The sequence below is a fragment of the Pristis pectinata genome, chromosome 8, assembly GCF_009764475.1.
Source record: "Pristis pectinata isolate sPriPec2 chromosome 8, sPriPec2.1.pri, whole genome shotgun sequence".
NCBI classification, from domain to species: Eukaryota; Metazoa; Chordata; class Chondrichthyes; order Rhinopristiformes; family Pristidae; genus Pristis; species Pristis pectinata.
The window spans coordinates 30,768,094-30,840,182 of record NC_067412.1 but is presented as its reverse complement, the minus strand read 5'-3'; the positions used below and the strand labels follow the sequence as shown (position 1 = coordinate 30,840,182).

At 39.8% G+C, this 72,089-nt stretch overlaps 1 protein-coding gene across 2 annotated transcripts; it reads left to right on the top strand.

Moving 5' to 3' along the window:
- Positions 1–27,676: 27,676 nt before the first annotated feature.
- LOC127573148 (carbohydrate sulfotransferase 12-like) lies at positions 27,677–59,543 on the top strand. 2 transcript variants are annotated; one of them, XM_052021094.1, is made up of 2 exons: positions 27,677–27,915; positions 52,513–59,543. In XM_052021094.1, exon 2 carries the CDS (start codon positions 52,600–52,602, stop codon positions 53,881–53,883), a length of 1,284 nt encoding a protein of 427 aa, XP_051877054.1. In that variant the 5' UTR covers positions 27,677–27,915; positions 52,513–52,599; the 3' UTR covers positions 53,884–59,543. The 2 variants fall into 2 exon arrangements, with proteins under 2 accessions (XP_051877054.1, XP_051877056.1); XM_052021096.1 differs by having other exon boundaries at positions 27,677–28,056.
- The last annotated feature ends 12,546 nt before the right edge of the window (positions 59,544–72,089 follow it).

The window sequence follows — 72,089 nt, the reverse complement described above, 5'->3', positions numbered from 1 at the left end:
TTTTAATAGACTGACTAATGTTTAATAGTTTTGTGACGTCAAGACTTTTCATAACCATTCATTATGCTGCTAAGTTAGGGGACCTGGCTTAGCCATCTGTCAAGGATTTTTTTCAGCTGTTTCATGAGTGGGGCACATGATGCAATTTTCTCCGGAAAATTTTGCCATTGGGTGGGGCCTCACTGCTGAGTTTTGATCTGCCACTTTGCAGAAAATTCTCAATAAAGGAAAGCGAGAAAATAAAATGAAATCTTTTACCAGAGGTTAGCGACAAGCTTGGCAGCTCAACGTTGTTCACAAATTCAGGATCAGTGCATCTAATACATTCTTTATGTTTATGGCTGCTGCTGCAAAAAGCTATTTTTCATGGTATTTATACCCTGTGTTTGTATGCCTATGACAACAACGAACTTGAGCTTGGGTACTTGGGTGTAATGAACGGAAAGCCCACCAATTTAATGTAAATAAGACCCTAGTCAATACGGGTTTTTCTCAACCCATTCTGAAACAAGAACCATGCTTAATTTCCAGTTAACAAACCAATCATAAATTTAAAAGTCCTTTTTCAATTGACTTCTAATTTCTTATTAGTTTGTTTAGCGAGCAATATAAACATTAATATTATGTTTTATTTTGAACAGAACTCTTTCATAGTGCTTGCATGGATTGGGTTAGTTCCGTATTGTGAATTCTTTTTCAAGGCTCAGATAGACTGGATTCTAGCTGTTGAAGTAGACAGAAAAGGCAAACAGCTGCTTTCTTATATAACCATCAATTTAAATCATTAGTGATAAATAGATCTTATTGTTGACTTTGTTGTTCATTATGTTATTAACACATAATTCTTTTGACGACCTGACTCTTTGTTTTCATTTTCCTAGTTGCCTTTGCCAACCACTGACCCTTTCCTTCCTTGAATACCCATCTCCATTGTATTTCTACCCTGACTAAACAAAAAATGTCATGTGACTTATATCTTTACATCCTTACCTTTTACAAATCTTAGTTAAGAAATTTTGGATATTTTGTTAAAAGACTTGAGGTATATCCTCTACTCAATTTTACATTTGCCGATTTATTTGAAGTAAATGATATTCTTAAGCTTTGCATTTTCAGCCTAGCTGCTGAGTCATTCTAATTTCCGTGCCAACAGAAATTTAATCTAATTAACGTTGAATGAAAATAATTTCCTGAGGTACAATTAGGAATTTATTTAACGTATTGTTATTGGAACTATATACTGACTGCTCACAATATGGGTATTGATTACCATGGCTGGTTTTATATTTTTGAATGTTAGCTGGAGTTTGTTAACTTGGTAAATGAATGTAGCCAACCATTGGAAAGCTCCTTTTATTTTCTATTACAATGAAAAGGTATTAAGATCTACATTAGGAAAGCAGAAACTAAGGCCAAGAATTGAATGCTCTAGATAATGGTTGAGTTTGAAGCTTCGAACCACAGTAGAACCCCAAATTATGCAGGGAATCCTTAGAAATACTGTGCAAGTTGAAACCATATAACTTAAGGCATTAAGCCTATGGAAAATAGGAAGATAGGGACCTGGTACCAAAATGTGATAACCTGTGGGAGGAGAGCAGAGTGTGGGAAAGCTCCCTGGGTTGTTCCACACACACACACACACACACACACACACACACACACACACACACACACACACACACACACACACACACACACACACACACACACACACACACACACACACACACACACACACACACACACACACACACACCCAACCTCCCCAAAAGCAGCGGAGGGCATTCCAGGTTATTTCCTTGCAGTTTATTAAACAAAATTTGGCAAAATAAGATAATTGTTTAGAGTACCAAAAGCATAATCAAAAAGCTACACTTGGAGGAGTATCTTATAGGAAGGAAACAAGTTTGAAATATGAAGAGACTTAGGTAGGAATTCCAGATTCTTGACCTCAGTGAGTGAAAAGTCAGTTGTGGCTAATGGAATACTTAAAATTGGGAACAGCAGAACCGGAACAGTTGAAAGATCGAAGGGTTCAGACAAATTTTAATAATTTAGTTCAGGTCAGCAGTGGAGGTGGATGTAACTCATTACACAAGAAAATATGTCCTGATTCTTACAAATTTTTGGAGCTTAAGCAATTAGATGACTTTTAAGAACATGCTTTACGGGTCTGAATAGAGGGAAATTCTTCTCTGAAGTGAAATCAGTGGAATTAGTAAATTACTTGCTAATGTGAGGTCTTGGTATTACGTAATAAACCACTGAACTAGAGAAACAAGATGTTGGCTTTGCAGAACTGTTAGAGGATTACATTATTATGCTAATAAAGCATCAGAATTTAATATGGTGTGAAGAACTTAGTGAACAGCTGAGAGAGATTGAAATAGCTGGCACACTTAACGCATTGAAAATAGCTCCTTTGGAAATCTGAAATAAAAACTGAATATATTAGAAATAAGGCAAGTTAGTTGAAACGAAGGGTCTTCAACTTGAAATATTAACATTGGTTCTCTTTCCACATTTATTGCCTGACCTGTTGAGTTTTTCCAGCATTTTCTGTTTTTATTTCAGATTTCCAGCATCCGCAGTTTTTTAAAATTTCCAGTTATAATTAAATGCCTTGCAGATTGTTGCCTGACATTAACTATAGAAGCAACAGGGATTATTAAAAAAAAGACCTGAATAATATCACAAGAAAAACTGGTTACAGTTATTTCATCCATTTTTGGTGAGGAAGTCCCACTTTAAACCTAGAATTAGAAAGGAGATCAAATTTCCAGCATCTGCAATATGTGACATGTACACATCAAAGAAATAAGTAGATTAATTGACCTATAAATTATAGGATATTGGCAAAAGAATCAAAGGGGAGCTGCTGCACATGTGTGAGAGAGAATACGTTGCGAGTTTAGAGGAAAATAAAAAATGGGGAAATGGGACTGACAGCATTGTTCTGTTGAGAGCTCAATGGGCCAAATGGCCTCTTCCTGTGTCATAATAGTTAAGTTAGCTAAAGAAAAACTAAGGACTCTGAAAACTTGTGTAGTTTAAGCTCAAGCATACAAATTAAAGGTAAGACTTGAATCCTCATTCATACCAGCAGTTACTGATAAGAAAAAATAAATGAATCTTTTTTTCATTAACTCACTAACTTTACACGAGGTATTGCTGTTTATTTACATGCATTACAAACAGAAAAGGGAAATGTGAACTTGTTATGTTTCTTTATTCATTCACAGGATGTAGACTCTGCTGGCAACACTATCTCTAATTGCCCTTAAACCAAGAAGGCAGTCAACCTCATTGGTGGGTCTGTAGTCTCATGTAGGTGAGATTTATTCCTTGAAGGATATGTGAACGGATGAATGTTTACAACAATTCAATTATTAAGTAGTTATTGTTAGTAGTTTTAATTCCAGTTTTATTCAATCACTTGAATTTAAATTTCCCAGCTACCACAGTGGGATTAAAACTCTTATCTCTGAATCAAAGTACAGAACCCTCCGGCCAATTCAGTAACTTAACCACTGCACTATAGTGGGGGAACAAGGAGTGGAGAAATAGCCATCATAATGTCTATTCTTTTCCTAGGTAGTTGCGATTGAGACTAACTTATTTCCATTGCAGTTTTTTGGTTTCTGGGGTGGCTAGTGAGGCAAATGTAGGAACTGCAGACTCTTCCACAGAAAGTGCAAGGTGTGCCTGATGGGGCGGGTAGGTTTGTGAGTTGGTGCACTCCTTCTGTCAGTTATGCTGGGCTTCCATGTGTTCCTGATGCCACCGATGCATTGCCTTGAGATTCTCAATACCATTCTGAATGCTTCTTCTCCAATTTGAACGGTCATGGTCCAGAGATTCCCAGGAGTGAGTGGCAATAGACAGTTGACATGTATTAACAATGGAAAACACATAAAACTGACCAGTTAACATTTCAGGTCAAGGGTCCTTCCTCAGAACTGGGGGAAGAGTGGAATAATGACCATTAGCAAGGCATTTTAAAGAAACAGGGTGAGAAAGGATCATAAGCATGATAGTGGGAAATGATGAGAGAGCAGTTTACCTGAAGTTAGAAAATTCAATGCCCATTGCAGAAGGTTGCAAAGTGAGATAAAATGAAGATAGGTTGTTGAATGTAATAACAGTAATAAAAGTCGTTTGGAAACTAATTTCATACATTTCCATAGTTTAGAATTGCATTTGTGACACTCATTAACCATAAAGCAAGGTTTTTTTTTGTGCAGCTGATTCTGCAGCCAACTAATGAAACAACAACAAACCAATAAAGAAGCAATGGTGTTGGCCTTGGAAATAACCCCACTTTCCTCTGAAACCTGATACATGGAGAGGGTTAAGCAATGGATTTTAACATAATGATTTAGAAAGATAGCTACAGACAAACAATAAAGTTTCTCTACAAGCAGCCACATTTTCCTAAATAATGAAGAATTTTTATCGCATTTGTGACCTTCAAGAAATGGCAAAACAATTACCTGCTTGAAACTGGTTTAGAGGCTGCTAGAGGTTACGGAAATTCTTAATGCATGCATACTGGCCAAAACAGGATCTTTGAGATTTTTGCTTGATGTGTAAATTTTGCTAAGTATACAGATACCAGTGCAAATTATCTGTTCAAAATACCCAGAAAACTGGCAAATTCAATGCCTCATGAAAGAAGCATCAGTCACTAAAACAGGCAGGTCCCGCACCCTCAATCTAATGCTAATTGTTCAGCTTCTTGTGAAAATGGGTCAAAGATATCTAAAATTCCAATGCGCCAAAATGATTGTGATAGATGGAATCACAGTAGGGTGCTAATGACCAGTTCAGTCACAGACTATCTGAATACTGCACAATTTAGTTCGGACCAAGCAGCCCTTCAGAGAATTTCCTTCTGACAATAATTGAGTGATATTCCTTTAATTGTCATACCTGCAAAATCTTACCCAAACTTTGAGGTTTTATTGCATTTTCCCTTAGGGCCTGAGATTAGTCATTTCACATCAGATCTCCTCAGGTGAGGCAGGACTTCCTCCCACCTAAAAATTGTTCATTGACTGGTCTGCCTATGTATAGTTATCGTTTCCTTTCTTCCTCTCATCAAAGTTTATAATTGCCAGATGTTGATGTAATGGATGTGATGGGGAAGTAGGTGAGGCAAAAATGGTTGCACCTCCTACAAGAAATTCAGAAGTAGAACCACTTGCAGGGTTGTGAAAAGAGGATGGAGCAGTGGAATTAATTGTACGTTGCAAACAACATGATCACAAAGGACCAAATGGCTTCTTTTGGTTTTGTAGACATTTCTGGTTCATTATTGACATATACAGCTAAGTAATCTGCTCAGAAATGTAGGTTTTCTGACATTGGCAGAGCTGCCAAAGTGTCAGAACACAATGCAAAAATCATATTACAGCAGTTTTAACAAATGTTTGTGGAACTGTATAAAAAGTTTTTATTTCACAGAAATCTAATGCTTACAACAACAGAAAAAAAGATAGTTTTGCAGGAACGCCTTGTAATAACTATAACCTTGTTAAAGAACTTTAAAAGCAGTAACTTGTACTAAAGAGTAGTGCATGTGAAAAATATTTATGTTAAAATTTAATACAACCTCTCTTGCAAATGATAGTGACATCAGCAAACTCTCATTCACATCATTCTGTTTTTTTCCACACGCCTATACATGTGTTTATGAGCAAAATCCATTGTTTGTTCCTACAATCCTGAGTTCTCCATTTGATTTAGATTGGATATGGTATGTCTGAAGACCGCAAAACAGTGGCAGCAACTGCATACAAATTCTCAAGCAGTAACTTAATGATTTCCATGCAGTTGGATAAGTTAACACTATTCAGAACAGATGTGGGTATTTTTACTTTAGATAAGAGGCATGTTTCACTTTGGATTGTTAGCTAACCTTGCCAATAATAAAAACAGCCTGGAACTCACAAAGGGGAAGATGACCAGGTTCAGTCTCACTCCATAACTCACCTGGCTATCTGTCTCCAATAAAAGACAATTATTCTTCACAAGAAAGATGCATCAAATGCTTAGTTTTACTTCTCAAAACTCTATACTTTTATGTTTAAGAAGTGCGTATGACATTTTCTACATTTTGTTGCTCAGCCTAGTGTGAATTATTAAGTGAATATTGATGACTTCCAGGAACATTGGACATATAAAGCAAATCTCTTGCAGTCCAAACTAATTACAGATAATAGATTCTCTTCTTTCAAGGACACTACTAAACTGAATTCAAATTTATAAAAAAGGCCACATCAAAACAGTTATGAAATCTAGAAATACAAAAATGCTTGTTGCCCTTACAGACAGGTGGGAATGGCGGGAGAAGAACACAATGAGTCTGCAAAGGGATATAGACAGGCTGAGTGAAGGTGAAAAAAGATGGCAGATGGAATTCAGTGTGGGAACAATATGAGGTTATCCAATCTGAATGGAGCAATTTCTACTTAACTAGTGTGAGACTATTAAATGTTGGTGTTTTGAGAGATCTGGGTGTCCTATACAAGAAACAGAAAATGTGAAGTTGCAGGTACTGTAAGTAATCAGAAAGGCAAATGGAATGTTGGCCTTAATTGTCATTTTCTGACATTCTATAGATTATGGAATTGTTCGTGCAGATTGGAGCATGGCAAGAGTAACCCCGCTATTTAAAAAAGGACAGAAATAGCAGAATTATAGAGTGGTTTGCCAAACGTCAGTACCAGGTAAAATGCTAGAATCTGTTATAAAGGATGTGATAAAAGAACACAGAAAATATCATTGAGGTTAGACAAAGTCAAACATGGAGTTATGAAAGGAAAATCAAGATTGATAAACTTACTGGAGTTTTTTTGAGGATGTAAGTGGTAAAATAGATAAGGGAAAACCAGTGGATGTAGTGTAGTTGGATTTTCAAAAGGCCTTTGATAAGCTCCCATATAACAGGTTAGTATGTTAAAGCACGTAAGAGTAATATACCAGCCTGGATTGAAAATTGGTTGATGGATAGGAAATGGGGAGTACTAATAAATGGTTCTTTTTTGGGATGGTAGGGCTCAACTTGTAGCATACTGCAAGGATCAGTGTTTGGTGGCCAGCTATTCACAATGAATTGCATAAGGGTATCGAATGTAATATTTCTAAGATTAGCACTGACAAAAAACTGGGTGGGATTGAGTGTGAGGAGGATGCAAAGGGGCTTCAAGGCAACTTAGAGAAGTTGAGTTGGTGGGCAAATATATAGATGTGGCATGACATGAATGAGTGTGAAGTTATCCACTTTGTTCTGAAAAACAAAGTATTATTTAAATGGCAAATTTTGGGAATGGTTGTCGTGCAAAGAGATCTGGGTGTTCTGGTACACCTGTCACTGAAAGCAAATGGAGAGTGCAGCAAACATTACTTTGTTTGTCTTTCTAGTGGATTTGCAGAATTTTGTAGAGAAAGCTTTGGTTCTTGGAGGTGCTTGATTTAGTAATCCATTGTCTCAGTAGCATACAGTAGAGCAGGGATCAATGATGAATTTCATAATTGATATCTTGCTTCATTAAGAAATGGCTCCAGAGATAAGGGAAATAGTCCACATTTTCCAAGGTCTTGGCATGGACATGTGTTGTTGGAAAGTGGTGTTCTACAGTGGCAGCTGATAGGTAGGGGACCTTTGTTTCGCATATGTTTAGTGTAATTCTCTGAAACGTTTCCGTGAACAAGTCAATAATGATCTCGAGCTCTGAACTTGCACACATGTAAGGATTGCCTATGTACATTAGTTCATGACTGAGGTTGCAATGCAAACCTCAGAAAGGATGTGATCAGCAGGAGGGGCTAGAGAAGTCCACTACAGAAAACTAATGGGATCCTTTTCTTGATTGAATGTTTGAAACACAGCCTCATCAAACTGGCACAGTTTTATCAGAGACAAGCTCATGGTAACACTCCCAATCCAGGCACTGGCACTTGTTAGATTATGTACTCGCACAACCGTGAAACCACAAGGATATTAAGATCACCCCTTGCCACGACAGCTACCAATGTCTCTTTGACTGGTCACTGCCTAATCTATTCTGCTGTCACTATTGTGAAAATCAAAAGAAACTGCAGGTGCTGAAAATCTAAAATAAAAATAGAAAATTCTGTAAATACCTAGCAGGCCAGGCCTGACCTGCTGAGTATTTCCAGCATTCTCTGTTTTTATTCTGTTATCATCCTCATCCTGGCCCCCAAACAATGGAGACAACACTGCTGTAGGAAAATCAATGTTGAAGTTCTCAAGGACAATGCAAAGAAAGCTCTTCTCAGCCTTTATACTGCTCCTGTAAAGTTCAGCATAAGTTCAGCTAGACATATCACAATTTTAGATAACAATTCTATTGGCCTCACTTACACTTCCTGTGGACTATATTTAGTTTCTTTACTTGTCCCATTACTAACTTCTTTGCCTCGCACATTGGTTCTTTTGTCACTTAATCTCTGTTCTGACAGACACTTTAATTCTTTCCTTCCCTTTCCTGTATCTCCATTTGCACTTGTTAAAAACGCATATAGATCTAACTTTTACTGATGCAAGATCATTGACCTTGAAATTCAGTTTTTAGATTGCAGCCTGATCTAAATATTTCCAGAAATTTATGTTTTTTTACAATAGTATCAATTAATAGTGTCAATTAATAGTTCATATATACATTCAAGTGCTTATGCATTTGTTAAATCAAAACAGGTAGAGAATTTTACTTGAGCAATGAGATTCTAGATCCTGCTAGTAGGGACAGTTGCTATGTGAGATTTTCTGCTCTATAAAAATGTTAATTACCTACCTTCATTGTTTTAACTTCATGGTGTAAAGCAGGAAAAAGACCATACACAAGGCAAGCTCTATAAAGTGAGGTATGTATCAGCAAATAAATCAAAATGTGTTGTTTAATGAGTGCTGTATTTTGTAATGCACCATGAATTGGTGCTATGATAAAATGCAAAAAGGGCTTTTCAAAGACTTAAGGGTTAATGCAAAGACACCATGTATCCACTCAGAATTAATCATTCTTTAATTAGGGAGTTTTGAGGGAAATATCCTAGGTAGTATGAGGTTGCAATTGAGAAACACCCATTTTTTTTATTTTGCACTTGTAACAAAATGTGATATTTGGAGTGCAGCATTTGCTTAAACTCTTATGTTAATATATTACGGATTATTCATGGCAAAAATGGTGCTGTAAAACTGTCCTATAGTACATAAACATTCTTATGTAGCGTGGATCTTAGATATTAACAATTTAAGGCCCTAGCCTATCTCAGAAATTGAACTTCATACAGATAATGTCTCCAGAAACACTGAAGAGAGTTTTCAACCTAATCTATTTATTCTAAACATGTAAATATTTTCCCCATCAAGCCATTTATAAATTTGAGCTAAAGGATAAGTCTCTCATCCAATAGGAATCATGAGCTTTCTCCAAAGAGAGCATCAAAGTAACTTAAATAATGGCAAAGCTTCTGTTGTAGCTGCTTCCTACAACAATCATGGCAAAATCTTTATTTGCACTTCTGTAGATGCTGACCAACTTCCAAGGCATTTCAAAAATTTTCTGTTTTTATTTCTAATGCCCTATGCACCACAAGCAAAATGGTTGATGAATTTTATTCTTTAACTCTACAGGTACCTCTTTCCCGAAGTGTTGTAAAAGTTTTTTTTATTCCCTGGCAGTGCCAAAAAATGTTAACATTCAGAGAGAAGTTTACAGGATAATCTCAGGCATAATGCCCTCTGATTCATAGATACATTTGAATACATGTGCTCACATATTTATTATTCTTTTTGAGGAAGTTTCTTAGGCACGCTACTGTTGTCATAAATTTGAAACAAACTATTTTCCTTTGATTTTAGTGTCTGATACAACGATATGTTGTTTATACAAGATCAATTGCTCTGTTGGTTTTGTAACAGAATGGCTGATAAAAAGCACATAATGGCACTCTGAAGTGTTACTACCTTGAATTCTACAACTTGATAGGAAACGTGGAACAGGTTTTTTGAAAAAGCAGGTAATCATTTTAGTGTACAATTATAAAATGAAGTAATGTGTACTTTTGTGTCTGTAAACCAAATAAAAAGCACATTAACACAATGATTTAACAGATACGGATTGCAGCTTGTTTCATGAAAACCTTGTCAGCAGCTTGTCATTCAACAACATATTCATGTACAATTTTAATGTGAAATAAATTATCAAAGTACATCAAAGGAGTTAACACATTCATATACAACTGAGTTTATTAAATTAGGATTCTAAGTAATATAATAACAGCATAAAGAGTAGGCTATCTGGCCCTTCATCAGAACTGAAGAGGGGGAATCCTGGTTGGTGCAAAATTTTCCCTCACTTTCCCCTCAATTTAAGCCAGTATCGGGGGGTAAATTGATTAATTTGATTTGTGAGTAATGCTGTGTGAAATCAGCATAGCAAAATTATGTCTGGTGTTTAAAACTGTTTGCATGCATAAATGTGCTTGCTAGTGACATTAGCAGAAGGTTGACACTGCAGCAGGAATTGTACATTGAAGAAGATTTTGCCGAAGTTAAAAAGGAGGAAGAGTTCCAAGGATAAGAAGGATAAAATGAAAAGGAACAGTGGTTTGTGGTTCACCATGTACTTCAAAAATGGGATATCCCTGTACGGCGAGGGGTTTAACTTGAACAGTGTAACAATCCTTTGCAAGTGATTCCCTGTAAATATGTGTGATAGCTCTCTTAATTTCAGATATAATGCTTAAACTTGTACTGGAAATTTGGCAGGTGAAGAGTGAGCAGAAGAGAGGAAAGCAAGGGGAGTGATGGGAGCAGGAACAACATGTGTAATGGTCACAATAATTGGAAAATAACCACAGTGTAAGAGGCCGATGACAGAGTGGGCATAAGCTGGAGAATTAAAATCACAAAATTAAAGTAACTACAAATGAATTGTAATTAGAGCAAATCAAAGCTCTCTGACTCATTAAGGGAAATCTTGCCTATAATAAAATTAAGGTTAAGATATCAAATTAGAGCCATTAACAAATACAAGTACACATTAATTGATCGGCACTAGTATAATTCCATTTTCTCACTCCACGGATGCTGTCTGACCTTAGTGTTTTTCAGTGTTTTCTGTATTATTTCAAACGTAGTCTGAAGTTCTTCCATTAAAAGTGAGTTCTCGTGCGTTAGTACATGGAAGCATCAAGTGGTATGGCATGAAAGGAAGCCCTTTAAATTGTTGCGTCCCTGCTGGCTCTGTGTAAGAGCAATCCAGCTAATCCCTACCCTTCTACCCTCTCCCCATAGACCTGTAAATTCTTTCCTTTCAGATAGTTATCCAACTCTCTTTTGAATCTGCCTCCACTACTACAGTGTACTCCAGACCATAACCCTTCATTACATGATGATGCTTTTCCTCATGTCAATCACTCTGTGTTCCATGGTTCCTATGAGTTCTGCCAATGGGAACGGTTTCACTCCATATTGACTTCACTTTCTCCCACCTTGTCTATTGTAAGGATGCCATCCCTTTCTCTCAGGTTCTCCATCTCTGTCACATCTGTTCTTGAGTTGAGGCTTTCCATTCCAGGACATCTAAAATGTTTCCCCTCTACTGTGTTTGGAGCCCTCACCCACATCTCCTCCATTTCCTGCACTTCTGCTATCACCCCGCCTCCCCCCAGGCAGAACAGGGATAAATTTTCCCTTGGTCCTTACCTTTCACCCTATCAGCCACTGCATCCATCATTTCCACGAGCTGCTATGTGATCCCACCACCAGACAGTTTTTCCTCTCCCAACCCCTTTCTGCTTTCCGCAGACCATTCTCTCTGTGGTGACTCCACAGTTCACTCATCCTTCCTCACCCACCCGTCCCTGTCCCTTGGCACTTTCCCCTGCAACCCCAGGAATTGCAACACCTGTTCGAGTGTGATAGTTCGAGTTTGATTGAGTTCGAGTGTGATAGATTTCAAGTGTTCCAGTGTGATAGAGTTCGAGTGTGATAGAGTTCTAGTGCTCTTGTGATAGATTTCGAGTGTGAGTTCGAGTGAGATCGTTGGAGTGTTCAAGAGTGATAGTTCGAGTGTGATAGAGTTCAGTCTGATAGTTCGTATTCCAGTGTTATATTTCGAGTGTGATGGTTCGAGTTTGATTGACTTCCCTCACCACCTTCCTGATACACAGACAGCCCTTACAGGTGAGGCAGTGATTCACGTGCACCTCCTCTAACCTTGTCAATTGCATTCGGTGCTCACAAAGTGGCTTCCTCTGCATCGGCAAGTGCAAGTGTAGACTAGATGACTGCTTTGCCGAGCACCTGCGCTCTGTCCACAATGGCCATTTTGAGCTTCTGGTTGCATGCCATTTCATCTCGCCTTCCCATTCTCACACCAATCTGTCTATCCTTGGTCTTCTCCACTGCGAGAATTATTCTTCCAATTAAAGTAGGTAGCAAGAAATTCACTGTCAAAACTGTCCTCCTCTCCCTTCTCCTACTACTCCCTTTAGGAAGCTAATCTATACTTTTACTTCTGCCATGGCTGCCCACTTTCCATCTCTTAACCAACACTTTGGTTTGCCCTTGAGAGCACAATGAACTTTCTGTTCTCTTAAATCTTTATATACTTACACAAAATATGTGTACACTTGTAATTATCTGTGTACTTGTTTTATATTTATTCTTGCTTTTGGCAACATGTTATCTGGAACAAAGGCAGACATCAATGATGAAATTTACCACTGTTTTCAATATGCAGGACACAGCTTATGCTCAATTGAAGAAAAGGGAGGTTGAAGATTAAGACCTCAAAACTGGCTCCAAAGTGATCTCTGCCCTGCTAATATGGTTGTGAGACCAGGGCTATCTACAGCAGGCACCTCAAGGCACTGAAAAGATACCACTAACACTGTTTCCACAATATCATCCAGATTCACCAGAGGGATAAGTACACCCAGCGTCCTCTCCCAGGCATATATCCCCAGCATTCAGGTCCTAATTCCACTCAGCCAGCTTCTTTGGGCAGACCATGTCATTCAAATGTCTAACATCAGACTCTTGAAAACACACTGTATTCTGAATTCTTTTAAGAGAAAAAGATTATCAGGCAGACAGAGGAAAAAAATTCAAGAAGTTGGTCAAAAACTTCTTGAAAAAAATTCAACATGCCCAGTGATTCCTTTGAATCCCTGACTGATGACCACTCATAGTTGAGAAGGAGTATTCCAGGTAGTAATGAGAGCATCAAGTCCATGCATCAGGAGCACACGTCTACCACCTTACAAACTACCCTGTCAGGCACCTCCTGCCCATTTGTGGAAGAGTCTGAGGTTTCCAAGTTAGCCTCATCAGTTATCACTGAACCCATGAAACCAGAGTGGAAGCAAGTCATTTTCAGTTTTGAGGGACTGCCTAACTAAAAAGAATCTCTTGTACATTGATCCTTGCAAGAAAAATAATTTGGGATAAATTTCTCACTTTATCAAAAAAATCACTTATTTATCTTATAATTAAGAAATCTGTAATGAAAACATGTTTAAATTGTATTATTTCCTGAAATTTCATATCATTTGCTGACATTAGTCCAAAATGGTTATTTTCTTACTTTTTTTTAATGAAGAAGGGCTTTTCACCACTAATCTGATCAATGAGCAAAAAGAGTAAGCTTGCTATTCTGAAAAGTGCTATGCACTTGTGAAGATGTACATTCCTTACTCATGTTTGCAAAGATGCAGTTGGCATCAGAAATCTAATTGGCATCTGAAGTTTCTAACATGTTACAAAATTGTTTTGTGGTGAGGCAGAAGTACAAGGTTGCCAAAATTTTTTAAGTTTTGCCTTCCAAAGGTTTTTTTGACAAATTCATAAATTACAATGAACCAGATTTTCAAAGGCTGAGTTGCACTGCAGTACATCAATGCAGGGCGAGTCCTACTTACTGATAGTCTGTAATACTGTTTGTACTGCATGTCAAATAGAAGATCTAATGGTGTGTCCCCTGTACAAAATAGCAGCCATTTGTCGAATACTTGGAAATTACACTGCAGCTTTTAAAAAGGCAAATGGGTGTAGATTACAGCAGGTACAGGGGAGCAGCAGGTTAGTGCCAGAGTCCTGAATTCACTGTTCTTATTATGCTTAACTGAATCTTTGGTAAGTCTTTACTGATTAAATAAATATGCATTCAAATTAAAAATTATATCCTGCTGTTATAAGACTATTAAATGGTCCCCTAGTACGATAAGATGGACTCTTGACCTCACAATCTATCTCGTTATGGCCTTGCACCTTATTGTCTGCCTACACTGCACTTACTCTGTAACTGTAACACTTTATTCTGCATTGTTTTTTTTCCCTTCATACTACCTCAATGTACTGATATGATGAAATTATCTGTATGGATGGCATGCAAAACAAAGTGATTCACTGTACCTCAGTACACGTGACAATAATAATAAACCAAATTATCAATTTAAGTCTCATGAAATATTGAAATGTTTCAACAATTGCAGCTGACATAATGTAACACAGAAGTTATGCACAAAACAGAGCTGTTCAGTCCTAAAGGTTTTTGATGTTTTAATATTCCACACAAACCTTCTCTTTGCTTCAACTTAATCCGTTATCATTATAAGTGACTTAACAGACCCCTAATTCTGATCTCCTCTGCAAGGGGAGGCATCTTATCTACTCTATCACACCACACCCTTTCACATGTTTAAAGTCCTCAATCATGCCATCCCTTAGTCTTCTCCTTCCACATCAAACTTCATTTACGACTGAGGCCCAAGGCAACAAACTGGCAAGGTGTGTGTGGGTGATTAAAGTAATTGGTAAAAGAACCAACAGTGACATGAGGGAAGGATTGAGTCAATTTTACAGATCAATAACCTACAGCAGGACTGGCCAGTTTTGTCCCTTTATTCATGTTCTTTCTATCTAACTACCCTTATTAACAACCTATCAACCAGTTGGCTTCACCAATAGTTTATCACCATGTCAACCCTGACTCACCCTATCAGAGATATTCTAATGTAAATGCTCTTGGAATGCTCTTTTGATAGGCAGGATGGCCTCCTTCAATGTCACTTTAAGTATATGAAAAGTAATATATGGAGAATGTATGAAAAGATCTTTACCAAGACCAATGTTGTTAAAGTTGTTTAAATAAGTTGTTAAAATAAAATTGACAAAATATAAATTTTAAGGTGGTTTCACAGACTTCTTGGATCTTCTTGAATCAAACTCAGAATGATGAAATTAAACTACCTTGACTCTGTCAATTGCGAATAGGTAAAGGATATTCTAAACTATTCCTTGTGGACTTGAGTGAATAGCATGAACCTACTCACTGATTGTCACTAAATTGGCAATCTCAGGATTCAAAAGAATTTTGGAATTAGAACATTGCACTGGTATATCAAAACATTCTCCTCTGTGGTTTGTGTTAATTCCCAGAAATAGCTATTTTGGGATCTTGACATCAAGTACAAGAGTGTTTGACAAAGACAGAGTCAATTAGGCACAAGCATTTGAAATTCTCCAGAAGAACATTATATACCTTACACATATTCACTGGAAGCTTATTCCCTGTTAACTGCTTTCAAGTTATGAACTCAACATTCTGACAATCTTAAACAATTGATAAAATGGAATGATTAATATATGATCTGAATTCCCACCAAGTGTTCTGAACAAAAACAAAAGGAATGCATGAATCATATAATGAATTTTCTAACGCTTGATTTTCTGTTTGATTCGAAATGTCAATGATCATTTAAAAAGGCAAGGATGTACATATTAATTATGTAATAAAACAAATGTTTCAACTATGAGAATTAAAACTAATGTACACGATTAATGCATATCCAGTTGCCTACAATTCCTGTGATCAGACTGAATGCAATCTAATTACTTACAATTTTTCATTAAAATTATATTATTTTAGTATTATAGTTAAACCTTGTATTTTCAGTTATCTTGAGTTGTGAAAGGGTTGGCTTACTCATCTATAACTTGTCAATTTTTAAATTATAAATCCAAAGCCAACGAAGGTGCATTGTTTTTCTCCATTCACAAGTCCATTTAATAAGTATTGTGTCAATACTATTGGTCAATATTTATTGCATAGGTGCACTGGGAATAGGTCTTAAATACAAACAATACAGGTTGTACTTTTCAACATTTAAGAATGCAACAAGGAAATCCAAAACCTTGTTTAACTAGTAATATTTAGTCCATAGGATTCTACGAATTTAAAACGATCATTCTTGTTCTCCAAGTGCAGATGTATTTTACAATACATTGCATGAAAGTAAAGTGCAACACAAAACTAAAACTTCAAAATGGAGAATGTCAATTTTTAACAGTATTTGTCTCATCTACACATATCCACATACTGCTTGCATTGCAGCAACCACCATGTAGCAATATGGGAAATAAACAATTCCTATTTGCATTTATGTGGTGCCTTTCAAAGGATAAAAATGATGGAATACATGATTAGATGATTTGTACATCCCTTTGTTTTTATCCAAAATGGAACCATTGTGATTGATATTTCTAGCATGATAAATACTCCCCCCATCCAATGCTAGTCCCAAACTCAGTTAAAGGAAAAATGAAGGAAAAGCATTCAGCAATAAAAAAACACTACCAAATCATTATGATGTGGATTCAAGAAACAAACCTAACTAGGGTCCAATCCTAAGATGGTTAAATAAGTGTATGGTTTGAAGTTGGTGGAGTGCTGGGCTCCACAACAGTGGCCCCATTTTGGCAAGACAAGTGAGGAAATAAGTAAAAATCTTTATGTACAAGTGTGAGGTGTTGCACTTGGGGAGTTCAAATGTAAGAGGAAAGTATACAGTAAATGGTAGGGCCCTTAGGAGCATTGATGTACAGAGAGATCTTGGGTGCAAGTCCATGTCTCCCTGAAAGAGGCAACACATGTAGATAGGGTGGTAAAGAAGGTGTACATCATACTTGCCTTGATCAGTTGGGCCACTGAGTAAAAATTGGCAACACACGTTGCAGCTGTATAAAACTTTGGTTAAGCCACATTGACAATATTGTGTGCAGTTCTGGTCACTGCATTACAGGCAGGATGTGGAGGCTCTGGAAAGGGTGCAGAAGAGGTTCACCAGAATGTTGCCTGGATTAGAGGGGACTAGCTATAAGGAAAGGATGGTCAAATGTGGATTGCTTTCCCTGGCGTGTTGGAGGCTGAGGAGCGACCTGATATAAGTATATAAAATAATCAGAGGCAATAGATTGGGCAGGTAGAGTCTTTTTTCCAGGGTAGAAATCTCAAATACTAGAGAGTCATAGCTTTAGGGTGAGAAGAGGAAAGTTGAAAGGAGATTTGCGGGGCAAGTTTTTTTACACCGTGTGGTAGGTGCCTGGAACGCACTGCCTGGGGAGGTAGTGCAAGCAGATACAGTATCAATGATTAAGAGGCATTTAGATAGGCACACAAACAAGCAGGGAATGAAGGGATATGGATTATGTGCAGGCAGATGGGATCAGTCTAAATTGGTATCATGGTCACAGAGACATTGTGGGTTGAATAGCCTTTTCCTGTGCTGTACTGTTTTTATTTTCTAATAATCTTGCCACATTAGAACGGTATGACTTGGAGGGGAATTTGCAGGTAATGGGGTTCCCAGTCACCTCCTGGCTTCATTCTTTTATACAGTAGAGGTTACAGGTTTAGAAATACTGTTGAAGAACCATAGCAAGTTGCTGCCATGCATCTTTTAGATACTCATTGCAGCTAGAATGTGGCAATAGTGGAGGAAGTGAATATTTAAGTCGGTGAAAGGGACATTAGATATCTTTATTAGTCACATGTACATCGAAACACACAGTGAAATGATCTTTTGTGTAGAATGTTCTGGGGGCAGCCCGCAAGTGTCGCCATGCTTCCGGTGCCAACATAGCATGCCCATAACTTCCTAACCCATACGTCTTTGGAATGTGGGAGGAAACCGGAGCACCTGGAGGAAACCCATGCAGACACAGGGAGAATGTACAAACTCCTTACAGACAGCGGCGGGAATTGAACATTAATCAAATGAGTTGCTTAGTTGTTGGAGTTGCATTCAATCAGGCAAGAGGAAATATTCCCATCATACTTTTGGCTAGATTCTTGCGGAAAATCAAAGTTTTGGGAAATCAAAAGGTGAATTATTTTGAACTTTTAGTTTATAAATAAGCATAATATTTGGTATTGGTTTATTATTGTCATTTGTACCGAGGTACAGTGAAAACCTTGTCTTGCATACTGATCACACAGGTCAATTCATTACACAGTGCAGTTATATTGAGTTAGTACAGAGTGCATTGAGGTAGTACAGGTAAAAACAACAGTACAAAATGTCACAGCAGTGCAGGTAGACAATAAGGTGCAAGGTCACAAGGTAGATCATGAGGTCAGAGTCCATCTCATTGTATAAGGGAACCGTTCAACAGTCTTATCACAGTGGGATAGAAGCTGTCCTTAAGCCTGGTGGTATGTGTCCTCAGGCTCCTGTATCTTCTACCTGATGGAAGAGGAGAGAATGACCCGGGTGGGTGGGAGCTTCGATTATGCTGGCTGCTTTACCAAGGCAGCAAGAGGTAAAGACAGAGTCCAAGGAGGGGAGGCTGGTTTCTGTGACGCGCTGGGCTGTGTCCACAACTCTCTGCATTTTCATGCGGTCCTGAGCAGAGCAGTTGCCGTACCAAGCTGTGATGCATCCAGATAGGATGCTTTCTATGGTGCATCGATAAAAGTTGGTGAGTGTCAAAAGGGAGATACTGAGTTTCTTCAGCCTCCTGAGGAAGTAGAGGTGCTGGTGAGCTTTCTTGGCTGTGGCATCTACTTGATTTGACCAGGACAGGCTATTGGTGATATTCACTCCCAGTAACTTGAAGCTCTCAACCCTCGCGACTTCAGCACCGTTGAAGTAGACAGGTGCATTTACCCTGCCCCCTTTCCTGAAAGCAATGACCAGCTGTTTCGTTTTGTTGACATTGAGGGAAAGGTTGTTGTCATGACACCATGCCACTAAGCTCTCTATCTGCTTCCTGTACCCTGACTCATCATTGTTTGAGATACGGCCTACTACGGTGGTATGATCTGCAAACTTGTAGATGGAGTTAGAGCAGAATCTGGGCACACAGTCATGAGTATATAGGGAGTAGAGCAGAGGGCTGAGGATGCAGCCTTGTGGGGCACCAGTATTGAGAATAATCGTGCTGGAAGTATTGGTCAGAAAGTCAAGGATCCGGTTACAGAGGGAGGTGTTGAGTCCCAGGTCTTGGAGTTTGGTGACGAGTTTGCTTGGAATTATAGTATTGAAGGCAGAACTGTAGTCAATGAACAATAGTCTAAACATAGGTGTCTTTACTGTCCAGATGCTCCAGAGCTGAGTGTAGGGCCAGGGAAATGGCGTCCACTGTAGACCTGTTTCTGTGATAGATGAATTGCAGTGGGTTGAGATTGTCTGGGAGGCTGGAGTTGATTTACCTTTTGCATTTTAAATAACTACCATTAGTTTTTTAATTAGCTAGAATTTTGATCTGATCCTTTGGCAGTGGGATTGCTTAGTTTTATCCAATAGGGTATTCATTCTGTTGTTTATCGTGTATATGATTCTGTATTGTAGCTTCCCTGATTTGACAGCAAATTTTTAGGTACCCCTGGTGCATGACAGAAATTTCCTACCAGTAGAGTTCTATCACTATCATTCCTGATTTAACCCATTACATTGATGAGGCTGGCTATTTTCTTACTGTTACACATACCAGCATACTTGCATTTCTTATCTGATGTCATTCATGGCACGTTCACCTACACTTCTCCATCAACCTGAGTTGGTCTCCTGATTTGAGATAGATGTTAGACCGAGGAATGTGCCATGCTATGAGATTACAAATTGTAATAGAATACAGTTCTACTGTTAACAATGGCCCAAAGCATTTCATGGATTCCTAATTTACAACAGTCTAATCTGTTCTGTGTTTATCCCATTTAGCTCAACGGTAGTTGACCAATATGGTAGACAGTGTCCCCAGTGCACAAAGACTGTGCAGCACTGTCAAGGGTAGACATATTTGCAGACAGATTGCTGAGGGACAAGGTAAAGTAGACCTTCAGCAGACACAACTTGGTAATTACATCTTTCAGGACTTGGCTGGCTTGGTACGTTGTGAGGTTACCAAGTCATTTTTGATGAAGGACATAAAAATACTGATGTCTGTTTCATTCATGTCTTTTAGTAAAAATATATTTGCTTTCTTTATCTGTTTTGGCCTATATCTGATTTTAGGCCTACCATCAGTGGTTGATATCAACTGCCCTATCAAGCTACTCTGTTATACCAAATCACTGTAATGTAACATAATAAAAATACAGTCAGATGGACCACCTGAAATTGATTTAGGAACAGCTTCTTCCACTCCTCCATCAGAGTTCTGAATGGTCCATGAACATTACCTTGTTATTCCTTGTTTTTGCATTATTTATTTATTTTTGAATTTTTAGATTTTTATGTCTTTGCACTGTACTGAAGCCACAAAACAACAACTTTCACATCATACAAGTCAGTGATAATAAACCTGATTCTGAATTACAGCATAACAAGAACAAACCTAGCACCGATGATCTTGCAAAGACCTTTTCATGAAGATCTGTGGACTTGAGCCTCCTTTGGGAGAGTTGTCATACAGCCTATTCAGGCAACAGCCTGACATTGTCCCATTCACAGAATCATATCTTTCCACCAATGTGTCACTTCATTACAATGTCCAGCTGCACTGGGAGTACATACCAGAGTTGACAGTAGAATGATACACAGATGTATAGTTTATTATTTTATCTATTCTGTACTAAGTCTGGGCATTAAATCTGGACTTTATATGGAAATCATCAAGCTTCCTCAGTGGCCTGGGAATCCCATCACCTCCATTTTCATTTTCACATCACACATCATCCTGTCTTAGCAACAAATTGTTCCTTTATCTTCATTGAACCAAAATTATGAAGCCAGGACTCCTATAGTCCAAAAGGTTGGCCCCCAGAGCCTTCTCCATGGTAAATATTTAATAATGGCCTTTCTCCCTCTTCCTTTCCAGTCATGGTTCCAGGGATGACAGATTTGCTGTTTAAGGAAAGATTGAGTAGACCAGATCTGTATTCTCTGGAGTTGAAGAATGAGAGGTGATATCAATGTAAATTACAAAATTAATTCTCTTCAGGCTGGATGCATTGAATGACATTGAATGTTTCCCTTGAATGACAAGTCTGGAACCAAGTGCTGTGCAGAAAAATGGCATGATAGTCGAAGATCAGCCATTTCCCTCCATGGATGCTGCCTGACCTGCTGGGTTCCTCCAGCACTTTTTGTGTATATTTCCAGCAATATTCAATTCCCTAGTACTGATAAAACACATCGAATTAAAAATATAAGAACAGCCTTTTTGCACTTTGGGTCTGCTCTGCCATTCGTCAAGATCATGGCTGATCTTCGACTATCATGCCATTTTTCTGCACAGCACTAACATATAATCAAATGCAAATGTTCAGCAACTCTAAACAATAAGCCTGCCTCAGGCTACCATACTGGATTTAAACTGCATGATAAATTATTCATTGTGACAGTACAAATGGAGTGTTAATGCATCGTTAACATTTTGATGATTACTACTTTACCATGGTGTCAAATTAAAAGCCCTATTAAACTTCATGGGCTGTATTTAACTGAGTGGGGGCACTGCCTGTACTCATTCGTGGATTCCCCATTGCCCCACACTTACCTGGTCCAGATCAATAAGGCAAAATATGCTGGCCAGGAGAATCCTGAATCCAATCAGTGAAGCCTTAATGGCACCAAGTTCCTGTGTGATGTAATCAGATCACATGGTCAGGCTGGAAAATGCCACATCCACAAATATGCTGTAGAAACCTTCAAAAGAGGGAAAAGTGGAACATTATTTTGCCAGCTGTCAAAGCTCTTGACATGTTTCTGAATTTCCCAGATATTCAGAGCCATTCTAAAACTATTAAAAATGAAGGAAATATATATTGATCTTAATCACCCAAAACATATACCATACTTATAAATAATTAAAAACAAACGCTTGTAGTAATATCTTTAAAAAGTAACTTACCTAATTCTCTCCCTACCTCCTTGCAGTTGTAAAATCTCTTTTGAAATGAATAAGTTCACAGATCCAGTACCAGGTCTAACCTTGTGCAGGATCCATAAACCAATTGTCCAGCTTAAGTACCAGAAATCTCAGCAAGTTCATGTTTCACAGGTGAGCTCCACTCGGAATCTAGTGGAAGTGTGCACCCACAGATTTGCTGCCATGAATTCATTAGCATGCTTGGAACTTCTTCACTCACTATTGGCCAAAGTCACGAACTATTGGCATTTACTAGCACACCCTAACCCTTCAAATATGCTTCAACAGTGGTCCTACAGAGACCTCTTGTGGGTACATCAAGTAATGATTACCTTATTTAATGTATAGCAATGTTCAGTGCTATCAAAACCGAATGAACAATTTGTTTACAAAACTATTATATTACCATTGCTGGAAATCGTAAAGAAAAGCAGAAAATGCTGGAAATACTTAGCAGATCCAGCAGCAATTGTAGAGAGAGAAAAATGGGGATAGCATTTCATGTTAATTACTGTACTCCTCAGTTTACTTATTTGAAATACCTCCATGAGACAAAAATATCATTCAAGTAACTTTCCATCTATTTACCTATTGTTTTTGTAGTTGTGGCTTGACAAAAACAATTATGTTGCTACTACAATAAAAGTGCTACGTCAATGTCAATTGTTAATGTGATAAAATAAACCAAGACACTTCTCAAGACTAATTATCAAACAAAATTAATGTGATATTACGTAATGACCCCAAAAGCTTGGTTAAATAATTTTTAAGGCTATGTTTAAGAGGAAGGAGATTGAGAGCTGGAGAGGTTTAAGGAAGGAATTCCATGCACACAAAATTAAGGGATATGGAAGAGGCTAGGATGTAAGTATTGTAAATACCATGAGAGGACTGGAGCAGGGTACATGTAAAGAAATGGAAATATGGACATGGAATTTCCTCAGAAAAACCAGCTGCGCCTGCTGCTTGACCTTCCAGTAAACCCCACGCTTACCATACGTTGGAGGATCCACTAGCTCCAACCTGATTGAAGAGTTCCTTAGCAAATCCCAAAGCAGTGCCCAAATGATTGTCAAAGCTGTTCCTAACATTCATAAAAGTATAAAAACATTTTTAAAAAATTAGGCCGGGACAGTTAAAAGCCTTTTCAGTATTGCTTGTGGACCAGGAGAAGTTTAAATGCTTTTACATCCCAAAGTGTTCAGGTGCTCAGCAGTACTTAGTAATGGAAATGGGGAGTGTAGTAACATGCAGACATATTCAGTACGCAATAAAGAAAAATTCTACAAAGATGGTATCAAAGTAATATAACATCAAGTTATATATTGTTGTGGTTGACCCTCAATTTAACATGGTCACATATTGCTGCCTGAGATGTCCACATAGAGTCATAGAGCAATACAGCATGGATACAGGCCCTTCGGCCCCACGAGTCCATGCTGACCAAGGTGTCCACTCAGCTAGTCCCAATTTCCTGTGTTTGGCCCAAATCCCTCTAAGCCCTACCCTTCCATGTACCTATCCAAGTGCTTCTTAAATGATGCTATTGTACCTGCCTCAACCACTTCCTCTGGCAGTTTCTTCCATATACTCACCACACTCTGTGTGAAAAAGTTGCCCCTCACGTCCCTTTTAAATCCTTCCCCTCTCACCCTAAATCTATGCCCCCTAGTTTTGGACTCCCCTACCCTGGGGATGTTATCATCCACCTTATCTATACCTCTCATAATTCTTTAAAATTTCTATAAGGTTACCCCCTCATTCTCTTATGTTCCAAGGAATAAAGACCTAGCCTGGCCAACCTCTCCCTATAACTCAGGCTCTCTAGTCCTGGCAACATCCTCATAAATCTTTTCTGCACTCTTTCCAGTTTAACCACATCTTTCCTATAACAGGGTGACCAAAACTGTACACAGTACTCCAAGTGCGGCCTCACCAATGACTTATGCAACTGCAACATAACGTCCCAACTCCTATACTCAATGCTCTGACTGATGAAGGCCAACGTGCTAAATGTCTTTTTCACCACCTGTCTACCTGTGACACCACTTTCAATGAACTATGCATTTGTTATGGCAAGCTCCATAGGTTTTGTTAGTCCACCCAATTAACAACCATTTGCAAAAGCTGCTTTCCTCTCCTCTCTGCTCCTCAACTTCTTGTGCCCACCCACCACCACTCCACTCACACCACCCAGCCAAGGTCTGAGTTTGTCTGCATAACCTGAAACCATGCAGCCTCAGAGGGAGTGACCTTCAAGGAATTATAATTCTCCTCTTGCATAATTACCCTTGAAGACCCTGTGAAAAATTGGATATGAATTTGAATGATCATGGTTTAAGGGAGTTTTCGTATATGCATGATCATGGTTCAATAGGTGCTGAAGATATTATCTACTGCATGTTAAGCATTGCATGATATGCAGCAGGTAATATTTAAATATGTCACCGGGGGGTACTGGAGACCCACACCTTTGATGGCCAAATAGCTTCAGATGCTATTAATATCCAGCACTTCTACTGCAGCTGTCAATTTGGAAAAAATTGGAGGGCTGCTTCTACTTTTCTGTTCTGGTAGAGGGTCCTGATGCAGGGTTTTGACCTGAATCATTGACAATGCTTTCCCCCCAACCCCCACAGATGCTGCTCATTCTACTGAGTTCCTCCAGCAGATTGTTTCCAGATTCTTGTGTCTCTGGTTTACTGTTCCTGCCTGCATCATGTTCCAAACAGAGTTCTGCAAAAGCAAAGAAGCCATGGAGTGAGAATAATAGCATGCATTGAATGGTAGTATATAGATCAGTTTTCAGGGAGACAAAGAGGGAGTGACTTTTTACCCCTCCCACCTTACCCCACTTTCTTATCCTGGCTTCTGCCCTTTTCCCTTCCAGTCCTGATGAAGGGTCTCGGCCCAGGTGGGGGAAAGGGAAAGTAGGAGAACGGGGGGAGGGGGAGGGAGAATGGGGAGAAGGGGGGGAGGAGAGGGGGGGGAGGAGGAGGGGGGAGGAGGAGGAAGGGGGGAGGAGGAGGAGGGGGGGAGGAGGAGGGGGAGGGGGGAGAGGAGGGGGAGGGGGGAGAGGAGGGGAGGGGGGAGAGGAGGGGAGGGGGGAGAGGAGGGGAGGGGGGAGAGGAGGGGAGGGGGAGAGGAGGGGAGGGGGAGAGGAGGGGAGAGGAGGGGAGGGGGAGAGGGGGGAGCGGAGGGGGAGAGGGGGGAGGTGGGGGAGGGGGGAGGTGGGGGAGGGGGAGGTGGGGGAGGGGGGAGGGGGAGGGGGGAGGGGGAGGGGGGAGGGGGAGGGGGGAGGGGGAGGGGGGAGGGGGAGGGGGGGAGAGGAGGGAGGGGGGGAGAGGAGGGGGGGGGGAGAGGAGGGAGGGGGGGGAGAGGAGGGAGGGGGGAGCGGAGGGGGAGAGGAGGGGGAGAAGGGGAGAAGGGGGGAGGGGGAGAGGGGGAGAGGGGGAGAGGGGAGAGGGGGAGAGGGGGAGGGGGAGAGGGAGGGGAGAGGGGAGAGGGGAGAGGGGGAGAGGGGAGAGGGGAGAGGGGAGAGGGGAGGGGAGAGGGGAGAGGGGGAGAGGGAGGGGGGAGGGGGAGGGGGGAGGTGGGGAGGGGGAGGGGGGAGGGGGGAGGGGGAAGGGAGAGGAGGGCAGAGGAGGGGAGGAGATGAGGGCGAGAGGAGGGGAGCGGAGGAGGGGAGCGGAGGGGGGGAGCGGAGGGGGGAGAGGGGGGGGGAGAGGGGGGGGGAGAGGGGGGGAGAGGAGGGGAGCGGAGGGGGGGAGAGGAGGGGAGGGGGAGAGGAGGGGAGGGGGAGAGGAGGGGAGGGGGGGAGGGGGAGAGGAGGGGAGGGGGAGAGGAGGGGAGAGGAGTGGAGGGGGGAGGGGGAGAGGGGGGGAGGGGGAGAGGGGGGGAGGGGGAGGGGGGGAGAGGGGGGAGGGGGAGGGGGGGAGGGGGGAGGGGGGGAGAGGGGGGAGGGGGGAGAGGGGGGAGAGGGGGGGAGGGGGGAGAGGGGGGAGAGGGGGGGAGGGGGGAGAGGGGGGGAGGGGGGAGAGGGGGGAGGGGGGAGGGGGAGAGGGGGGGAGGGGGGAGAGGGGGGAGGGGGGAGGGGGGGAGAGGGGAGGGGGGAGGGGGGGAGAGGGGAGGGGGGGAGGGGGGAGGGGAGGGGGGAGGGGAGGGGGGAGGGGGGGAGGGGGGAGGGGGGAGGGGGGGAGGGGGGGGGGGGGAGGGGGGGAGGGGGAGAGGAGGGGAGGGGGGAGGGGGAGAGGGGGGGAGGGGGAGAGGGGGGAGGGGGAGGGGGAGGGGGAGAGGGGGGGAGAGGAGGGGAGAGGGGGGAGAGGGGGGAGAGGGGGGGGAGGGGAGAGGGGGGGAGGGGAGAGGGGGGGAGGGGAGAGGGGGGAGGGGAGAGGGGGGGGAGGGGAGAGGGGGGGAGGGGAGAGGGGGGAGGGGAGAGGGGGAGAGGGGGGAGGGGGGAGAGGGGGGAGGGGGAGAGGGGGGGAGGGGGAGAGGGGGAGAGGGGGGAGGGGGAGAGGGGGGAGGGGGAGAGGAGGGGAGGGGAGAGGAGGGGAGGGGGAGGGGGAGGGGGGGAGGGGGAGGGGGGGAGGGGGAGGGGGAGGGGGGGAGGGGGGGAGGGGGAGAGGAGGGGGGAGAGGAGGGGAAAGGGGAGAGGGGGGGAGAGGAGGGGAAAGGGGAGAGGGGGGGAGAGGAGGGGGGAGAGGGGGGAGAGGGGGGAGGGGGAGTGGGGAGAGGAGGGAGGGGGAGAGGAGGGAGGGGGGAGTGGGGAGAGGAAGGAGGGGGGGAGTGGGGAGAGGAGGGAAGGGGGGAGAGGAGGGAGGTGAGGGAAGGGGGGAGAGGAGGGAGGGAGAGGATGGGGCGAGAGGAGGGAGGGAGAGGAGGGGGTGAGAGGAGGGGGCGAGGAGGGAGGGGGAGGGGAGGGAGGGGAGGGAGGGGGAGGGAGGGAGGGGAGGGGAGGGAGGGGGAGGGAGGGGGAGGGAGGGGGAGGGAGGGGAGGGGAGGGGGGTGAAAGTGGTTGGGGGGGAGGGGGAATCGTTGGGGGGACGTGTCTGATAATTAATGGTAATAATAGTAGTCAATATCAGTGTCTCCATCTGGGTAATTATCTTGCAAAACTGCTCCACTTCCCAGTTCCGAGGAAAGGTCTTGAGCCTGAAACTTTAACTCTTTAACCCAGCATTTCCTGTTTTTGTTTCAGATGGCCAGCATCAGCAACATTTAAAAAAAACTTCCCATTCCTCCCTTCTTGAACTGAGTGCGGCAGGATGACTGCTTACGCACAATGATCATGTTTTCCTGCAGCCGGGCAAACTTCGGACGGCGTCACGGTTGCAGCTCCGGCGCTGTCGACCAGTCAACACGTGGCTCCAGCACTTTGCGCGGCCATCAGTCCACACTGCGCAGCCTCGCAAACCGCCGAGTCACGGGGCGTCGGCAGGTGGCACCGGCTTCTCTCGCGAGACATAGCAGTCCGGCTGGCGGGCGGGCTGCAGTCGGTCGGGATGTGGCATCCGTAGTTAGTTACCGGATCATTACCTGTCCGTGCACTGCCATGGACGCGAGGCACGGCGGCGGTGGCTGCTGCATCTGTATCCTCATCACCTCAGCGAGTCAGCGCTTCGGCCGCCCGGACCTTCGAGAGAGCGGCGGAGTGTTTTTCAGAGAATAGCACGCAAGAGGAGAGGCTGGTGTCTCTGGAGGGAGAGCCGAGCCGAGTACCCCCCCGGGTGAGGAGAGGCGGCTGTGTGTCGGGGAAGGGAAGCCCTGGTCCCGCGGGGAGGTGACGAATCTGCACCCGGGCAATAGTTGCGACCAACCCCCCACCCACCCACCCACCCCTCGAAAAGGTACTAAGCAGGGGCGAGAAGGTAAGGGACCCCGCCGGGAGAGAACTAATAATATCAAGGCAAAGGAAAATAACTGTCAGCCTAAAAGAAATAAAGACGACATTGTGAAGGGGAAACTCCACGAGGGGGGAGGGGGTGTGGGTGAAGGGCGCATTTAGGCTTTCCTCACTGACTTTGCACTTTCTATTTCACTGCTCTGAAATAGAAAAGAGAATTTTATTTTATATTTTAGTTTGATAGTTATAAAACTGGACAGAGCAATCTGTTGAAATACACAAAAACTGCTGGAGGAACTCAACAGGTCAGGCAGGATCTATGAAGGGAAATAAACAGTCGATGATTTGATCCGAGACCCTTCATCAGGGCTGGAAAGAAAGAGGGCAGAAGCCAGAATGAGGAGGGGGATCAGCACACGCAGCCAGGTGATGGGAAGGGTGGGTGAATCGGGGAAGGGGTTAGGTAGGTGGGCGAGTGGTGGAAGGGGGTGTAGGTAGCTGGGTGAGTTGGGGAAGAGGGCAGGTAGGTAGGCGAGTGGGTGGGGAAAAAGGGTGGATTTACTGGAATCTGTAACTTGAAGATTTAGGAATACGTCCAAAGAACAAAACCACATTTGAATGAGCCACATATTTTTAGATCTTTTTTTGTTTAGGGTGGGTAGGGGGAAGGGGGGTGGGTGGATGTGTGAGGGGGCAAAGGTGGGTAGGGGTGAGGAGGGTGGGGAGGGCGAAGGTGTGGAGATGAGGGGGGGAGGTTGTGGGTGGGTGAGTGGGGGTAAGATGTAATAAGCTGAGAAGTGATAGGTGGAGGAGGCAAAAGGCTGAAGAAGAAACAATCCGTAAGTGGAACATAGAATAAAGGCTAGGGGAGGAGATGGGCAGGTCATTAAGGCAGGGGGTCTTGAAGGTGGGTGGGTCGCAGGGCTGGAGGGGGGAGGTTGGGTGGGGGGGTGAGTGTGGGTGGGTGAGGGGCTGGAGGGGGAGGGGTGGGAGAATTAAGGAGGACGGGGTTGCGATAGAGTGGGGGAGGAGGGTGGGGGAACGGGGAGGGAGGAGGAAGGGAAAAGGGAGGGGTGGAGTTACTGGAATCTGTAACTTGAAGATTTAAGAATATGTCCAAAGACCAAAAACATGTTTGAATGTGCCACGGTATATATTTTAGATCTTCTTTTGTTTGGGGTTGGGGGTTTGGGGGAAGCTGGGTGGGGGGTTGGAAGATGTAATAAGCTGAGAGGCGATAGGTGGAAGAGGCAAAGGACTGAAGGAGGAGGAATCTGGAAGTGGAACATGGAATAAAGGTTGGGGGAGGAGAGGAGATGGGCAGATCATAAAGATGGTGGGGGGGAGGGGGGAAACAGGGAGGGAGGGGTGGGAGAGGGGGTTTCTTGGTTGAGGGGGAGTGGTCGGGGAGGTAGAGGAGAAAAGGGGTAGGGAGGAGGAAGGGAAAAGAGAGGGGTGGAGTTACTGGAATCTGTAATTTGAAGATTTGTGAATACGCCCAAAGACCAAAAACATGTTTGAATGTGCCACAGTATATATTTTAGATTTTTTTTGTTTGGGGTGGGTGTGTCGGGGGAAGGAGGGTTGTGGGGGGGGTGGTTGGTGGATGGGGGTGGGAGGGTGGGGGAAGAGAGGGGGATGGGTGGAGTTACTCAGTTATAGATTCCGGTGAATCTTCAAGTTACAGATTCCAAAGATTTAGGAATACGCCCAAAGACAAAAACCTTGTTTGAATGTGCTATGGTATATATTTTAGATCTTTTTTTTGTTTGGATTTCAGACTGCTTATAAGTAACGTAGTCTCTTGGACCAAGGGCTCCTAGTATCGACAGCATTTTCGGTTCCTGTGCTCACTCAGAAAGGGTTAGAAACAGTCAGCGTGACTAGAAATGTGTGCACCCAGTATTCATTCTGGTGAAATTTGACTGGCGGTCTAAAGATTTTTTAAATGTGAATAATAATATTGATTCGATAGAAGACATGACTTGCCTTTTCCGGTTTGTGTAGTTTAAGATAATGACAAGTTGCTCTCCAGGAAACTAATCTCAAATTGCAGGACACTAAAACATTGAAGTTCAGCAGAAGTGAGTTAGTCATAAATTGTAAAGGATTATGTATTTTGAATTTCTTTTCAATTTTTTTATTAATTTTCAAATTAATACAGATTAATATATAACATCAATGTTTGTATATGTAATACAACGAGATCAGAACAATCATGGCATAGATAATAAAGAATAATAAAATATAAAAAAAATCTGTAGATCCAAGGATCTCTTAGTAAATGAATATAATATAAAAGAAAGAAAAGAAAAAGATTTGTTATATAAATAAAGAAAGAAAAAAATCAAATCAATAAGAAAAATCATGAATATATCAAACCAAACTAAGCTAAACAGAAAAATTTCAAAACAAAAACAAAAAAAAAACTGGACTAAAATTTCTTAGTAGAAACAGAGCAATATTATGTCGTCAACTCCGTTCCTCTAAGTTGGAAAGTTATTGAAAGGGGATCTATATCATGTGAAAATGAATAAATGGACTCCAAATATCTTCAAATTTAAACGAAGGATCAACAGTACCACTCCTAATTTTCCAAGTTTAAAGATGATATAGTTTGAGAGAACCATTGAAAAGTAGTAGGGGGTATTGGATCCTTCCACTTAAGCAAAATGGATCATTTGGCCATTAATGTAACAAAGGCAGTCATACAGTTAGTGGAAGCAGATAAATGGCCAGACTCTATCCTTGGTAATCCAAAAATTGCAGTGATAGGGTGAGGTTGTAAATCAATCTTCAATACATTTGAAATAATGTTAAAAATGTCTTTCCAATATTTTTCCAAAAGAGGACAGGACCAAAACGTGTCAAAGAAGGCACATTCGATTTACATCTGTCACATATAGGATTTATATGGTGATTAAAAACGAGCTAGCTTATCTTTTGACATATGGGTCCTGTGAACTACCTTAAACTGTATTAAAGAGTGTCTGGCACACATTGAAGATGTATTAACTAAATGAAGAATTTTCTTCCAAGTCTCTGTAGGTAAAGATATCTGGAGTTCGCTTTCCCATTCCTTCTTAATTTTGTCCAGTGATTCTGCGTCTATTTTCATAATTAAATCATAGATTATTGCTATCAAGCCCTTCTGATAAGGATTAAGACCTAAAATTTTTTCTGTAATTTCAGTTTTGTAAGGTGTCAGAAAAGAGGGTATAGTAGCTTTTTAAAAGTTTCTAATCTGCAAATATCAAAAAAAATGTGATCCAGGCAAATTGTATTTTTTAGACAATTGTTCAAAAGATGAAAAACAGTTATCAATGAATAAATCACGAAAGCATACTATTCCCTTCCTTTTCCATATGGAAAAAGCTGCGTCAACTCCGGATGGATGAAAGAAAAAATTATATTGAATGGGACTTGACAGGTTAATTTTATTCAATCCAAAAAATTTACAAAATTGAAAACCATATTCATATTGTATGTTTAACAATTGGGTTAGTCATATGTTTACTTAATTTGGTAATTGCAAAAGGGAGTGAAGCTCCTGAAGTAGAAACTAATGAAAATTCAAGTACTGATTGGTGCTCAAGGTGTACCCATTTAGGGCATTGAATTACATCTGAATATTGTGTACAAAAAATTAAATATCTGATATTAATTGCCCAATAATATAATCTAAAGTTAGGCAGGGCCATACCACCATCCTTTTTTAGTTTTTGAAAATATTTCTTAATCTTGGGTTTTTATTCTGCCAAATATATGAAAGAATTTTAGAATCAATAGTGTCAAAAAAAGATTTTGGGACGAAAGTTGGAATCGCTTGAAATAAATATAAAAATTTTGGTAGAATGTTCATCTTAACCGCATTAATTCGGCCTCCCAATGATAAAGACGAGGCCATTTAGTAAATAATTGTTTAACATGGTCAATTAAAGGCAATAGATTAGCTTTAAGTCCTTGTGTTCCTTGGTAATTTTAACACCTAAATACATAAAATAGTTACCAATCTAAAAGGTAATTGCCTATAAATTGGGGTTTGCATATTTAATGGTAAAAGTTCACTCTTATTAAGATTTAATCTATCACCAAAAAAAACACTAAACTGATCTAGTAGTGATAGTACTGCGGGGATAGATTCCTCTGGATTAGAAATATAAAGTAACAGGTCATCTGCGTAAAGAGATGTCTTATGAATCTTCTGTCCGCGAGTAATGCCACATATATTTGAAGAGTCCCGGAATGCAATAGCCAAGGGTTCTAAAGCAATATCAAATAATAAAGGGCTTAACGGGCAACCTTGTCTAGTACCTTAAAAGCCTAAACAAAGGAGATCTTTGATTATTAGTAAGTATGGAAGCCATAGGTGTATAATAAATTATTTTAATCACAGATATAAGTTTAGGACTAAAATTAAATTTTTGAAGTGTAATGAATAGATATTCCCATTCGACTGTCAACGCCTTTTCAGCATCTAATGAAACAACACGTTCTGGAATTTGGGATGATGGGATATATAATATTCATTAATCTCCTAATATTAAAATGTAAATAATGATTCTGAATAAATCCTGTCTGGTCTTCAGAGATAATTTGTGGAAGAACCTTTTCCAATCTAAAGGTCAATATTTTGGAAAATATTTTTGAATCTACATTTAATAAAGAAATAGGTCTATAGGATGCACAATCCGTGGGATCTTTATCCTTTTTAAGAATGAAAGAAATAGTTGCTTCATAGAAAGATTGTGGTAGTTTACCTACTGATAGAGCATCTTTAAAAATTTTGGCTAACCAGGGAACAAGAATATCAGAAAAGGATTTTAAAAAAAATTCAGCTGTATATCCGTCAGGGCTGGGTGCTTTACTGGAGTTCATTGAAAATATTACTTTCTTTATTTCTTCCTCTGAGATGGGATCATCTAATGTAGAACATTCATTTAAGGATAATTGGGGAAATCTTCAAATCTCTTAAAAATTCATGCATTAATGTAGGATCCTCGGGATTCTGATTGGTATAAAGAAGAATAAAATTCTTGAAAGGATTTGTTAACTTGAACCTGATCTATCGTGTAGGTACCATCTGGTCTACAAATTTTATTAATCTGATGTTTAGATAAAGTAGCTTTCAATTGGTTGGCCAATAATTTACCAGATTTGTCACCACGTATATAAAATTGACTTTTGTTTTTTAGTAGTAGATTTTCAATTGAAGATGTTAATAATAAACAATGTTGTAATTGGAGTTCTGTTCTCTTTTTAAAAAGCTCCAGATTAGGAGTATCAGAATATTTTTTACTGATTTCTTTAATCTTATCAGCTAATATACGTATTTCGTTATTGGTTCGTATTTTCAATCCAGCGGAATATGAAATAATTTGACTACGGATATATGCTTTAAAAGTATCCCATATTATCCCACTGGAGCTTTCTTCAGTAAAATTAGTTCTAAAAGAAAAATGAAATCTGTTCTTTAATAAATTGGACGAAATTTAAGTCTTTTAATAGAGAAGGGTTAAATCGCCGTTGTCTGACATCAAAGGATACTTCTGGTAATTTAATTGATAAACTCAGTGGTGCATGATCAGAAATGGCAATTGCATCGTATTTACAGTCCATAGTAAGTGGAGCTAGTCTAGCATCAATAAAAAAAAATCAATCCTCGAGTAATTATGGTAGACGTGAGAAAAGAATGAAAATTCTTTTATCGTATGGGTGTAAAAATCTCCAAACATCTAAAATCCCAGATTCAACTAAGAAGGAATTAATAAAGACAGCAGATTTGTTTGGAAGTGCAGGATTTGACACAGATCTATCCATTGAAGGGTTTAGATAGCAGTTTAAAATCTCCACCCATAATCAGTGTATTCATTTAAATTAGAAAAAAATGCAAACAGATGTTTAAAAAATTCAGGGTGATCTACATTGGGTGCAGCTTAGTGGTTAGCGCGACGCTATTACAGCGCCAGTGATCGGGGTTCGATTCCCGTCACTGTCTGTAAGGAGTTTCTACGTTCTCCCGTGTCTGTGTGGGTTTCCTCCGGGTGCTCCGGTTTCCTCCCACATTCTAAAGACATACGGGTAGGTTAATTTGGGGTTTAAAATGGGCGGTGCGGACTCATTGGGCCGATAGGGCCTGTTACCACGCTGTAAAATAAAGAAAATAAACATTAACCATAACAACTTTTTTGTTATGAAGTAGACCAGTAATTAATAAAAATCTACCACTTGGGTCTGATATTGTCTCATGATGGACAAACAAAATTGAGGAGTCTATAAAAATAGAAACTTCTTTCACCTTTGCTTGTGAATTTGAATGGAACTGTTGACACCTCCAAAATCTAAAAAAAAATTGATTATCTTTCTTCTTGATGTGAGTCTCCTGAACGAAAATAATCTGAGCATTTAATCTATGAAAAACTTTAAAAACCTTCTTGCGCTTAACCGGATTGTTTAAGCTGTTAACATTCCATGAAATAAAATCAATAGTCATCCATTTTAACAGATTAAAAAACATATGGTATGTAAAGGGTTAATCTTGGTATATGCGTGTCTTACCAGCAGGAAGAAGTTAAAAAAAAAAGTTCAATGAGGAAATGGATATGATGACAATTTAGAAAAATTTGTAGTTTAGCCCAGAAGAAAACCTAAATACAGCCCCACCCCCTCCCCCAACAGCCTGAAAACTAGCCAATAGACAGCCAGAAAGCTACCCTCTAATTGAACTAACCCCAGTTCTATTGGTGGCAGTAATCCAAATTGAAAAATATACAAACCACCCATGTTTTCTCTAAAGGTGAACAACATAATCCGAACAAGGGTATCGAACTAACAACATAGTTGTGAGATTGAAACAGAGCCAAAGGGCATTAACAGTTGACATTTAAAAAAATATAGTTTAATAATTATTTCAAAAAGAAAGCAAGCGATCAGTCATTTTGTTAAATTCTTAATTATTATTAAAACATTAAAAATATTAAGAGGGAAAAAGGTTTAAATCTAAAAATTAATTGGATAATAAAGCAAGCAGGTAGTAAATCAAAGGAAAAACATTGTCTCTTCCGTATTGCTTAGCTTCTAAAATTAAAAGCTAGTTCAAAAGAAATTCCTCTGCCTCTTGGACAGATTTAAACTATTTGCGAGATTTATCAGGTAGTGTAACTCTCAACTTTGCTGGGAATAATAATGCAGGATGATAATTGCTTTGATAGAGACGAGCCATAATTGGTTTGTAGGTCAGCCTTTCTTTCATAACTTCTGGGGTGTAATCTTCAACTATTCGAAACTTCCATTGTTTAAATTGAATCATTCCATGTCCACGAGCGGTACAAATCAAGAGTTCCTTGATGTTGACATAATGGAATCCCAGTATTACTGGGTGAGGTTTTTGATCTGGAGCAGGTTTGGATCTTAATGCTCTGTGAGCTCTATCCAGAATGGGCTGAACAGGGAACGTTTCAGAGCCAAACACATCGACCAAAAGTTTAGAAAAGAATTCCGTAGGGTTACCAGTCTCGGTGTTCTCTGGAAAATTGATGATTCTTAAATTTTTTCTGCTGCTACGTCCTTCCAGGTCGATGATCCTCTGTTGCTTTTCCAGGTTTTGCTTGGTCATAATTAAGGCTTTTTCAAGTGAATGGAGTTTGGCATCTCTCTCTTTACCAGCTTAGTCGAATTCAGCAATTAGTTGTATTTGTTTGGCGTTTTCCTGGATAAGAGTATTTTATTTGTCTTCAAAGTCCTTTAAACTGGACTTCAATTCATCAAAGCTCCGGTCAAACTTTCTATCCAGATTAGAAATAGCTTCCAAAGTAGATTGGTCTCCAGTACCTTTACCATTAGCTGACACTTTAGATCTGGCGCTCATTTTAACAGTTAAAGATTAAGATTAAATTTGTGCCAGTATTGTAAAAGACTTATTAGAGTGTAGTAAATAGTAGATTGAAAAGTGCCTGGAGAAAAGCCAAGTTATGACTTAGTCCATTGAGTGTGACCAACAGACTCCCTTGAATTTATTTTAACTGTTCATTACTACTCATTTGTTTACTTGATGATAAAGACAGTTTTGTACTGGTAGTATTGTATAAAGGATACAAGAACATAAATAGCAGCAGCAGGCTATTCTGTCAGTCATGCTTGCTGATCCTCCACAGCTACTTTTGAAAGATAATTCCAAAGATTTACCACTCTGGAGGTGTGGGTGGAGGAAATCTTATGTCTGTTCTGAATAACTTAGAGGCTTTGACCCTGTTTTTGGGTACTCCTCCAGGCAATTATCCTTGCATCAATGTTATCACACCCTGTAAGAATTATGGCAGGTATGATTTGGTAAGATGTGTTAAGTATTGTATTCTTTGTAGCAGTTAGGTATTAAAGTTTGGATATAAGAAGTTTCCCTCTTTTAGGACCAACATTTGTGGGGAAACAATTCTTGCAAGAGCTTGATGCAGTGGGCTTTTAAGCTTATGATGACTGTTATGCAAGGGTGATGTGCATTATGGATCCTTACTATACCCAGGAACATTGCATTAACTTGGAAAAAAAAATCTGGAACGGAAGGTGCTTGTGCTTGAGTAATTGGCAAAACCCTAATCTAAGCAATTATATGATCTTCAAATGAGGCTATGTTCAGTCCACAAGTATGGTGTAGAAAGAGATACTTTGGGGGCAGGGTAGCATTGGAAAAGAGCAAGAAAGACTGGAAGAAATAAGTAAGAATTTTTTTTTGGAGAGAACCAGATTGAACATAAGGTCTAAGATTTATAGTGTATGTACATAGAAGATTAAAACTAAATATTGTTGAACTGCAGATGCCATTAAGCATGTGAGATAATGATGTAGCAATACAGAAGCCTAACTGGCTAGAAGGCTAGGAATGTTCCTGAATACAAAGTGATTAGTACATTTCTGGCTCAATAGAGAAGATAGTGTTGCTGGTCTGTGGGAAATGAGCAAGGCTAAGTGGATTAAATATCAGTGGAGGAACATCTAGGAAACGGCGATTGTAATATCATAGAATAGCTATGGGAAAACATTTGGAGCACTCCAAGGTAAAAATAGTCAGTTGGAAAAGAGGCAATTTCAATTAGATGAGAACAGATCTGGCCTAGGTAAGAACATCAAGATATAAGAAATACACCATGAGTAGGCCTTTTCCACCATTTGATAAGATCATCACTGACCTTTCACCTCAGCAGCACTCTCCTACCCTAACCTCATATTTGGATAGATATTCATGTCTGGAAATTAGACTCAAAGTTTGGCAAGTAAAACTATAATTAAACAATGGGAGGTCTTTCAGGTAGAAATATTTCAGCTACATAGAACATTTACAGCACAGTACAGGCCCTTCGGCCCACAATGTTGTGCTGACATTTTATCCTGTTCTAAGATCTATCTAACCCTTCCCTCCAACATAGCCACATGAAAGAGCTATCTAAGAGTCTCTAATGTATCTACCCCCACAACCTCTGCCGGCAGTGCGTTCCACGCACCCACCACTCCCTGTGTGTGTAAACAAAAAAAAACTTGCACCTGACATCCCCCTTATCTTCCTCCAATCACCTAAAATTATGTCCTCTTGTGTTAGACATTGTCACCCTGGGGAAAAGTCTGTCTCGATCTATGCCTCTTATCATTCTTGTACACTGCTATTAAGTCACCTCTCATCTTCCTTCTCTCCAAAGAGAAAAGCTTGAGCTCACTCAGCCTATCCTCATATGACATGCTCTCCAATCCAGGCAGCATCTGGTAAATCTCCTCTGCACCCTCTCTAAAGCTTCCACATCCTTCCTATAATGAGGCGACCAGAACTGAACACAATACTCCAAGTGTGGTCCAACCAGAGTTTTATGGAGCTGCAGTGTCACCTTGAACTCAATACCATGACTAATGAAGGCCAATTCACCATACACCTTAACAAACTATCGACCTGTGTGGCAACCTTGAGGGATCTATGGACGTGGACCCCAAGATCCCTTTGTTCCTCCACACTGCTAAGAGTCCTGCCATTAACCTTGTATTCTGCCTTCAAATTCAGTCTCCTGAAATGTATCACTTCACACTTATCTGGGTTGAACTCCATCTGCCACTTCTCAGCCCAGGTCTGCATTCTATCAACATCCTGCTGTAATCTCCAGCAACCTTCTACACTATCCACAACACCAACTTTTGTATCATCAGCAAACTTACTAACCCACCCTTCCGCATCCTCATTCAAGTCATTTATAAAAATCGCAAAGAGCAAGGGTCCCAGAACAGATCCCTGCAGAATACCACTGGTCACCTACCTCCAGACTGAATACAGTCCATCTACCACCACTCTCTGTCTTCTATGTACAAGCCAATTCTGAATCCACACAGCCAAGTTTCCCTGGATCCCATGCCTCCTGACATTCTGAATGAGCCTTCCATGAGGAACCTTATCAAATGCCTTACTAAAATCCATGTACACCACATCCACTGCTTTACCTTCATCAATATGGTCTGTCACATCCTCAAAGAATTCAATCAGGCACATGAGGCATGACCTGCCCCTCTCAAAGCCATGCTGACTGTCCCTAATCAGCCTATGATTCTCCAAATGTCCATAAATCCTGTCTCTAAGAATCTTTTCTGGTAGTTTGCCCACTGAAGTAAGACTCACTGGTCTGTAATTCCCAGGGTTATCCCTACTCCCTTTCTTAAACAAAGAAACAACATTTGCCACCCTCCAATCATCTGGCACTACTCCTGTGGCCAGATGAGAACGCAAAGATCATTGCCAAAGGCGCAGCAATCTCTTCCCTCGCTTCCCATAATAACCTTGGATATATCTTGTCCAGCCCTGGTGACTTATCTATCCTAATGTTTTCGAAAAGTTCCAGCACATCCTCTTTCCTCACGTTGACATGCCCTAGCGTATCAGCCTGTTATACGCCATCCTCACAAACGTTAAGGTCTCTCTCTGGTGAATACTGAAGCAAAATATTCATTAAAGACCTCCCCTACCTCTTCTGACTCCAGGCACATGTTTCCTCTTTTATCCCTGATCAGTCCTACCCTCACTCTAGTCATCCTCCTATTCTTCACATACGTGTGGAACGCCTTGGGGTTTTCCTTGATCCTACTCACCAAGGACTTCTCATGCCCCCCTTCTAGCTCTCCTAGGTCCATTCTTAAGCTCCCTCCTGGCTACCATGTAACTCTCCAGAGCCCTGTCTGATCCATGCTTTCTAAACCTCAGGTAAGCTTGTTTCTTCCTCTTGACAAGATATTCTACATCTTGTCAACCACGGTTCCTTCACTCTACCATCCTTACCCTGCCTCATTGGGACAAACCTATCCAGAACCCCATGCAAGTACTCCCTAAACAACCTCCACATTTCTGCTGTCCACTTCCCCAAGGACATCTGTTCCCAATCTACAGTTCCAAGTTCCTGCCTAATAGCATCATAATTTCCCCCTCCCCCGGTTAAATACTTTCCCATATTCCCCCTCCCCGAGGTTATGGTAAAGGTCAAGGAGTTATGGTCACTATCTCCAAAATGCTCTCCCACCGAGAGGTCTGAAACCTGATCAGGCTCATTGCCTAGTACCAGGTCCAGAATGGCCTCTCCTGTAGTCGGCCTGTCCACATACTGTCAGGAATCCTTCCTGTACATACCTAACAAACTCTATCCCATCTATTCCCTTTACACAAAGGAGGTGCCAATCAATATTAGGGAAGTTGAAATCACCCATGACAAGAACCCTGTTATTTTTGCACCTCTCCAAAATCTCCCTCCTGATCTGCTTCTCAGCGTCTCTGTTGCTATTGGGGAGGCTGTAGAATACTCCCAATAGAGTGATCGCTCCCTTCCTGTTTCTGACTTCCACCCACACTGATTCAGTGGACAATCCCTCCAGGACATCCTCCCTTTCTACAGCTGTGATACTGTCCATGATCAGCAAAGCCACTCCACTACCTCTTACCTCTGTCCCTGTCCCTTTTGAAACATCTAAATATCCAGCAGCCATTCCTGCCCTTGCGATAGCCAAGTCTCTGTAATGGCCACCCCGTCACAGTTCCACGTACTTACCCACGCTCTAAGTTCATCAACCTTGTTCCTTATACTTCCCACATTCTACAGTCACGAGACATTCCCATAACAGAGGGGTATTAATGTAACTGAAAACCAAGCTGATTATAGAATGTTCACAATAAACAAACAGAAATAAGGTAGAAAGAGACTATGAGAAAAGACTGGCAGCAAACATAAAAGGGCATCCAATACTCTTCTATAGGTGTGGACAGGGAAAGACTTGGAAGAATAGAGATTTGGGTGAGCAGAGACTGAAAAGAAAATCCACTCTTGGAGGCAGAGGACATGCCTAAGGTATTAAATGAGTCCATCTTCACCATCATAGATGCTGTTGGAGTCACAGCAAAGGAAGACGTCCTGAAGTATGTGAGGTGTTGTAGTTTGTTAGGAAGAATGAGAGGAGGCAACCTGAACCAAAGAGCACAAAAGCAGATTGATCTAGGAAAGGTGAGTATAATTTGTTGAGAAGGTGGTTAAAAATGGGATATTTTATAAATAGAGCAAGGAAGTGATGATATACGTTTTATAAAACCAATCACAAATAGAGTATTACCCTGTTTTGGGTGCCATACTTTAAGATGGATGTAAAAGCCATAAAGTGGGTGTGGGAAATGTTTACTAAAATTATTCTAGGGATGAGAGACTTAAGTTGTATGGATAGAATGGAATGTGGGGTTGTTCTCCTTGGAAAAGGAGATCTGATGGGGTTATTTAAAATCATGAAGGGTCTAGACAGAGTAGACGGAAGGGTTAAAGGGTGAAGAACCAGGGGACTTAGAATGTAGGTGATTATCAAAAGAACAAGTGACAAGTTATTTAGCAAGTGGTTAGTGTCTAGAAAATTCTGCCAGGAACATTAGTGGAGACAAGTTCAGTTGTAGTGTTAAAAGGGAGGTAAATGAGTACTTGGAAACAAATTTGCAAAGCTATGGGGGACTGGGCAGAGGCGTGGGACTAGATGGCTTTCCTTTGCGTGAAACTGGTACAGACTTCAAGGGCTAAATGCCACTCCACCACCCGCCCCCCCATCCTTGCTTAGGTGACACAGAGGTGCAAGTGGTAGAGCTGCTGCCTTGCAGCTTCAATGCCTTGAGTTTAATTCTGACCTCCGGTGCTGTCTCTGTGGAGTTTGCATGTTCTCCCTCGGACTGGGTTTCCTGCCACATCCTAAAGACATGCAGGTTGGTAGGTTAATTGACCATTGTAAATTGCCCCTAGTATGTAGGTGAATGTGAGAGTTGATGGAAATGTGGAGGGAATAAAATGGGATTAGTATAAATGTGGTCAGCACAGAGTTGGTGGGACAAAGGGCCTGACTCTGTGTGCTGTATCACTCTGACCTCAGAATGTCTGGCACAATATTGAGAGGGGTTGGCAAGCAGAGCAAGGTTGTGATTCATGTTGGAAGCAAAACACAAATTGTCTCGGTTTTAAAGAAAGATATTTTATGGAGTTGGAAAGTAGATTTTAACAAAGAACCTCTTTCACATGCCGTATGCTGGACGAGATAAGGAGAGGAAGATTAGGAGGATATACATGTGGTTGGAGGGATTGACTGTTCAATTTCATGGGAAATCATTGAGGGAAGGCTAAACCATATGGACTACCTTCACCTGACTGAAATGGCATTGATGTCCTTGTGTGTCAAGTTTGTGTATGCATTTTGGCTGCTGATCTTGACCCAAGTTTATTATAAACAAGCAGTCCCTAGGTTTGGTTCCTGAGGACTGTCCATAAACTTTTTTTTCATAAGTCAAAAACGAACAATTTCAATTAAGGTTGATAAACAAGAACATTTATTTATTGTCTTCCCCTGTGTAGTTAGAATGGTACAGAATCAGAATGCCCCATATCCAGTGGCTCAATGTTATGTTGTTTGATGAAGTATTTTACAAGTGTCAATAGAAGAGATTCTTGTCAGTTTACAAAGTAAATCTCTTGTGGTCTCTCATTGTGAACTGGCAGCTTGAATTCTTGAAGACAGTGGTGTCTGTTTGATTACTGTGGGTAGGTTGCAAGTAAACAGTTTTTTGAACACTTAAGTTAACTGCTACACCAATTCCATAACTCCTGAAAATGTTTACATTTCTGTAACTTTCCTATGTTGAAAAATTCTTTTCTTCCCATTAAAATTTTAAAGTCGTATTTCCATAAGTTAGGTCTTCTGTTACTGGGGGAGCCCGTGCAGTACTTCATTTTATTTTTGGCCTCCTGATCCCCTTTCTCCTTGCTCCTAACCTTTCTGGCATCTATTTATCCTGTTGTCTGAACCAGGATATCAGCACGTCTGTGCCGTAGACTGAGAGTATCCTGTGTACATTAATTTCATCCTACATGGGATCACTGACCTTAACTTTGGTGTCTCCTGTTTTCCCCTCTCATTGTTAATTGCTGATAGGACATAGCCTAATCTTGTCTATGCCTGTGTAACCTGAATTTCCCAATGTGCATTTCCATTGTCACTCTGGCTTCTGAGTCCATGGCTTCTATTTTGCCTTTTACACTTGGTTTTTGTACCCTCGAGTGTGTTTAAGATCTTATTTGAAATATTGCACTTCTAATGAAACCAGTGGTACCTCTGACAATGCAGCCCTGCCTTAGTAGTGTGCAGCTGTCATGGTGAGACTTGTGTTTGGGTTCCTAGCCTAGGACTAACCATTTTTGCTTATGCAAGTTGTCTTGGTCTATTTCAGAAACAATTAATTGAACAGAATCACTTGTGGGTTGGATCAAAGTTGATTGTTTTTCTTTCCTAAATAACACCAGTGAGTCAGTTGGATTTATATCCTAATTAAGTAACTGCCATGGTTGATCAATGCTGTTTTAAACTTTCACTTGAGAGTTGAACTCTTTTGGATTACTAGTTTAGAGCCATAACAGTTGCATTTGGTTATCTGCTTGAATTAATTTTCAGACTGAAATGGGTTAAAAAGGGAAAACAATACAGATAGGGAAATCAGAGAATGAAATGAAAATTAAAGAATAGGGCTAAAAGGTGATAAGTACTGGGGTTCAAGACTTAAAGGGGAGGGGGAAGGGAATGAAACGTTTAATATTTTATGCTGGCTGCATAAGTGGCAGAAGCACACAAAGTACTCACCTGCCTAAACAAGTGCCACCTATCACATCTGTGGAAGAATCTGTGGTTCCAATATTGGCATAATCCACTATCTCAAAACCTGCAAAACTGGAAGGGAAGCAAGTGTCAATTTTGATCATACGGGACTGGTAAGAAAACTAAATAATAAAATGAAAACTCAAGAACAAAATAGTTAACATAAAAATAGAAAATGTTTGAAACACTGAGCAGGTCAGAGAGTCGGTGATCTTTCCTCATTCAGATAAAAGATTGTTGACATGAAAAATTGTTTTCCTCTTCAGTGATGCTGCCTGACCTGAGTATTTTCAGCATTTTGTTTTTATTTCTGATTTCCAAATTTGCAGTCGTTCAGCATTTCAGTTTATTATTTATGTCAATTTTTGTTGAGCTAAATGTGTTCTAAAGTTAGCACTAATGCCAAATCTGGAGTTGACAAAAACTCAAAACTTGGACATTTTTACTTTAAGAAAACATTACACCAACCTGTTACTGGTGAGGTTCATAGCAGCAACAACGTTTGCATACTGACCCATAAGAAACAACTCAGCACTATCGAAGAGCTCTCTGCATGACAGCTGCAGAAGTTGCAATGTAGTTAAGGGAAAGGGTAGGAACAGAGCAGGAAGTTGGGGTTGGGGAGATGTAGAAGGATGGTTTCAGTAGTGCATCACCTGATCTGACTGTTCCAAAGAGGGATATGATTTCTGTGATTGGCTGCAATTAGATCAGGGATGAGCTTGGACCACAATGACTTCCCTTGCCATGGGTGGCTTTTATTAACATTGAACTTGGCTAAAACAGTGACTGCTTTTTTGAATAGTAGGATAATGTCCCTTCAGATCAAATGGGTTTCACTACTATCAGTGTGGTGATACTTGCTGAATTCATCACTAGTACAGATCATAAATCTTGTCTTTATTGATCAGATTTCCACCTTTAAGCAAACAATGTGCTCAGCACATTGATTATGCCATTATGTGCACAAGGCATAATTGGGAAAGACACAGAATAAGGATGAGAATTGTCCTGTTTCCTGTTGAAAATCAAAGAAACTGCCGATGCTGGAAATCTGAAATAAAAACAGAAAATGCTGGAAAAACTCAGCTGATAATGGGTCCCAGACCTGTAACATTAACTATTTCTCTTTCCATTGGTGCTGTCTGACTTGCTGAGTTTTCTCAGCATTTTCTATTTTTCAGTTTATCGGCGGATGAGCTTTCATCAAGAAATGTGTGCACACATTGCAAAATATGGCCAAATTTGCAGGTTCTGTGCAATTACTGCTTTAAAATGTTTGTAAGTGTTTTTCACTAATCCTCTTTCTGTTTTGTACTTTAATACCAAGGTTTACAAAATGGGGCTCACAATGATCTTGCTTGGAATTCATGCATTTTTGAGGATTTGAGCTCATTAGGATGAGGGATACTGGTGTAGGAGAACAAATTACACCCTTCCTCTATTTGTCACATTTTGTCAACCTCCATTTTGTTAGGTAACAAAGCTCACTGTCTATCTATTAACACTTCCTGTAATCTACTGAAACAATTCCCTTAATGCATTGTTCTGAAGTTACAGTTATGAATCTTTACCACTTACCAACCAGCTATTCTCATTTATTCACTGAATGTGATTTCAGTTTCTTCTGAATTGTGTGCAGTTTAGTTCTGTGGTTCTACCTTACTGAATTCTTGGATGAAGCTGACAATATCTAAAATATATTTTGATTAATCTCTACTTTCTTGATTGAGGTATTTTTAGGAAAAAATGAATTCAAGTAGTGTAAAAACGATTTTGGTATAACAGCCTAGTTCCACAGCCCACAATGTTTTATGTACCCTAATATCTTTCATAACACTTTTTCAGTTTGTTCTTAAATAAGCATCCAGCTGCCTTTAATTTACTTTGTGGTAATATATTTGTTTTACTACTTTGAGAGTAATTCTGCTATATGCAAGTTATGAATTTGGAGCAGAAAGGAATTGGCTTTGCTGTTACTAGCTTATTTTTAAAATGACTATCTGATTAAATTACCCAAACATAGACAGAAATAAACAAGGCATCTCATAGCTTTCATACTAATACAGATGCATCACCAGAATAAACTGACGAGGCATGCAGTGCAGGTGATACCCATGATATGGTAGTTCAGGTAATGAAAATTCAGTCTTATGGAATTCACAATCACCACCCAGAAGTCTGAGATATGAAATAAATTTATGTTGGAAATCAATAAACACAAAATGTGAAAGAAGCACCAAATTTTGTCAATTTGCCCTCCTTTGCCATGCCATCTCCAGTCCAAGGACACATGAACAAATGCCTCGGTGCAACGCTGCTGAGCTCTTCATCTACCAGGCATTTTCTCTGTGCTGCATTGTGGGGAGCTGCAGTAGGCATGGCCAACTCATGCACTGGCTTCTTAAAGTAATTCCTCGGCTTTACTCTACTTCCACTAAGTTACCACACTTTAACCCATGATCCTCTTGAACTCTTCCTCCTACACCGCTTTTCTCCCATGAACCCCAATCCTCGAATCCCATCCCTTTCTGTGATATCCCCACTTCCTAACCTCTTTCCTTATCCACAAGCCTTACCCATTCCTTGAATCCAACGTTGGCCTTGGCTGTTAAATAATGGTGGTGGGTTATTGCCATTGCCACCAAACTGGCTTAATATGAGAGGAAAAACATCCCATAGGAAGGCATCTCCACTTTTAACATGGGATTCAGTGGGGAAAAATAGGTTCACATTACAGAAAAATGCAATACAGATGGTTTTCTAGGAATGCAACTACTCCATGGCATGGGGGTCGCCTGTACAAATTATCTTGAATCAGGTTCTCTTTTTTTTAGTACTTTGTGCAACCTGAATCTGTTACTTTATCCAGCTGATAATGTGTTAATTCTAAATAAGAACATTTTATTTCAGAAACACTGGTGTTCTCTACTTGTCATTAACTTATTCAATGGTGTAGAATGGTTAAGAGAAATGGAATGTTGGCATTGTGGACTACTGGAATGACTTGCACAAATTTGCTGAGACGTTGAATAAGACAGATTTTCTTTTTAAATCACTTCTGTATGTCAAACCATTTATAACTATTGCTATATAGAGAAATGGTTAAATTGTACTTCAGGTTTTATTTGAAGGGTACTTGCAATAAAACTGGATGTTTTCCCAAAGAGCAGCAAATATTGGCATTCTAAAGATGGAAAATTTTGTATCATGAAAGATGACCACTGTTCATTACTTTCTCATGAATTATCCTGTATTTATGCTGTTGGAATAAATCGTTCCTGGAATGCCATACGTGGAGCGCAACTAATCAGTCATTTGGATGTATTTTATTTTCCTGACCAAAATGCTGAAATCTAAAAGAAAGTTCATCTGAAAAATTTATGATGACTTGATATCCAGTTTTCAGATATTTAAAAAAAAATTCTGTTCAAATTGCTGTCTTTTCTGGAGGAATTTAATAACAAAGATTTAGAAAATTACACAATATGGTTCTTCTGCATTGTGCAATTTAACATGTGTTTTGAAAGTGGTAGAACAAATTCTAACTGTGTATGAAAATCTTCAAGGGATCCAAAGACCCCTAGCAATTTATAGGACAGGATGTGATTTGCTCCATTGTATCCAAGTTGGCCTTTTGCTAAAGATTTCTAATATGAACCATGCTACCCTTCTGCCTACTGAATTCTTTCAGTAGGCAGAGGGTAGTTCTTTTTGCCTCTTTAAAAAATTCTTTCCGCCTTTTAAAGACAAATCATCCTTTTGTTTTCCCCTAGCAATTATATTCATGTTAGCTCCATAAAGCCCTATTTACTGTCTTGTCCCACATCCTGTAGTTTAAAAACTTTGGAAGTATTCAAGTCAGTCACAGATCAGAACGATTACAGAGAAAAGTGAATGTCAAAAATTACTTTGCAACAAATCTTGCAGAATGGTGCAATACCCAGAGATTCCCCTTCTTATTTTAATTGTATAGTTAGGTTGTGACCATGGAAGAAATGTGAGTTGGAGTATTTGGCTTACTGAAGTTGGTGTATTTGTTGCTAAGAAAATTCCTTTAGAATTTGACCAATTTGTCATTGTTTGCTGACAGCAGACTTAATAAAATTTGGATATGTGTGCTGAAATCTGTGTTCAAATCGCAGCTTAATAAATTCTTCATATGAATTTGAGTTACTATATCAATAATCTAGTTTTAATTTCTATGTAGATTCCTGTAGTTCCAGCCATAACTGCATCCTTATCATGAAATTCTATTTCCATTACATACTATCAAGATTTTTTATTTTATGGAACATCTATTACTTGTTCTGGGAAAGATTTCTGGAATTTTGCACTTGCATACTAATCTGTGGTAAGAGTTCAAAATGTTTTAATTTTGAATTTTTAACAATTGATATAACTTGAATGTAACTTAGTGAGTTAGGAGGAGAATGCAAAGTCAGCAAAGAGATATATGGGCTAAGCAAGCGTACAAGAAGGTTGCAGAAGGAACATGATGTGAGAAAATGGGAAGTTATTCACTTTGGTATGAGCTGTAGGAAAATACTATAGTTTTAAATTTGAGAAATAGCAAGCATGAATATTTAGAGGAATTGTGTTGGTTCATGAATTACAAAGTATGTACATATGGTAAATGGTGTGGAAGCTAAATATTATGTTGGTCTTAATATTGCAAAAGAGTTGAAGTACAAAAGTAGGGAGTCTCATTGCAGTTGTGCTGGGCTTTGGAGAGACCACACCTGGAGTACTTTATGCAGCTTTGGGCGATGTGCATAAGAAAGGATATACTAGTCTAAGATTTTGTCCTAAGCGTTTATTCTACGGAGAAAGATTAAAGGGAAAATTGGCCTGTATTCACAGAAATTTAGAAGTTTAGAGAGTTGACATTGAAATAGGCAGCTGAGAAGCTGTTTACTGAAGCTGGAGAATGGAGAACTAGGAAGCCAAACCCTCCAAGTAAGCAATTGGCTATTTAGGATTGAATATGCTCCTTCACTCGAACCTGTAAGTCTTTGAAATTGGCTGATTATCAAAAGATTTTGAGCACTTGAGGATTTGGGGGATCTGGAGACAAGGCACAAGTAGATGAGGTACAGGAACATCCAAAATCTTACTGACTGGTAAAGAATTCAGGGGTCATATGACTTGCTACTATTTTGTTATGCCCTCTTTGCAATAACAAACTGCAGCTGTACAGTTCATTCACCAAATGGAATTATTTCAGGCAAGTGGGATTAGTATAGGTAGGCATGATAGTTGGCATTGGATGCGGTGGACCAAAGGGCCTATTTCTATGCTGTACGACTCTAAATAAACAACAGGATTGAAATCTCTGCTTTTCTGCCTTTGTAGCAGCAATTTGTAAGACCTTGTTCCTTTGATCTCTTCGCTTTGTACATCTGTGCTTCTCATTATTGGTTTGTTATTGTTTTATTTGTTTATTATTGTCACCTGTACTGAGGTACAGTGAAAAGCTTGTCTTACAAACCAATTGTACAGGTCAATTCATTACACAGTGCAGTTACGTTGAGTTAGTACAGAGTGCATTAATGTAGTACAGGTAAAAACAATAACAGTACAGAGTAAAGTGTCACAGCTACAGAGAGTGCAGTGCAATAAGGTGCAAGGTCACAACAAGGTAGATCGTGAGGTCATAGTCCATCTCATTATATAAGGGAACTGTTCAATAGTCTTATCACAGTGGAGTAGAAGCTGTCCTTAAGTCTGGTGGTATGTGCCCTCAGGCTCCTGTATCTTCTACCCGATGGAAGAGGAGAGAAGAGAGAATGGCCCGGGTGGGTGGCGTCTTTGATTATGCTGGCAGCTACACCAAGACAATGAGAGGTAAAGACAGAGTCCAAGGAGGGGAGGCTGGTGCCCGTGATGCACTGGGCAGTGTCCACAACTCTGCAGCTTCTTGCAGTCCTGGGCAGTACAGTTGCCATACCAAGCCGTGATACATCCAGATAGGATGCTTTCTGTGGTGCATCGGTAAAAGTTGGTGAGAGTCAAAGGGGACAAACCAAATTTCTTTAGCCTCCTGAGGAAGTAGAGGCGCTGGTGAGCTTCCTTGGCCATGGCACCTACGTGATTTGACCAGGACAGGCTGTCGGTGATGCTCACTCCCAGGAACTTGAAGCTCTCGACCCTCTCGACCTCAGCACCATTCCTGAAGTCAATGACCAGCTCTTTAGTTTTGTTGACATTGAGGGAAAGGTTGTTGTCATGACACCATGCCACTAAGCTCTCTATCTCCTTCCTGTACTCCGACTCATTGCTGTTTGAGATACGGCCTACAACGGTGGTATGATCTGCAAACTTGTAGATGGAGTCAGAGCAGAATCTGGCCACACAGTCATGAGTGTATAGGGAGTAGAGTAAGAGGGCTGAGGACGCAGCCTTGCAGGGTACCAGTGTTGAGAATAATCGTGCTGGAGGTATTGCTGCCTATCCTCACTGATTGCGGTCTGTTAGAAAGTCAAGGATCCACTTACAGAGGGAGGTGTTGAGTCCTAGGTCTCGGAGTTTGGTGACAAGTTTGCTCGGAATTATTTTACAAGCATCTAGAAAGATTGTTGGTAATCTGATAAGGTCCTGGAAATAGCCTACTGGGCAGCAATATTCCATGGAGAAAGAAACTGAGTTAATGTTTCAGATCAATGATCTTTCATCAGGCTTCCAAAATGTACAGTATATTGATTTTCAGTTGCTGTTAAATTTTTTGTCTCTACCTGTTTTGAAAAATTCTCCCTCCCTCCACTGCAATTTCTATCTCTTTTACTTTGCTCAGTTCTGAAGAAGGGTCATTGACCTAAAAATATGTTGTTTGTCTCTTTCTCCACAGAATGATGCCTGACTAGTACTTTGTTTTTTTTTCTTATAATGGGGAAACAAGTCAGTGCTTTAAAGGGTAGAAACAGACATTACAGTGGTGTTGCTAGTAGAACTGCTGCCTTAGTGTGAGGCACTTGGGGGTTCAATCCTGACCTCTGGTTCTGTCTGCATGGAGTGTGCATGTTCTTCATGTGACATTGTGGGTTTCCTTTGAGTGCTCTGGTTTGCTCCCACATCCCAAAGATGTGCGGGTTGGTAGGTTAATTGGCCACTGTAAATTGCCCTGGTAGGTAGGTGAGTAGTAGAATTTTGGGGAAGCTCATGAGAATGAGGGAAGAATAAAAAATGGGTTGAGTGTAGGATTGTTATAAATGGATGCTTATTGGTTGGCCTGGATTTGGTGTGCTGAAGGGTTTGTCTTTGTGCTGAATCTATGCTTCAATGTACAATTGAATAGAAAAAGGGGGATTGGGAAGGTTAGAAGGTGGTTCTGTTGAAAATTTGTGAAAATTGATTTTGTAGTAAACTTAATGTAAGGAGAGAAATAGCCAAGCAGAAGGATTTTCTATTTTTTTGGGTTGGGGGGGGAGGGGGGCGGTGGGTGGTGGTGGTGGAGTGGTTGGATGTGGTGTGTGGCGAGGGAGTGACAAGGCATAAATGTACAAATCTTCCCAAAAAAAAAGGCATCAAGAAAAGCCTTTGAAATGTAGTTTGGTGCAGGACAAGTGTTGTGCATGTAGAGATGGGGATCTGAAGACTGCCGAAAAAGGTAGCGCAAGTTGGACAAAATTGAACACTGATCTTGGTGCGCTTTCCAAGGGCGCAGTTTGGCAACAATTGGGGAACTTTGGAATGTGACAGTAGATGTTGGCCAAAACAGTCTTAAGTAGGCAATTTTAAGTATTCCATGCTGAGGTAGGGAAGGATTGGGGAAAATTGACCAGGAATGTAAATTAGAAACAAATGTTGGAAGTGCATCACGTTTTCTATGGAGATCGTTGGAGTTAAGGTTTTAGATGGATGACATTTTATCAGAAGAACTCCACACATGGGATTGAATTCAACATTTCTAGCATTTTCATTTTTTATTCAAGGCATTGGAGAACTTGAGTTTGAGTAGAGGTGGTTTTGGAGAAGTTAGTATTCTGTTTCTCATCTTGACCTATAAATCAAATGAAATTTTAAAGTATAGGACTGGTGAAAACAAAGACAATAAACCAAAGAGTGGAAAGTAATGTTTAAAAAAAAATTAAAAATAAATTGTATCAAAAGGTAGAAGATGTAGAATCTGATTACTTGGCTTATTAAATGTCAGAAAAGTACAGATTAAAATGTTAAAATTGCATTTGCATATACATTTGAAGATGATGTTTTGCTTGGTTAGAGGCAGGATTTTCTACAGCTGGACACTTCAGCCAAAAATTGTCCTATAATCCATTTTAGTAGGTGGAAAATTTCAGAATAGTTAGTCCACAAATACAAAATTCTGGTTCAACTGTTCAAATTTAATCATTTGCATACTAACATAAGCAATCATTCACATTCATTTTTCTCTTTTAGTAAAGTCACAGAAGTTGAGTGGGAAGTCTGACCCATGAGCAACTGCCTTTCCTGAATAATATTAACATGATGGTTGATTTCTTGTCCCTGTCAAAATCGTCCTTACCCTCATTTGCTTCTCCATCGTGGCCTTCGTCATTGAATTTGCTTCACTGTGAAATATTTCTAATCTCTTCCATGGGAAACTCTTCATCACAGCTGATTACTTTGCTTAATTAACATCCGTCAATCATGTCTGCATTAAAGCTGGCACATCTCCATACTCCCTTGGCCTTAAGAGTTCTGAGCTCTCCATCATAAAGCTGTCATTACTACCTTTATTTTTGTCACGTTCCTTTTCTCTAACAACTTTTGAAACCACTGCATGCCTTTTCAAAAAAATATTACACTGTCTCACCACTTTGATGCAACAGCATGGCTTGCTGAAATTCTTCAGAACACAATTATAAGTCAACTGTAGTGTGGAAGTGGAGGCACATATTCCTAACTGTGTAAACAAAAAAAAAAGGCAGGTTTTATCCCAAAGGTACATATGATCTTGTTAGAATTTTACAACAGCACAAGAACATTGTGAGCATTTTCACTGGCACCAGTCATAAAGTCTCTTCCCACAGCTATTTAAAATTAAGTTCATATTATCAAACTGCTTCAGTGAAATTTTGTCAGCATTATAGCAGGCAGATGTACAGTTGTACTGGTTGTTTCCATGTACTGCCTTGCCTCTTCCCTAAGGGTTGATTGCATTCCATTTTAATCACTTTTGATTTTTAACTGTAAGGCAGAATTAGAGCACAAAGTTTGTTCATAATTGATTTGTAAAATAATGCCATTGGTTTTCTTGCAATGAATCTGTATATGTTAAATTGCTAATGAATGACTCTGAATCTTTTCACTTTTTTTGTTTCAGGATGCAGTTGTTTTGAGATGATCTTTCACTGATAAACATCTGCCAAAGGCCTGGTGACCAAGCCAGGGCAGATTGCATTCCCTCAAAATGAGTAAATCTCGGAGCTTCCAATTCTGTGGCATTATGGTCTGTGTGTTTGTGATTCTGTTAATCATATTTTATTGGGATGATGTTGGAACAGCTCATTTCTATTTGCGCACTGCTTTCATGCGAATTCAGGCCACGCATCTTCCAGCCATGAAAAACCAAAACCATGACCATTCAAACTCCAAAAAGACAGCAGGAGAGAGAATAACTAGTTCCGAGGCTACTATTATTCAGGATGATCTGGAATTAACATATTTGGAAAATATAAAAGGGGAAGAAAGCTCCCCCAAAATGAAACAAGCCTTCAATGAAATATCTCAGCCTAAACTTGAGGAAAAGGTCAAAAGCTTTGAGTTGGGAATCAATTCTGGGAAAACCAGCAGTGAAATGCAACAGATACAGGATGAGAGGAAGCAAAAAATTGAAGATGCTTGTACAGACTCCAGTATTATGTTCTCAGGAAAAAATAGGAATTTTGAAGATATTCCAAATGGAGAATTGGACCATCTAATTGTGGATGACCGGCATGGGATTATTTACTGTTATGTACCAAAAGTAGCCTGCACTAATTGGAAACGGATCATGATTCTATTAAGTCAAAGTCTTTTAAAGCAAGGCATTCCATATCATGACCCACTTGAAATCCCCAGGAACTTTGTACACCGCTCCACCAGCCATTCCACCTTTAGCCATTTTTGGAAACGCTATGGAAAATTCTCAAAACAGTTGATGAAGATCAGACTGAAAAAGTACACCAAGTTTCTCTTTGTGCGTGATCCTTTTGTAAGACTGATTTCTGCATTTCGCAGCAAGTTTGCTGTTCAGAATGATGATTTTTACAGACAATTTGCAAAGCAAATGCTCCAACTGTATGCTAATTATTCCAACCTGCCACAAACTGTCAATGAAGCTTTCTCTGCAGGAATCAAGCCCACCTTTATTAACTTCATTCAATATTTGTTGGATCCTCAGACTGAGAAGGAGATGCCTTTTAATGAACACTGGCGACAGGTATATAGACTGTGTCACCCATGTCAAATAAATTATGATTTTATTGGAAAATTAGAGAGTTTGGATGAGGATGCCAGTTACTTACTTAAATTGCTGAAGGTTGAAAAGCTTGTTCAGTTTCCATCCAGTTCACGGAATCAGACACTTGCCAGTTGGGAACATGACTGGTTTGCAAAAATTCCAGTGGCTTGGAGGAGAAAGCTGTATGAAATTTACAAGCCTGACTTTGTTATCTTTGGTTATCCGGAACCAACACATTTATTACTTGACTGATCTCAATGATGCACTAATTGCCTTAAAGTAAATAAGTATCCAATTAATGCCTCATATAACTCCTTGATTGACCTCCTCTTGCTAAAAACAAGTTGAAATTTTAGTGATTGTTCTGCTATCATAGCATATTGATTGTGACATATAACATTTCTCCCCTGGCCTCATAATCTCCAACCATAACAAATATTATATTTGACAGCTGTCCTCATCAAAGGATAGTCATAAAATCAGTCTCATAATCCTGGATTTTGTATTCTGTATCTGCTAAACTGCCATATGGTGGAATGAAAACAATTGGTATTTAACATGATCCTTGCCGTAACAGTAGGATCCTTACTGTTTTGAGCTGTTTGATGTTAATGACTCCCTAGCAATTGATGAAAAATCTGAAGGAATCTTTCTAGTGCTCTTTGGATTTGGGTTGTTAGAATCATCATCAGGAAAATACTGGGAGAACAGTGTCAGCTTTATCAATGTCTGCTTATTGTTGTGATTTTGATTTTATTTTTTAAATTTCCTCCTACAATATAGAAACTTAGAAAATCAAGGGTTGGGATCACCAACTCATTTGGTTAACTTGCTTTTGTACCTGCTCCTTTTCTGATGTCCCGTATAATACTCTTTGACCCTTCCCTGTGTTACTCTTAAAATGAGGTCTAATACTGCCCATCTTTTCATGTCCTTAATGTAGTTGCTACAACAAATACACGGTGATCTCTTATGGGTAAAATTGAGATCCTTCAGAGCATACAGTGCAATATTGGGTTAATTCTAAATTTAACCCTACTTATAGGCAATTATTTAAGTTCTACTAAACATAAGGGGTTCAAACAATGCTATTTGTAGCCATTGTACTAGGGAAATAATTAAATCAAAGTTATGTGCCTTGTATTATCCCACTGTAGTAAATATATTTTGCACACACTTCAGATGGTGTCACATTTAAGTAAGTTGAGCTACTGACCCTAGTCAATAAGGTCATAGAAAAGTGTCAAAATATTGACTAATGGAAATTATTCATTTATGGGACAAAGCAATAGATTGACAATTACAGAAGTGACGATGATCAGGTAAGGATTTTTTTTCGCACAGTCAAGTTGTTTGTATAGTTTAAAAGATAGTTATTATGGGAATAAAAATTAGAAAATTATTTTGTGTACTACAGTTTTGTTCTTCCTAATTTGGAAGCTGTCTTAAGCAAGGATAGTTTTAGCCTTGGAAATCCTGTTAATTTGGAGCTCTGTTCCATTCCTATTAATTATATAATGACAACCATGATTTTAGCAGAGAATGGCTGGTCTTATGAATTAGGCTGGAGAATATACAGAAGGTTATCAAGGGAAACTTAAGTATTTAAAAAGGGAGGGAAAAAAAGAGTTCAAAGTGAACAGAGGCCTTTTAAAGACTAAGGCTGGGAAAATTATAATAGGGAATAAGGAAATGGCAGAGGAGCTAAATGGATACTTTGTCTCAGTCTTTATGGCAGGATATACTACTTGTAATACTAGGGGAGGAATTAAATACCATCACAATTACTAGAGAATTGATATTAGACAAACTATTGGGTTAAAAGGGTAAGCCCTCTGGACCTGGTCATTTGCATCCTAGGATCCTAAAAGAAGTGCTATGGTTTTAATCTTCCAAAAAACCTTATATTCCAAAGAAATACCAGAGGAATGGAAAACTACCAATATGATGCCCTTACTCAATAAGGATGATAGGCAAAATATGGTTAAAGATCAATTAGCCTAACATGTATTATAGGAAAAATGCTAAAATTATTCATTAAAGTGGTAACAACAGAACATTTGGCAAGTCATTAATCTAAATGAGCTGATTTGGCATAGCTTCATAAAGGGGAAATCATGTATGACAGTTATCAAAGTTCTTTGAGGAAGTATCAACCAAAGTTGATATAGTGGAAAGAGTAGATTTAAAATATTTAAATTTCCAAAAAGCATTTGGCAAGTTGTGACAGAAGATCACTTTAAGAGCTCATGGAGGCAATTTATTAGTATGGATTAAAAATAGAAAATGTTGGAAACATTCAGCAAGTTAGACAGCATGTTTCAGGTTTGGAACACTCAGAAGTGGGGAAGGAGAAGTACAAGGTAGTTTTCAATGGCAGAGAAGGTGGGAGAGGATGGGTAGAACAAAGGGAGCATCTCTGGAAGGGTGAGGCCAAATGGATTGATGGGGGCAGTTAAAGTAGCAAATACATTATGCTGCTTTGTGTAACAAATAGTTAATAGTGAGGCTGTGGGATATGCCAGCAGACCAAGCTATATGAATCAAAAACAAAATGGCCACAATGATGACAGATAGAAATGGCCAGTTCTCAAACAGAAAGGAAGGGTAATTTACCTAAAGTTGGAGAATTCTATATTAAGTTCAGAGGCTGCAATATGCCTAGATGAAAATGAGGTGTTAATCCTCAAGCTTGCTTTGAGCCTTGTAACAATGCATAAAGCCACAAACAGAAAGGTCAGAGTGGGATGGTGAATTAAATGGCAGGTAACCAGAAGCTCAGGGTCACTATTGCGGACTGAATGCAGGTGCTGTGCAAAGTGATCACCCAATCTGCATTGGGTTTCTCCAATGTAGAGGGCACCAAATAGTGAACACCAAATGCAGTAAACTAGATTGGAATGTACATTTGCACTTATAATACCACCTTCCTTGTTCTTTCAATAGAGCAACGGAGTGATTTGGAAATAATTACTATTGGTGTACTGAAAGCATGGCACCTAATTTGTGCACGGTTCTTGCATACACTGATGTAATTGATCATATTTAGTAATGTTGAGTAAGGGGCAAGTATTGGCCAGGACAGCAGACACAACCTCCCTGCTCTTTTTGGAATAGTGTTGTGGCATTTATTTTCATTAAAAATCCACTGTAGATGGGCCTTTGGCTCACTGTCTCATCTGGAACACACTACTGCTAAAGAAGTTCAGTACAATTCCCTCAGTTCTGCACTGGGGTGTCAATGTAGGCTATTGTGCTGAATGACTAGACCTGGACTTGAATTCAAAACCTTCTGTCTTGGGTCACACTATTGTCAACTGGGTCATACACATGTATCCAGAGTCTGCAAATTATGTATGTTTTTCAAAACATGGCAGTTTCAGATGTAACTACTACATGTTGTCAATCCATCAGACTCTCCATGGAAAAGGAGGGCTGCCATTTTTTTCCATACACAAGCACAAACTGACTTCAGAATACACAACCATTTTAAGCTTACAATACATTTAAATTGTCTGCTGCACAATTCTGGCTTTGAGAAAAGAGTTCTTAAACTATGGGCCCTTGAGATTGAAAATATATAAAACAAGAGGATGTTTACAGATTACCTTTTGTATGTGAGGGATGGGGTTGCTGAGGAAGAAAGGTATGCTTTATACAGAAAGTAAGCCCAGGCATCTGCTTATATAACTATTGCTTCATAACTGCAATCAACTTTTCCCTTGAAGTATTCTTGAAGTTAAAAATGCCTCCACTCCAATGTCACCAATAAACTCATGCTTCACACTTTCAATTAGTTGATGGGCTTCAGATATGCAATTAAATATGCTGCATATATTGAAAGTACTACACTATGTCTTGACCTATTCACCTGCCTATAATTCCAACTGCTGTGTATGTAATGCACATGTACTATTTGCCAAGGTGGTATGCAAGCGCAGCCAACATTTTTCATTCTGTCTTTTACCCCTTGCATCTTAATGATATCTTTGCATTTAGCTAAACTCCAAGGAAGGCTTACAGTAAAATTTTACATAGCAGGCTTTGCATAACTGAAGGCAATGGGAGTAAAGGGATAGCAGCTGTTAGACTATGACGTTGGCTAAGAGACAGATTGATCTATCTCCAAGGGTTGGTATTAGGTATTTTTGACTCGTATATGACTTTGGGATTTAATTTCAAAGTTTATAGATGTCATGCATCTTGGAAATCTAATGAACAGTGAAGGTGGTAATATTTTAAGAGGATGTTGACTGGTGAAATGTACAAAATATGGGATATGAAATTTAATGTGGACAGTTATAGTGATTCATTATAATGAGAAGAATGTGCAAAGAGAATGTGAACTAAATTGGCCAAGTTCAATCTATGAAAACTATTGGAAAATCTGTACATGCCTTCAACTTTCCTATTAACCATCTGTTCTGAAGAGAACATTCTCAGCTTTTCAATATAACGAAATCTCTCATCCCTTATTGTAAATCTCTGCTACGCTCTCTAAACCCATAGCAACCTTCCCAAAAGAGCAAGAAAGTGGGGCAGGCAGAATGGTGTTGTGCTGTATCATTGTAAAATCATTTAGTAGTCTGCATCTCTGATCTTGTCTTTTTTCCCCGTTTTTTTTTTATTTTTTGAATTTCCACAATTTTGTTTTTTTTTGTAGGGTTGCTAAATTGAACATACTTGTTTTCCTCCTATTTATTTAATTCCTCCTATCTATTTAAAGATTTTAAAACATCCACTTTTTTAACAAGGTTTTTAAATTGTTCAGGTAGTTGGTGATAAAATACATGTCTAGACCATGCAATTGAGTCACTTCACCTAATTTTTAATTTTTACAGTGTGGCTATATCTCGCAATCTCAGAAGTAAAGCTTGCAGGCAACTTTAGATTTATGGATGTGATTGAGGGTCTGTAAAGGCAAATCATTAATTATTAAATAATACTTTTAATCATTGCTCCAACCTGTTCATAGAAATGTTCCAGCATTAGAATAAATAGAATTACCGTTAACTTCCTGGAAAAATGAAGTATTTTAAAACCAAAATTAAATTTAATGTTTTTTTTAGAATTTCCAGATATTTCATAATATTGTGATAAATAGTCTCTAACTATGAATCATTCTGCACACTCCAAGTCATTGTACTTGTGGCATTTCCATAAACCAGAGTAAAAATGAGTTTACTTTTATGTTGGGTATTAATGTAACTTTGTACTTCATATACTTGTTAAAGTGCTGATATCTGATATGTGAACATATTTTTGTAATTGATTCAGAGACCAGATGTTTTTTTTTAAATTAAACAAGTTTGAGAATTTGTGCACTTTGGAGATTAGAAGGTACTTTTCTGGTGCCTGGTCAATGTGTTACTTGTATAATCATGAATCTTTTCTCCATTTGATGTGAAGTTCCATCAGTGTTTAAAGACATGTTTCTAAAATAAAAAGGGAAGTATTGGATCTTTGTGTAAATTGAACTTTTTCAAGCTTTAAGTATGTTTTGATAATGACAATGTTCATGTTATAAAATTGCATGTTTTTTAAATGTTGTTTTCTTTAAAACATTCCATACGTTATTTATAAAGTAAGGTGATCATATCTAGGTGAATGACCACACATTAATGGGGAACATGTCAAATGGAACTTTTAGAGCAAATGTAAAATAAAAACATGTAATCTGTAACTTTTTCAAACTGCTATTTATAAATTTTTATACCTTCAGTAGAATAGATCAAGTATTGACTATTCGTTTCTTTGGCTTTTACTTCAAAGATAGCAAAAACTGCTGTTGCTTTTCTTTGGGTTTTGCATTTCTATAAAAGTGGGCAAAAAGTGAAATATATATGCTGTTGTGTAGATGTTTCTGTAAAGTTTATTATTGTTTCACTTGTAGTAAATTGTGCAATAAAATACCTCAGGCTTAATTATGTATAATAGTTACAGTGTGGATGGAATTTGTCAGCTGCATCCTGCTAGGCTGCAGATATGTGATTTAAAGAGAATAACATAACTAGAACTTCTGTTCCTAAACTAAATTATACTATCTACAAAGAAATAATCTGATGTCATAAAATTTGTAAAGAAAATCCTTATTCACATACTTGGAACCAATTGTATTGATTAAAAATGCACTACAAATTTGTGCAACTGTCTTTGATATGTAGGCAACAACAATTTTGCTGAAACATCCACTATTTTTCAAAGACTAAATATACCCACGTCTAATTCTAACCATCTCAGCTAATTGTATGGAATGATCTGTTCAGATGATACTGGTCAAAGGAAAGATAATGGCCAGCATACCAGATAAATTCCTCAGTTTTTGAATATTGCCATGACAATGAAGGCAAGCAAGGTTTTGGTTTAGCAGCACATCCAAAGGATTAAATAGAAAAAATGCTTTATGGTAAGGGGTAGATTTGAGCTACAAACCTCAAATTGTGATAAGAGATTTCTAGTCTTTCTGCAGGAAACCCCTTTCAGAAACAACATCAAGTTCTAATTTTTGCAATTATTGATTAATGCTACTAGTGTAACCATTTATTTAAAGGTTTTATGTAGCTGTTTGAGTGATGTACTTCAGATACTGAAAACATCTGAGTAATCATAAGCAAAGTGGAAAACATGTATTGATAGGAGACATGCCTGAAAGCAAGCTTTTGCCCTTTAATAACTTTGAGGTTTTAAGGGTGGGGGTGGTAGTAGAGGGAGAGAGAGAGGCTGATGTGGCAGAAAAAAATGCTAATAATTGTGACAATAGGTGGGATACAAAGGAAGCCATGGGGGAATTGGGATTTGGTTGGAGTTAGAGGGCAAGACCAAACACAGATTTGTAAGCGGTCATAGCTATTTTAAAATTTGTTTTTACTATGATCACTGAGTGAATGGAGTCAGTAAGAGATGGGTTGATAGATGTACAAGTGTGATTAATATGAATGTAAATCCCAGCTTTAGTTTCTTAAAATATTCTCTAACAGCTTAAGAATCGACTGAGCTACAGCTTCAATTTATACAGGTTAATGTGAGGAATTCAAATGTGCAACTTAAGAGCATGCATTAAAGTAATACGCAAAGTACACTTCCTACTGTTGAAAGAATATTTAAACAAATGTTCATCAACCATTCCAAAAAAGATCATGACATAAGCATAAGCCCTGATTCTGCCTTAAGACTATTTGATTTTATTTTAAAATGTTAGAGTATTAGAAAAGGAAACGAATCTATTTTTTTCTGAAGAAATCTTTTTTTCTGAAATCTATTTTCTTACAGAAGCTCTACAATAGCAATTTTGGTATTTGATTTTTGCAGCAAAAAGGGCATCTAGAATTGGAGCCAGCCTCTTACAGGAGTAAGGAATTGGTCAGTAGTTAAGAGGCAGAGGTAATAATGAGAATTTATTCTATTTGGTAGATTGTAAGTAATGATTACTTGCAATCCCCACTACCCCCAGGAGAACAGTTTTTCACTATAGATGTTAATTACTTCAAGAGGAGGGAGCCTATTTATTGAAATTTCCTGATAATGTCGTTAGCTGGCATTTTAAAAGCGAAAGTGGGAGCTGAAAGTTGCTAAAGTTACTTGATGAAGTTCGTATGTGAGATTATCAACTTTGGATCTGAGAAAGACAGATTTAAATATTTTCTAAATGCTGAGAAGCTGAAAATCAGGAGTACCAAAATCATTAAAAGACAGGAAATGTTGAGTTTTATTTCTAGAGGTCTGGAATATAAAGGGATTGTAGTTAGGCTGAAGTTATAGAAAATATGATTAGAATCATAGAAAGAACAGCACTCATTCTGCAGATTCATTAGAAATGTACCAGGGACATAAAGTCAAATTATAAGAATAGATTGTGTAAATAAGGCTCTGCTCCTGGAAAGATCATTTAATTGTGGTGCTAAGGTAATTAACCATTGACAGCATAGATTTTTTCCTGTGCTAGGGAATCCAAAACAATGGCGAATAACCTTAAAATTGGAAGGTGAGGCAAAGAACATCTTGCGCTCTCACACACACACAAAATGTGGGAAATTTGGAATTTTACCAACATCTCCTCTTTCCCCCTCCACACAATCACTCAATCTGTTGAGCTGGGTTAGGACTGAGTTTCAGATCTTTGCATATTAAAGGTAGACATTTTGAAAATTTGTGACCTTGAGTGTTGGTAGAATGTCTTGGTGAATATTGCCCATCCCCAGCCACCTCTGGGTAAATGATTAGCCACCATTTGAACAATTACTGTCCATATGAAGAGTTGCACAGTTTCATGTAAGGAGTCTGAAGATTTTGCTCCAACACAATAAAGCATTGATAGTATTTTGGTAAATTGTTTCCACATTGCACATGTATGATGTGTAGTGTAAAGGGAAACTTTGGTTTTGAGACGGGCTGGTAACCCTGGTAGTTTGCTGTTGTACAACTTGTAGCTGGTACAATACAAATCAACTAGGCTGCAATGAGCTGTGTGTGTCCAGTCAAATGGGGAGTACTCCACCACTAAAGCTTGTAGGAAGTGAAAGAGATGGGAGTTTGCAGCATTCTCAGCCTCTGAACCCTGCTCTTGTAGCCACAGTGTTCATGTGGCTGGTGCAGTTAAGTTTTGAGTCAGTGGTGATGTTTGATAGTAGAGGATTTCGTGATGGTCATTGAATTCCAAGAGAAGATATTAGATTTTCTCTTGTTGGCTTGGAGTGATAGGTAATATTTTTCCCCACATAATGAGCAAGTCTTAATGCATTCAGGAATAAATTGAAGAGTTAGGACTGGAGCTGAACACTATGCAATTTGCAAATATCCTGACATCCGCTTCTGGATGGGAAGGGGAAATCGTTGACATTGCAGATGTGCTTAGGATGCTGCACCGAGGAACTACTTTACTAATGTTCTAGATCTGATGTGGTTGACCAATTTAAGGAACCAAGATCATAAAGCAACCAATGTGCTAAATGGGTCCTGTCTATTAATAAACATTGTTACCTCAGCAATATCTGTTACTATAATTTCTAAATTAAGTTCTGCACACTAGTAAACTGCTCTTAATATGGGAGAATGGAATTGGAGTGTACAACCTTTATCTACCATCGAGGATGAGGAGATCCTCTCTGAAATCCTCAGATGTTCAAGCAAGAACAATTACTATGTTAAATAAGTATAAATGGCTTTAATGAGGGGATAAGACATATTCAACATATTGAAACTGAAATATGTTTCATGTAAATATATGAAATTATTTACTTTATTGTGAAAACTTTAAATGCTAGTTATTGAGGAAGGTAAGTTTTACACTTTGTACCACTGCAAAATGGATTAATTAGACTTAAAATGCATTTTGATGATGCAGATAGAGAAAAGTAATAGGAATTAACATGAGCAAATGTAGTTTAAATTTGAAAAGTGATTAATATGAAAAAAAATTAAAACCTGATTGCCATGAAAAGTTTAGAACCCATTGGAGGTTAAGAAATGTTTTAACACTGTAGATATGAAATGAAACAGTTCAGTTACTTCATAAGTTAGACGATTATGCTGTGATATCATTTGACCCGAGATCAATATTATTTTCTTGGCTTTTATATATTAAAGGGGCAATAAAAAATGTAGAATTAATAAATTCTCAAAATCATTGGTTGGAGTGCCTTACTCTGAGTAACATTATTAAATATGAACATGAATCATGGCCGAGTCTATTAGTGTTTCATTGTGTGATCACATTGATCCATATGTTGAGTTGTTGAGAAGCTTTAGGTAAATGTCATATTTTTCCCACAGTGAAGTGGTGAAAATCAAACGTTTACCCTGAAGGCTCTGACCTTTCCGTCAGAGCAATGCCAAATGCCAGAGACTAGGTTGACTGACTGTGTGCTCAGAATAATTTGTTACAGCCTAATTCAAATAGGCAAGGAATTTGTTTTCCAGAAGTATATATCTGTTTTTGTTTTTTTTTTTGACATCTCTGCCACCCCTCCCTTTGATCTTCATCTCTCTGGCTAGGCACTGACCACAGCTCAGAAGCGAGATGAGCAGCCTGACCTCAGACTTGGGTCCGCATCGACTTTTAGCTAAATATTGGATGAGAGGACTTCTTGGAAGTAACTTTCACTCTGATCTTTTTCCCTTTGTAACTATCTCACAATGAAGCTGAATCTGTAAAGAGCAGGTCTGACAATTCTAGATTAGTGAGTTTAACCTCAGCTCTGGGGAAGCTATTAAAAATAATAATCAAGGAAAATAGTTGCAGAGATTGAATTTATTAACACCTTTATATATTTTTGGTTACTTAAAACTTAACGTTTTCTTCCTTAAGTTTCCTGGTTCTATTTTTGTCAACTACCTACCAGGTATACATTCAAGTATACTGTTGGGGTGTGTATTGTGGAGGATCGTGGCTGTCATGTGACAACACTGACCCTACCTGGTTGGAAGGCACCACTGCCAATCGGTTTGGCCCCTGCCCCACCCATCAGTGCACATCTAGCCATTGGCCTTTTTAAATTACCTGGGCTGGAACCCCCAGCCCTCCAGCACTATAAACAGTGCCACATGTGCTCGGCTCGGCCTCTTTGTCTCCAAGGGATTCACTCTGCTTCACTCCAGGCTGAGCACTGTGAAATGGCGCTGAAGAAATCATTGGTGAGGTGTGCATTGTTTAAGGGTTGGGAGCATTTTAGTTAGTATCCCTGGTAGCATAGAGCCGTGCCTGCACTGAGTCAAGGGGTGGCGGGTATCGCATTGTTTCTCCTTGATTGTCTGTACCTAGTTCGTTGTGTGTGTGTATTTTACCCCTGTTGCGATTTTCCCATGCTCGCTATAAACGGTGCGCGTGTGTGTTATTCCCATTACCCTTCCCCCACATTTGTCTTTTGTAAATAAATCATTTATCTCTAAGACTGTGTTCAGAGTCCTTGCCTCTGAGACCTCAAACCTGTTTCACAACAGGGTGGGGGAGGGGGGAAATGACCATTCAGGAGAAGGCAGCGTTAAGCCAGGTCTGTGGCATCAGGACTAGCTCAGCGGGGAAGGGTGAAGGCAGACAGGACTCTTGTGATAGGGGACTCGATAGTTGGGGTGGGGTGGAGGCGGACAGAAGATTCTGTGGCCACAAAAGGGACTCCAGAATGGTGTATTGCCTCCCTGGTGCCAGACTCCAGGATGTCATGGAGCGGCCGCAGAACATTTCCAAGGGGGAGGTTGAGCAGCCAGAAGTCATTGTGCACGTTGGCATAAATGACATAGAGAAAGAGATGAGGTCCTTTTGAATGAATATAGGGAGCTAGGGAAGAAGTTAAAAGGCAGGACCTCAAGGATGGTAATCTCTGGATTACTTCCAGTGCCACGTGCTAGTGAGGGTAGGAATAGGAGGATATGGCAACTGAATATGTAGCTGAAAAATTGGTGTAGGAGGTAGGAATTCAGTTTTTTGGTCCATTGGGATCTCTTCTAGGACAGTGTTGACCTGTACAAGAGGGATGGGTTACACCTGAACTGGAGGAGGATCCAACTGGAGGGGGAGCCGCAAGCAGAATTGTTAGTGCTACAAGTGTGGGTTTAAACTAGATCGGCAAGGGGGTGGGACTGGTCTCCTGGAGGTACTCTACCCACAAGGATTCTACATCTTCTGATCCTATTGTCACTTCCTGCTGAGGATTTAATTGCATTTTTTTTACCAACAGAGCCACCCCACCCCCTCTACCCACCTGCCTGTCTTTTTGATAGGACGTGTATCCTTGGATGTTTAGCTCTTATCTGTGATCTTCTTTTGGCCATGACTCTGTGATGCCAACAATGTCGTACCTGCTAATTTCTAACTGCGCTTTAAGCTCATCTACCCAAGTCTTCGGAACTAGGAAAAGTAAATGGGGAGGTCTTGGGGATGGTCTGCATTTCAGTAGAGGAGGTGCTGGATGTGTTAAAAGGTGTGAAGGTAGACAAATCTCCAGGGCCTGACCATGTATATCCAAGAACAATGTGGGATGCTGGAGAAGAAATTGCGGGAGTTCTGGCTGAGATATTTGCATCATCGTTAGTCATGGGTAAGGTGCAGGTAGACTGGAGGGTAGCAAATATTGTGCCTTTATTTAAAAAGGGCAGCAAAGGAAAACCTGGGAATTATAGGCCAGCAAGTCTAATGTCTGTGGTAGGTAAGTTACTGGACAGGATTCTGAGGGATAAGATACATGTACATCTGGAAAGATGGGTTGATTAGGGGTAGTCAGCATAGCTTTGTACGTGGGAGATCATGTCTTACAAACTTGATTGAGTTTTTTGATGATGTGACCAAGGAAGTTGATGAGGGCAGGGTGGTAGACATGGTTTACGTGGACTTCAGTAAGGCCTTTGATAAGGTTCCACGTGAAAGGCTGCTCTGGAAAGTTAAATCACATGGAAATCAGAGAGAACTGGCTAATTGGATACACAGTTGGCTTGATGGTAGAAGCAGAGGGTGATGGTAGAAGGTTGTTTCTCGGACTGGAGGCCAGTGACTAGTGGTGTGCCTCGGGGGTCAGTGCTGGGCCCATTGTTGTTTGTCATCTATATCAACAATTTGCATAAGAATATACAAGGCATGGTTAGTAAGTTTGCAGATGACACTAAAATAGGTAGTATAGTGAATAATGAAGAAGATTATCAAAAATTACAGGGGGATCTTGATCAGCTGAGTAAGTGGGCCAAGGAATGGCAAATGGAGTTTAATTCAGATAAGTGTGAGGTGTTGCATTTTGGGAAGTCAAATCCAGGTAGGACTTTCACAGTGAATGGCAGGGCCCTGGGGAGTGATGTAGAACAGAGGGACCTTGGAGCACGTGGTTCACTGAAACTGGAATCACAGGTAGACAGGGCGGCAGACAGGCATTTGGCACGCTGGCCTTCATAAGTCAGGGCATTGAGTATAAAAGTTGGGAAGTTATGGTGTGGTTCTACAGGACCCTGGTGAGGCTGCACTTTGGTGTATTGTTCAGTTTGGTCACCCTGCTGTAGGAAAGAAATTATTAAACTGGGAAGAGTGCAGAAAAGATTCACAAGGATGTTAGCTGGACTTGAGGAACTGAGTTATAGGGAGAGGTTGGATAAGCTAGGACTTCATTCCTTCGAGCGTAAGAGACTGAGAGGTGATCTTATAGAAGTGTATAAAATCATGAGGGTCATAGATAGGGTGAATACCCTCAGTCTTTTCCCTAGGGTTGGAGAGTCAAGAACTAGAAGACATAGGTGTAAGGTGAGGGGAAAGATTTAATAGGGGCAACTTTTTCTACACAAAGGGTGGTATCTGTGGAATCAGCTGCCAGAGGAAGTGGTTGAGGCAGGTACAATAATAACTTTTATCAGACAGTTGGACAGGCACATGGATTGGAAAGGTTTAGAAGGTAAAAGGCTAAATGCTGGCAAATAGGACTAGCTCGGATGGGGCATTTGGTTGGCATGGACCAGTAGGGCCAAAAGCCTGTTTCCGTACTGTATGACTCCATGACCTCCCTGTACTCTGACCAACCTGAAGAAATGGATAATTTTTATTTTAAAGTTTGTTTCTGCTCTTGCATTCAGCCCTTGACCTGCCTTACTCCTTTTCCACCCGTTTTTAATTAAGTTTTATGACAACGGAGCTTTCATTCGCAGTCTCTGTCAGCTCTTTTTCCCCATTCCAGCAACTGCCATCACCTATTTGCTCAGAAGCTTTTAAAACCTATTGCGCTTTAAAATTTGTAGGATTTTGCTCTCTCAACACCAATGATAGTCTGAGTCATCCTAGTGGGGAAAACGTGACTAATGTTGAATAGAAATCAAGAGAAACTACAAAAGTTACCAATGCTCAGAGATCAGTAATTAATGTTGTAGTTGGCAAGATTTATAAGCTATGGCCCAAACGCATGCCTCAATGCCTATGCCCTGAGACTAGATCTACATCTATTACTTTAAATTTGAAAGATGTTTACAGTCTTAAGGTTACTTATTCAATTGATTTGTTTTATCCCATACTTAGAATTTAATAAATTCTTACAAGCTTTTAACTCTCCCATTCATCCCTTTCCACTATAACCTTCTCTCCTCTCCTCTTTCTGGCTTCCAGGTATCTCCTTTCATGCTACCCCCCTCAGCCATAAAGCCATTTCTCCTCCTCCTCCAATCTGTCTAGGTTTTACACACTGTTCAATGGTTCCAGCAGTGCAATTGCTTTATCTTGAGTAATATTTAACTTTGATATCATCTGAAACCATTTTCATTTTGTCTTTCACCTGAATCCCTAACTCTTCTGTAACTTTTACAACTTTGTTTCTACAACTTCAATGCCTATTCCTCTCAACTTCTAATTTGCTCTCTGAAAGCATTTCTTACTTTCATAGAATTGTTACACAATGAAGACTATTCAGCTCACTGAATTTATACTGGCTTCCTCTAGAGCAATCCCATCAGTTCTATCATGCTCTTTTCCTTTAGTCCCGCAAAAGTTATTCTTAAATACTATTTGGTTCCCTTTTCAAGACACTGATAGATTCTGGTTCCAATTTTACCTCAAGCAGTGAATTCTAGATCCTAACTACTGTGAGCTTCTTTTAAAAAAAAAAGGTGTTTTATCTTGGATCTCTCTTGTATCTTTTGCCCATACTTTTAAATTGATGTCCTATGATCCTTCAACCATTGCTTATGGAAATAGGTCCCCTCTTTTTAACCAATCTAAAACAGTTATGACCTTTCAAACTTCTTTACTTCAAGGATAATGTCCCCATCTTCTCCATTCCAACCTCATAGTTGAAATCCCTTATCCTTGGAATCATTTTAGTTTTTGTGCATGCTCGCTAGGTCTCTCATATCCTTGCTAAAGTGTTGTGAGCAGAATTTGGTGCACTACTTGGGATGTGATCCAAACAAATGTTTTGTATGGGTTTAACATACCTTCCCTCTTTTTGTATTGAATTCCAGGATCCCATATGCTTTACTAACCAGTCCCCAACATGCCTTTCCACTTCCCAGTGCTTATGCAGATAAACTCCCAAGTCCCTCCCTTCATGCACTCCTTTCGAACTCTGCCATTTAATCCATATTGTCTGTCCTTATTCTTTCTATCAAAGAGTATCACATTTGGAGATTATTTGAAACCAGTCATATATGTAAAAAGTCAATGACAAGGGGTTACTTGCCCCAAGGTCACTTAATTCCTGGTAGGACAATTTGTGAAAAGAAAAGACCCAATGTCTTCACTCTGCAGTACTTTAGAGTGCATTTACCCAGGTTTCTTTTGCTCAGACTTAAGAAGCAAATAAGAATTTAATTTGCTACTGTGGAGAAGTACGAAGCCAAGGCCTAATTCCAAAATATGGATATAAATTTGTGGAAGTTATCCTCACAGGCTTGGTTACTGGAGACAAATCTACTTTCAGAAGCTCTCCTCTATTCTCTACTCCAATACTTTTGGAGAAAACATCTTTCGTCGAGATCATAAACACTTCAGTATCAACATATATTTCAATCCATACCTCTGGCCATCAATGACATTAATCTGGACTCTGAGTGTTGGCAATGCATGTAGTTTTTCTTCCTTTGTGCTCAATATTCTTTTCCCTGTGTAGTGGCCCAAATTCTTACCATTGACGTTTTATGATCGAAGAGCAGAAGAAACAAATCTGTTTTGTACAAGGCATTCAGCTATTTCTGGCCTTCCTACCAGTCATTACTAAAGGTGTCTATTTGAGGCTCTCTTTGGTAGGTCACCCAGGAACTAACCATTTGATAGACGAACAGATCTAATTAATAGGCAGCCATCCCTGAAACTCCTGAGCTGGTCCAAGTTGAACTATAATTCCATTGTCCCAAAAAACATATAGTTTGAATTGTTAATGTGGCTGTTATATTTCAGATTCTTTCCTTAATACTTCAATTTGTGTTTACAGAAGAGTGTAGCCTCCATTGGACTCAGAGCCAAGTCTTTTATGATGCAAGCCCATGAGTTCTGTGAATGTGGCAGTATTATTAGCAGTCTTCCTATTGCTGAAATACTTTGTACCATTGGCTGTACATAGTGTGTTGCTGCCTACTGTGAATGTTTAAAAATTTAAAGAGTGCTCTATTGTGTCCAGAGCAACATTAGATTTATTATTACACAGAAAACATTTAAATAGCAATAATTTGCTCTTTTCAGTAGGAGGTCAAAATCTTAAATATTTTTGAGAAACTGAACCATTGATAAATACAATATGGGTGTCTCCCAGCTTCTTGGAGTGCAGCTCACTGTCCAAAGTTAAAATGGACAATTTAATGACAGAAGCACCTAGAAAGGGAAAGTCACCAGCATTTATACCCATCCAAGCACATTATTTTAGCTGACCAAAGTTAATAGATTTCAAATAAAGCAATGTTGAGATTACATTTCAGCATGCCAGGAAGTTGAGATTACAGGTTGATGACTTCATTACATCATGGACCTGAAACATTAACACCATTTCTGTCTCCATAGAGGTTGCAAGATCTGCTGAATATTTTCAGCAATTTTTGTTTTCATTTCAGATTTCCAATATCTGAGTTATTTTGATTCTTTTAGATCAATGAATTTCAATTGTTTTGAAAACTCACTCAATTGTCTAACATCCTAGGTAACGTCAAGACATGAATAAGAAATTCATGTGTTGATATCTCATAAACCTGCTGAAGAAAATAATTTGTAACTTTAGCCATAAGATTGAACCGTTAAGAATTGTTTTTTTCTCCCCCTCTGGAATCCAAAGTTATCTCTAGACACAACTCAAAGACAAAATAGTTATTTTTAGAATTCTATTTAAATCCACAACATAGGCTCATCTAAACTTCACACACAAAAAAAAGGGTAGAAATTTCAGAGAAAAATGTGGCCTAAGGTTGAAGGTAATTGAAATTGACAGCTGGAAATTCTCCATCTCAAATCAACTTCAAAGCTTTATTCTCACTGCCAAATTATTTATAATCTGGTTTTTGATAATATCTGTATTAATGCAAATCACAGAATCATAGAAATGAACCCTTGTAGTCCATCTCATCTATGCCAACTCTGATAGCTATCTACATTAATCCCATTTGCCCTTATTATGTCCATATCCATCTACTTTCCTGTCCAAGTCCTGTCCAAATGTTTTTTAAATGTTATAATAGTATCTGCCTCCTCTACCACTTTTGTCAGCTCAATCCAAATATTCACCACCCTCTGTGTGGAAAAACTTTCCCCTCAGATCTTCCTTAAATTTCTCCTCTCTCACCTTAAACCTGTGCCCTCTAGTTCTGGACTCCCTGCCCTGGGAAAAAGATTCTGATTATCTATCCTATCTATGCCCCTCATAACTCTGCAACTCCCTGGTCCCCTCAATGTCAATATCCATTTGAGCACATTGTGACCTTCTGGACTCATTAATAAATTCTCCAGATACAGGTATCTTGTTCTTTCTGCCTGGATCACAACTGCTGTTTTTGCCAGTCATCTATCTGTGATTTTGGACCAGTTTTTCTCTCTTTATTAGTACAGCCTGGTTTGGTGGGTATGTCCCACAGCCACACCATTAGCAACACATAACATGAACACAAAACATATAATCTGCTTCTAACTGTCACTCTGTCAGCAATATTCCCTTTGTCTTCTCCATCCCTCTCTCACCTTCTCTACAACCTAAAACAAATTTGTTTTCTCTCTTTCCCAATTCTGACAAGAAGTCTTTGACCTGTTTCTGTTTCCACAGATGCTGCCTGCCCACTGAAGTATATCCAACACTTTCTGTTTTTATTTCAGATTTTCAGCATCTGCACTTTTATTTTGAGCGACGTATACTGTTTTGAGAAAGTTTTCATGGTTGTTGGAGCCACAATATTGATGCACTGTGAGCATTCTCGTGCAGGTGGCAGCTATGAGAACAGGTGTAATATGCCAGGAGGGTTAGGAAAAAGATCTGATCGAGTGGTATCCTTGCAAGCTGGTGCCTGATTTAGCTATCCTTGGAGAATCAAGTGCTGTGAAATGGATCACCTCTAACACCAATGCAAATTTAGATGTCACATCAACTATGGTCGGAACAGGAAAAGCTTTATAAGATAAGATAATATATCTTTGTTAGTCACATGTACATCGAAACACACAGTGAAATACATCTTTTTTCATAGTGTTCTGGGGACAGCCTGCAAGTGTCACCATGCTTCCAGTGCCAACATAGCATGTCCACAACTTTCTAACCTGTACATCTTTGGAATGTGGGAGGAAACTGGAGCACCCGGAGGAAACCCATGCAGACACGGGGAGAACGTACAAACTCCTTACAGACAGTGGCTGGATTTGAACCCGGGTCGCTGGCGCTGTAAAGTGTTATGCTAACCGCTACACTACCGTGCCTGCCCATGAGGCAAGTGGGAGACTTGGTTGGCATGAATGGGTTGGGTCAAAGGGCCTGTATCTGTGCTGTATGGCTCTATGGCTATGACTATTATCTTTTAATTGGAGCCGAAGCATTATGACC

Bases quoted from the DNA above. Each gene is read 5' to 3' on its own strand.
- LOC127573148 (XM_052021094.1), top strand. From the start codon at position 52,600: ATGAGTAAATCTCGGAGCTTCCAATTCTGTGGCATTATGGTCTGTGTG.